We start from the raw sequence: 60,948 nt of genomic DNA on the forward strand, positions 1-60,948 counted from the left end.
ATGACCCTCTAGTTGACAGAGCTCCACTAACCGAACACCATTAGTCAGATCCCATGACAGGGTCCTTCCGACATTTCTGGAAGAAACGGGATTACAGGATAGCTGGCGCATGAGGAATCCGGATTCCCGTGAATTTACACATTATTTCATTGTCCACCGGGCGTGGTCACGTATAGACTATATTCTCCTTAGCCCTTCCCTAGCCCGTAGAGTATCCAGAGTGGAAATTATGGATCATGCCCCGGTTCTCCTCGAGATCCAGCCATCGTGTCCTACAGGCACTGATTATATCTGGCGCTTTCCCTCCTTCCTGGTTAAGGATGAGGCCTTTCTTGAATTGCTTCGGGCATGGTGGCTGGAGTTCGACGCAGATAATCATGCCCATAGAACAAATCCGCAATTCTACTGGAATACTGCCGAGGCGGTCATGGGCAGTATTTTGGCTCACGTTTCGTCCCTGAAACGAACGGCCCAGACCAACTTTATGCGAGCTAGTGCTGATTTACACGCCACATATGCCACTTATTTGGACACTCCCACAGAAACACATAGATTAGATTGGTCGGCAGCTAGGACCACATTTGAATTGTGGCTAGACAGGAGAGAACATTTGCACCGCTCGCATTTTGTCACAGACCTTTTCCGGGACGGTAACAAAGCGGGAAGGCTGTTGGCCTGTTTGGCCAAGGGTCGCTCACTGCCCCCTACAATCTCAGCACTACGGGATGGTTCTGGAGTGGTGCAAACGGACCCTCATAGCATAAATGGTAAATTAGCTGAATTTTATGAATCATTATATGCTCACTCCCCCTACGGATATATCTGCAGGTACAGACTTCTTGAACCGCCTGTCTCTTCCGTCACTTACTGACACTCAACTATCTGAGCTGAACGCTGATGTCACTGAGGAGGAAGTTCGCTCCACTATCAAAGATTTCCACAATGGTAAGGCCTCAGGTTCGGATGGGTATCCTGGCGATTTCTACAAGTCCCTAGTAGACCAAGTGGTCCCTTGTTTAATGGAAGTCTTTAATGGCTTTCTACACACGAGTAGACTCCCAGATACGGCATCTATGGCCTACATCAAAGTGTTACCAAAACCGGGCAAGGAACCTCTGAGTTCTAGCTCCTATAGACCAATATCACTTATTGATCAAGATGTGACACTGTTCTCCAAAATCTTAGACAATCGCTTAGCAAGATTTCTACCGGGACTTGTGGGATCACACCAGGATGGTTTCATCCGTAACCGCTCAGCCACCTCTAATTTCCTGGCTGTGCTTGATTCTGTGCAGCATCAACCCACGCCCATGACTCAACCAGCCCTCTTTTCATTGGATGCCGAAAAGGCTTTTGGCCACGTTCATTGGGCGTGGCTTGACTTGGTGCTGGACAGGTTTGGTATCACCGGGACCTTCAGGTTTATCCTCTTCACCTAGGGCGCAGATACACACACCGGGAATCTTGTCTTCTCCCTTCACTCTTTTCAAAGGGACCAGGCAAGGTTGTTCCCTCTCACCACTCCTATTCGATTTGGCGTTAGAGCCTTTGCCCCAACATCTTTTGTGTTCCCCAGCATATTGTGGCATACGTGTGGGAATGGATTCGGTCAAGTTGGCAATGTTTGCTGACTATGTGCTCATCTTCTCAGCAACCCATCAGCAGCGTTGCCCGCCCGCCCGCCCTTATAGACGTATTCTATTCCTACGGTACCTTCTCGGGTTATACCATTAATGTGGATAAAACCGAATTGCTACCTATAGGCAGGTCCCCCCCACGGTGGCTTCCTGACATTGCTCATTTAGGACTTAAGATTGCAAACACAGCGATCACTTATCTAGGCATAAAAATAGGCAAGACCTCAGACTCCTTATACACTTTAAATTACCCCCTTTATTTTCTAAAATATGTACTGAACTTTGTAGGTGGTATCATCTCCCGATAACGTTCATGGGGTGCTGTCATCTCGTAAAAATGGTGAGCTTTGCCCGCTTACTCTACCCCCTACAAACTCTTCCACTATTGTTAAAACATACTGATGTGCGCTCTCTGAATTCAACATTTACCTCTTTTATTTGGGAGGGTTAACGGCCTCGCATCGCATTGCACAAATTAACATTGGGAAAATTGGTGGGAGGTCTGAATTTCCCAAATGTTAGGGGGTACAATTTAGTCTGTTTATTTCGTTATGTCATAGATTGGATCCATGGTACCTCTTATTATGCCAATGTCCCCTTAGATAGGGCACTGGCGGCCCCGTGGAACCTGATGGCTTTATTACACACATCATACTCACTCTTACCACCCCAGGTCAAACACTCAGTCTTGCTCCGTGACACGATCGTCACATGGAAGGAAATTCGTAAGCTATTCCACTTACCCTTTCTCCTTTCCAAACATATGCCCCTAGCTGATCAACTGAAACTCCCTAGGGACACAGTATTTCCCGGGCACTTTTTGTGGCGTGACAAAGGCCTTCTGGTAGCGGGAGATCTTATGGATGTATCCACTAGAAGATGGCACTCGGTCAGGACGATCTTGGATCGCTTTGACCTACCCCCTCCCACACACTAGCGGTTAACCAGATTCTCTCCTTTTGCCACGTGCGCTTACAAAATATCAGCAAGGAAGCTCCCACGCACAGCCTCGATAACGTCATAGGCCCGACACCCCATAAAGCATCCATCTCCGATCTGTATCGGGTGTTGAGGGACCGCTTCTTGAAAGTGGATCCGGACTCTCTCTTCGATGCATGGCGGAAATGGATACCGGACGAGAACATCTCACAATGCATCCTCCAGGGCTTGCTCACCATACGAAAATGCATCATAAATGAACGTTGGTGTGAAACCTACTTTAAATTGGTCCACAAAACTTTATATGGTTTCAATATCTTACCCTTCCCACAATTCCAGATAGGATTACGGCCTGCCCGAAATGCTCCCAACCTTTAAATGATTTGTGGCATGGCGTCTGGATATGCCCGATGATGAATACTTATTGGGCATCTGTTCTGGACCATATAAGGACACATTGGGAAATAGACATTCCGCTGACACCCCAGGCTGTCCTATTCCACCAGCTGAGACCTCCGGAGGCTGATTCGGGAGGCCCGGTCCCACCCAGGGTTCCAACCATCATTCACATTGTTCTGCATGTAGCACTTAGATGCCTGTTTCATTCCTGGATATCCCCTGCTCCTCCTGACATTTCATTTGTAATTTCTCAGCTGAAAGTTTATTGTGGGGATAGACAGACTTGATACGGAACGCTATAAGACTACAGGCACTAAGAAATTCTTTGCAAAATGGAAGTCTTTTATAATCACACACTATTCTGAGCTTGAAATCAGGGATCTTGTCAGGCCGTTCCGCTTGACGGAATGGTACCACTTGGAGTCACTACATAACACCCTGGGTGCTCTGCGCCTCCCCGATTAGCCTACCGCTACTGTTTCCTTCTCTCGAGTGATTGTGGGATACTTAATTCATGCTATCAATATCAGATGAATTGTGGACTCTATGGGGGAGATTTATCAAAGGATTTAGACTGATTTTTCCTGTCTAAATTTGTCGCACAGAAAGTCGCAGTCTAAATATGTGCGACTTTTCTGCGACTTTTGCTGTAGAGGATTTTTAGAACATGATGCATGCAAGTCTATTTTAGACGGAAATGCATTGGAAAATGCATTGGTGCTGAATTTATCAAGTGCGACTTTTGTGCGACAAGTCGCATCTGCCCAAAATATGCTGAAATGTCAGACCATGTTGGAGCAGGTCTAAATGCAGTTTAAGCTGTAGACCCTGAAGTCTGAGCACAGAATTTATCAAGGGCTGTGAGACCTTTGATAAATTAGGAGCACAATAGACAGGAGACTACCACATACGCTGGTCTATAAGCATACCAAGAATAGACTAGATTAGTAAATGTCCCCCTATATCTTGCACTATACCGGCATGTTTTCTAGCATTGGACTCTATGGACTAGGGCGGGGCGGGATGAGGTGTTAGTCGGAGACGTGGGCTTCTCGGCCATTATGGCATGGAGGAGAATTTCTGATCTATAATGATGCTCTGCGCAGCGCCTAAAATGTTATGTTGACTATTTTCTATGGTTTGTTATTTTCAGAAAATGTTTAATAAAAATATATAAAAAAAAAACATAATGTTATTGATCCCGTACGATGAACATAAAAAAAGCGCAAAATTGATGCTTTTTTTGTCACATTTTATAAAACAAATTATTAAAAAATTAAGTTTTATATACACAAATGTAGTATCAATAAAAAGTACAGATCATGGCGCAAAAAAATGAGCCCTCATACAGCCGTTTATATGGAAAATTGAAAAAGTTATAGGTCGTCAAAAAAATTTAAAAGTTTGCGATTGCGCAACAATAATAGAAAAGTATGTAATCATGGGTATAATTTTAATCGTATTGACCACAGATTAAAGAATGCATGTAATTTTTACTGTAAATTGTACAGCGTGAAAAGGAAACCTTCCAAAATTAGCAAAATTGCAGTTTTCTTTTTAATTTCCCCACACAAATTGTATTTTTTTGGTTGCACCATACATTTTATGGTAAAATTAGTGATGTCATTATGTAGTACAACTGGTCGCGCAAAAAACAAGCCCTCATACTGGTCTGTGGATGAAAATATAAAAGAGTTACGATTTTTAGAAGACGGGGAGGAAAAAACAAAAATGCAAAAATAAAATTGGCCTGGTCCAAAATGGGCTTGGTCCTTAAGGAGTTAAACCCTCTTTGTTATTAGATCCCAGACACTTGTGATCAGCCTTCTAACAAACAGAAATAATTCAAAATGGACATTCCCTACTTTCACCATTGCATAGAAATAAGTCTAGGAGTTTGGGTATAGTAATACTACAAATGGTAAGGGCTATGAGGGTAATTTATCAAAACCTGTGCAGAGGTAAAGTTGTCCAGTTGCCCATAGCAACCAATCAATTGCTTCTTTCATTTTTCACAGGCCTTCCTAAAAATGAAACAAGCGAGCTGATTGGTTGATATGGGCAACTGGGCAAGTTTTACTTTGCACAGGTTTTGATAAATCTCCCCCTATGTGTCTTCTCTCCTTTCCGATGTCTATCTTTCAGTATACTCATCGACAGTGGCGCAAGCATGGGTTGTCAGCACCCGGGGGCAAGGCAAGTAATTTGCGCCCCCTAACCCGTGGATTTTAGCACCCCTTCATTGTATAACCATTTCTTTACTCTTAACATAATGTTTATTCACCTTTAGGGCTATTGCCTTACTCTTTCAGCAAAAAATTTTAATAAATTAAAGGTTGCTAGACCCACTGGCTTACATCAACTTATGTTGACCTGCAGCAGCTACATATGGAACGAAATCTGTCTTGTCACTGTTGAACCAACCAAACTTCAATCCATCTGGTCAGCTCAACATGCCAGTCTTGACCTGCAGACCGGGAACATCCCAAAGAAGCTTCAGTTTTGGAGATGCTCTGCTAGCACTACACAGCCAGCCCACTGAGCCCAGTACTACTCCAGTCAGTCCTGACTCCTACCTTTTTTTTCACCGGCTGTCCGGACCCGATCACAGCAGTCAGCAGGCTAGGTTTTCTCCTCCAGGTCCTCCTAGGTTTTCCTCCTGCAGCGCCTGTCACCACTGGCTCCCTCTCTCCTCTCCGGCCTGTGTCACCTGCCTGCCGCCGCTGCCAGCTTCTTCTTGCTGCTGCCTGGGCTGGTCTGGTGTGCTTCTCTCCCGCGCTCAGCGCTGCGCTGGGCGGCCGCTGCACTGTCCCTCCCCCAGACCCAGATAGTCCCTCGCTCTTTCTTCGCACCCACCGCACCACACGTCTGGCGTCACCCCCCCCCCTCCACAGTGGGCGGCGACCCGGCGGCTCGGATCGGATTCGCACAGTCAGCACTGCAGAGAGAGTGTGAGCCAGGCAGAGGCAGAGAGCTGCAAGTGCGAGCACGCCCCCCCAGATGTTGCGCCCGGTGCGGTCGGCACCCCCCACGCTACGCCTCTGCTCATCGATGAAACTTTAAGAATCATTTAAGGAAGAAGACTTAAAAGTTTCACAAAATGTATAATGTGGACCCCCTTTACACTTTATATTATACATATATTAGGGCCCTTTCATTCCTCCATACTAGGTATCTGGGTGCCCATGTACATATTGTAAACTGTTCAATATTTTTAGGAGAAAATATGGTGCAGGTTTGACTGACTTTTTTTTTCTAATATGAATGGAGACTTTAATGGGGAACTGTGCTACTTAAAGCATATCCGTCAGATCCAACAAAACTTTTTTTATTTATTTTTTTATATATATCACTCAGTACCTAATTCTCACCATGTACATCTAATTTTTATGTATCTAGCACCTTTATTTTTTTTTCTTATTACACTTTTAATTTAGCTCACTAGTCTGAATTCCTCTCAAAGGGAGGGGGCGTGGCCTTACTGTGCAGGTCTCCGCCCCCTCCATCAGTATGCTGTCTGCTCACATCTCCCCTAGCATTAGCAAAACTACAACTCCCAGCTTGTCCTCAGTGACAGTAGCGGGACACAAGCTGTCAGTGGGAGGATTTTTCCTCCAGGTGTGAGCCCTGCGCTCACAGCTGTCAATCAAGGAAGTGTGTCCATGACATAGGTGATGATGCATGGACACAGCAGGACTAGTATGTGTCCAAGCAGGCAGGGGTGGACAGTTGTTTGACTGGCTTTTTCAGAATTAAATACTGAAAATTTTCTAACGAAAGCAATTGCAAAACCTATTGGTTATACATGCTTTACAACATATCAAAAGTTTTTGTATCTGACAGTGCCCATTGAACTACTTGATAGCCGGGGGTTGACCGCTGAGACTAATATGTAAAGCTGATTTCCGAGCTTCCCTGCCTCCATCCTCTCTGTTGCCAAAATCTGTCCCACCTCTAAAATATGCATATCATCTTCCACTTGTGGAATTCAGCCACAAATGAACGCCCGTAGACTTCTATGGGATTCCGTACTCTCATTCACACTTCTGAATTTCCGCTAGTGGAATTCTGCAAGCGAAAATTCTGAAATGTGAATGGAAGTTCGGAATCCCATCGAGAAATTCTGCCGTGTGAATAGACCCTTTAGTCTTTATGACATGAGAGTCTATTCCAACTTTGCTAGATAGTGCAGGTGAACCAGCTGTCAGATTCCCTTTAAACAAAAAGTAATTTTTTAATGATACATTACCTTAAACATGAACCTGTCATTTAACCCCTTAAGGACCAGGCCAATTTAGTTTTTTCCTCCTCGCCTTCTAAAATTCATAACTCTTTTATATTTCCATCTACAGACCCATATAAGGGCTTGTTTTTTGTGTGACCAATTGAACTTTGTAAAGACACCTCTCCATTTACCATAAGATTTACGGCGAACCCAAAAAATTGTTTTTTTAGGGAGGAAATTTTTATGAAAACCACGTCGTGTCATAATGATGTGCGACGCTGCGCTGCGTTTCCCGTGTGAAGTTTTGCAACATTTGGATCTCCACAGTTAGGAGACCTGTTACGCCGAGCGCTCCGGGTTCCCGCTCCTCCCCGGAGCGCTCGCTACACTCTCGCTCCCGCAGCGCCCCGGTCAGATCCACTGACCGGGTGCGCTGCGATACCGCCTCCAGCCGGGATGCGATTCGCGATGCGGGTGGCGCCCGCTCGCGATGCGCACCCCGGCTCCCGTACCTGACTCGCTCTCCGTCGGTCCTGTCCCGGCGCGCGCGGCCCCGCTCCCTAGGGCGCGCGCGCGCCGGGTCTCTGCGATTTAAAGGGCCACTGCGCCGCTGATTGGCGCAGTGGTTCTAATCAGTGTGTTCACCTGTGCACTCCCTATGTATACCTCACTTCCCCTGCACTCCCTCGCCGGATCTTGTTGCCATTGTGCCAGTGAAAGCGTTCCCTTGTTTGTTCCTAGCCTGTGTTCCAGACCTCCTGCCGTTGCCCCTGACTACGATCCTTGCTGCCTGCCCCGACCTTCTGCTACGTCCGACCTTGCTTCTGTCTACTCCCTTGTACCGCGCCTATCTTCAGCAGTCAGAGAGGTTGAGCCGTTGCTAGTGGATACGACCTGGTCACTACCGCCGCAGCAAGACCATCCCGCTTTGCGGCGGGCTCTGGTGAATACCAGTAGTGACTTAGAACCGGTCCACTAGCACGGTCCACGCCAATCCCTCTCTGGCACAGAGGATCCACCTCCTGCCAGCCGGCATCGTGACAGTAGATCCGGCCATGGATCCCGCTGAAGTTCCTCTGCCAGTTGTCGCCGACCTCACCACGGTGGTCGCCCAGCAGTCACAACAGATAGCGCAACAAGGCCACCAGCTGTCTCAACTGACCGTGATGCTACAGCAGCTACTACCACAGCTTCAACAATCATCTCCTCAGCCAGCTCCTGCACCTTCTCCGCAGCGAGTGGCCGCCTCAGGCCTACGACTATCCTTGCCGGATAAATTTGATGGGGACTCTAAGTTTTGCCGTGGCTTTATTTCACAATGTTCCCTGCACTTGGAGATGATGTCGGACCAGTTTCCTACTGAAAGGTCTAAGGTGGCTTTCGTAGTCAGCCTTCTGTCTGGAAAAGCTCTGTCATGGGCCACACCGCTCTGGGACCGCAATGACCCCGTCACTGCCTCTGTACACTCCTTCTTCTCGGAAATTCGAAGTGTCTTTGAGGAACCTGCCCGAGCCTCTTCTGCTGAGACTGCCCTGCTGAACCTGGTCCAGGGTAATTCTTCCGTTGGCGAGTACGCCGTGCAATTCCGTACTCTTGCTTCAGAACTTTCCTGGAATAATGAGGCCCACTGCGCAACCTTTAAAAAAGGCCTATCCAGCAACATTAAAGATGTTCTGGCCGCACGAGAAATTCCTGCTAACCTACATGAACTCATTCATCTAGCCACTCGCATTGACATGCGTTTTTCCGGAAGGCGTCAGGAGCTCCGCCAGGATATGGACTTTGTTCGCACGAGGCGTTTTTTCTCCCCGGCTCCTCTCTCCTCTGTTCCTCTGCAATCCGTTCCTGTGCCTTCCGCCGTGGAGGCTATGCAAGTTGACCGGTCTCGCCTGACACCTCAAGAGAGGACACGACGCCGCATGGAGAATCTCTGCCTGTACTGTGCCGGTACCGAACACTTCCTGAAGGATTGTCCTATCCGTCCTCCCCGCCTGGAAAGACGTACGCTGACTCCGCACAAAGGTGAAACAGTTCTTGATGTCAACTCTGCTTCTCCACGTCTTACTGTGCCTGTGCGGATATCTGCCTCTACCTTCTCCTTCTCCACTAAGGCCTTCTTGGACTCCGGATCTGCAGGAAACTTTATTTTGGCCTCTCTCATCAACAGGTTCAACATCCCAGTGACCAGTCTCGCCAGACCTCTCTACATCAATTGCGTTAACAATGAAAGATTGGACTGTGCCGTGCGTTACCGCACGGAACCCCTCCTAATGTGCATCGGACCTCACCACGAAAAAATTGAGTTTTTGGTCCTCTCCAATTGCACTTCCGAAATTCTCCTTGGACTACCCTGGCTTCAACACCATTCCCCAACCCTGGATTGGTCCACAGGGGAGATCAAGAGTTGGGGTCCCTCTTGTTTCAAGGACTGCCTTAAACCGGTTACCAGTACTCCTTGCCGTGACCCTGTGGTTCCCCCTGTAACCGGTCTCCCTAAGGCCTATATGGACTTTGCGGATGTTTTTTGCAAAAAACAAGCTGAGACTCTACCTCCTCACAGGCCTTATGACTGTCCTATTGACCTCCTCCCGGGCACTACTCCACCCCGGGGCAGAATTTATCCTCTCTCTGCCCCAGAGACTCTTGCTATGTCTGAGTACATCCAGGAAAATTTAAAAAAGGGCTTTATCCGCAAATCCTCCTCTCCTGCCGGAGCCGGATTTTTCTTTGTGTCCAAAAAAGATGGCTCCCTACGTCCTTGCATTGACTACCGCGGTCTTAATAAAATCACGGTAAAGAACCGCTACCCTCTACCTCTCATCTCTGAACTCTTTGATCGCCTCCAAGGTGCCCACATCTTTACCAAACTGGACTTAAGAGGTGCTTATAATCTCATCCGCATCAGAGAGGGGGATGAATGGAAAACGGCATTTAACACTAGAGATGGACACTTTGAGTATCTGGTCATGCCCTTTGGCCTGTGCAACGCCCCTGCCGTCTTCCAAGACTTTGTTAATGAAATTTTTCGTGATCTCTTATATTCCTGTGTTGTTGTGTATCTGGACGATATCCTGATTTTTTCTGCCAACCTAGAAGAACACCGCCAGCATGTCCGCATGGTTCTTCAGAGACTTCGTGACAATCAACTTTATGCCAAAATGGAGAAATGTCTGTTTGAATGTCAATCTCTTCCTTTCCTAGGATACTTGGTCTCTGGCCAGGGACTACAAATGGATCCAGACAAACTCTCTGCCGTCTTAGATTGGCCACGCCCCTCCGGACTCCGTGCTATCCAACGTTTTTTGGGGTTCGCCAATTATTACAGACAATTTATTCCACATTTTTCCACCATTGTGGCTCCTATCGTGGCTTTAACCAAAAAGAATGCCAATCCTAAGTCATGGCCTCCTCAAGCGGAAGACGCCTTTAAACAGCTCAAGTCTGCCTTTTCTTCAGCTCCCGTGCTCTCCAGACCTGACCCATCTAAACCCTTCCTATTGGAGGTTGATGCCTCCTCAGTAGGAGCTGGAGCGGTCCTTCTACAAAAAAATTCTTCCGGGCATGCTGTTACTTGTGGGTTTTTTTCTAAGACCTTCTCTCCGGCGGAGAGGAACTACTCCATCGGGGATCGAGAGCTACTAGCCATTAAATTAGCACTTGAGGAATGGAGGCATCTGCTGGAGGGATCAAGATTTCCAGTTATTATTTACACCGATCACAAGAACCTCTCCTATCTCCAGTCTGCCCAACGGCTGAATCCTCGCCAGGCCAGGTGGTCTCTGTTCTTTGCCCGATTTAATTTTGAAATTCACTTTCGGCCTGCCGATAAGAACATTAGGGCCGATGCTCTCTCTCGTTCCTCGGATGCCTCGGAAGTAGAGCTCTCTCCGCAACACATCATTCCTCCTGACTGCCTGATCTCCACTTCTCCAGCCTCCATCAGGCAAACTCCTCCAGGGAAGACCTTCGTCTCCCCACACCAACGCCTCGGAATCCTCAAATGGGGTCACTCCTCCCATCTCGCAGGTCATGCGGGCATCAAGAAATCCGTGCAACTCATCTCTCGTTTCTATTGGTGGCCGACTCTGGCGACGGATGATGTGGGTGGTCGTTGATCGATTCTCCAAGATGGCACATTTCATCCCTCTTCCTGGTCTTCCTTCTGCGCCTCAGTTGGCAAAACAATTTTTTGTACACATTTTTCGTCTTCACGGGTTGCCCACGCAGATCGTCTCGGATAGAGGCGTCCAATTCGTGTCTAAATTCTGGAGGGCTCTCTGTAAACAACTCAAGATTAAATTAAACTTTTCTTCTGCTTATCATCCTCAATCCAATGGGCAAGTAGAAAGAATTAACCAGGTCCTGGGTGATTATTTACGGCATTTTGTTTCCTCCCGCCAGGATGACTGGGCAGATCTTCTACCATGGGCCGAATTCTCGTATAACTTCAGAGTTTCTGAATCTTCTTCCAAATCCCGATTTTTCGTGGTGTACGGCCGTCACCCTCTTCCCCCCCTCCCTACTCCCTTGCCCTCTGGTGTACCCGCTGTGGATGAAATATCTCGTGATCTTTCCACCATATGGAAAGAGACCCAAAATTCTCTCTTACAGGCTTCATCACGCATGAAGAAGTTTGCTGATAAGAAAAGAAGAGCTCCCCCCATTTTTTCTCCCGGAGACAAGGTATGGCTCTCCGCTAAATATGTCCGCTTCCGTGTTCCCAGCTACAAATTGGGACCACGCTATCTTGGTCCTTTCAAAATTTTGTGCCAGATTAATCCTGTCTCTAATAAACTTCTTCTCCCTCCTTCTCTTCGTATTCCTAATGCCTTTCACGTTTCTCTTCTTAAACCACTCATCATCAACCGTTTCTCTCCTAAACTTATCTCTCCCACTCCTGTCTCCGGTTCTTCAGACATCTTTCCTGTAAAGGAGATACTGGCCTCCAAAAAGGTCAGAGGAAAAACCTTCTTTTTGGTTGACTGGGAGGGCTGTGGTCCTGAAGAGAGATCCTGGGAACCTGAGGACAATATCCTAGATAAAAATCTGGTCCTCAGGTTCTCAGGCTCCAAGAAGAGGGGGAGACCCAAGGGGGGGGGTACTGTTACGCCGAGCGCTCCGGGTTCCCGCTCCTCCCCGGAGCGCTCGCTACACTCTCGCTCCCGCAGCGCCCCGGTCAGATCCACTGACCGGGTGCGCTGCGATACCGCCTCCAGCCGGGATGCGATTCGCGATGCGGGTGGCGCCCGCTCGCGATGCGCACCCCGGCTCCCGTACCTGACTCGCTCTCCGTCGGTCCTGTCCCGGCGCGCGCGGCCCCGCTCCCTAGGGCGCGCGCGCGCCGGGTCTCTGCGATTTAAAGGGCCACTGCGCCGCTGATTGGCGCAGTGGTTCTAATCAGTGTGTTCACCTGTGCACTCCCTATGTATACCTCACTTCCCCTGCACTCCCTCGCCGGATTTTGTTGCCATTGTGCCAGTGAAAGCGTTCCCTTGTTTGTTCCTAGCCTGTGTTCCAGACCTCCTGCCGTTGCCCCTGACTACGATCCTTGCTGCCTGCCCCGACCTTCTGCTACGTCCGACCTTGCTTCTGTCTACTCCCTTGTACCGCGCCTATCTTCAGCAGTCAGAGAGGTTGAGCCGTTGCTAGTGGATACGACCTGGTCACTACCGCCGCAGCAAAACCATCCCGCTTTGCGGCGGGCTCTGGTGAACACCAGTAGTGACTTAGAACCGGTCCACTAGCACGGTCCACGCCAATCCCTCTCTGGCACAGAGGATCCACCTCCTGCCAGCCGGCATCGTGACAAGACCACTGATGTAGGGGGTACAATGGTAAGCAACATATTAGTCAGGAGGCACAGTTTGGCAGTATTATATTCAGGGGATACAGTGTATGGCAGTAATATATTTAGGGGAAATAGTGTATGGCAGGGCTATATTCAGAGGACACAGTGTGTGACAACGTTATATTCAGGGGGTACAGAGTGTGGTAGTATAATATTCAGGGGGTACAATGTGTGGCTACATATTTAGTGGACACAGTGTGTGGGAGTATTATATCAGCTATAAACGTGAGGATCCAATGATGTCCGGCCATCAAACCCTGCAGAGGGAAGATGTAGCTGGAAGAAGTCACAGCGTTTGGCCAGATGGAGAAGAAATGACAGACTGCAGAGAAGACGTCACCTGTGAGTCACTGATATCATTGTGTTTTCATTGTGATATCTCTGTCCTGTTAGTACTGTAGTCACTTGTTAGATCTTCAATGATAATGGGCAAAACAACAACTCCCAGCATAACCTTAGTACTATTTTGATCATACTGGGATCTGTAGTTTCACATGGTAAAAACCTCTTTAGTATGTTACCTGGCTATTAGATTTTCTTATTGGATTAGAAATTATTTTCTATAACACGCTACACTGCTGGCGGATGTCACGTCAAGTAGGGAACCTATTCATGTCAGTCCCACTCCTGGATGAGATACCTAGTAATAAACCTCGGCTGGGAGGGTGTGGGTCATTCAGCTTTAATGAACAATGGAAGCAACATGGTAAATGTAAGTGGTGCAAATGTACAGGCAACCTGCTGAACGCACATCTAAAGCGGCTTCATGGGGGGCTGTGAAGACTGTTCTTTCACCTGTATCCTAGATAGGATGTTCATGTGGTAGATTCTGTGGTTAGGACATGAGCATATTGGTTTAGCATGACTGCATCTACTACCACGTACAGCACTCCCATACACCCTAATGATATACCTAAACATCTCTGGAAATTTCTTAAACATGATATTTTTTCTGTGTTAACTATCCATCTAGCTACCTATCTTCTTATAAAAGTATTAGTATATGTGTTACAGTATACAGTGCTTCATAGGTCCTCTAGGTTTTTGCCCTACACCACAATGTACTACAAAAGATATAGCTAACATACAGTTACTAGCAGGGATAAGCAGTGATGAGATACCCCAATGTACAGAGGATATAATACCTATCCCATTTAAAGGTGTTAACCCCTCAAGTTTTAATCCCCCCATTAGCTCAGAAAGTAGTTTGGACATTTTTAGAAAAGCTGTGGTGGATGATGTTAAAAGTATTTTATATCCCAAGACACAGAGCAATCTCAGCCCGGCTGAACACACAGCACTGGATAATCTGACCTCTATAGATGGCATCACGATCACCCGAGCAGACAAAGAGGGCTCGGTGGTCGTGATTCACACCACAGATTGTCAGAAAGAAGCCAAAAGGCAATTAAGCGATCCATCTACATATGAGCTTCTTAAAACAGACCCCACACCAAGAATCATGAATTCTCTAAGAACTCTGTTAAGAAAACAAGTAGAAAAGGGAATATTAACCACCAAAATGGGCGAGAAACTTTTACCACTTAATCCTTTTCCCTCTAAATGGTGCACGATACCCAAGGTACACAAAACCCTGACCCATCCCCCCAGCCAATCAATAGTTGCGGGGACAGGGACAGTGACTGAATATTTGTCACAATACCTTGACTGGGTATTATGCCTTCTGTTGACTAGTACAAGAACGTATCTCAAGGATACCACTGAATTAATAAAATCTATTCAATGTTTTTCTCCAATTGCAGTTTAAAATCTATTGACGTGGAGAGCCTGTACACCCACATCCCCATGGATCCGGGTGTACAGGCTATCCGTCAATTCTTCCAAAAATCTGGTAAATCCCTCCACTTTATTGATTTCATATGTGAATCACTCTGTTTTGTTCTAGCTAATAACACCTTTATGCATGGGACCCAGTGGTACTGGCAATTGACCGGTACTGTTATGGGTACTCCGGTCTCATGCACATTTGCTAATTTGTTCTTAGCTGCATTTGAAGAAACTTATATTTTTCCAGAGTCCAATCCCTATTTTGCACACATCTGTTATTTAATGATAGGTGGTTGACATTTTAGTCATATGGGGGGGTACACAGGATCAGCTCCATGCATTTGTTAATCTAATACCACTAACACTAGCAATATGTTATTCACAGCAGAATCAGATAGAATTTTTGGACACATTAATTTCTATACAAGACCAACAAATAGTGATCACTGGGTATAGAAAATCAATAGCTAGGAACACGCTCCTGCGCTATAAAAGTTCCCACCCATTCCACACACAAAAAGGGTTACCGTACAGCCAATATATAAGATTTAAAGGGATTAATACACTAGAATCCAACTACCAGAAACAGAGGACATAAAAATCATCTGCACTATCCATGTTATCGTGATGTAACAAGCTTGAGAGTACAGAATTCTGCTTTTATCGGACATCTGGTGAGTGACCCGTCCATTCATTTCTATTTGCACCACTGCATGAATACTGTATCAACTGTGACCGTAGAGAACCCCAGACCGTACAGCAGACATCAGTCCAGATATATCGAGTCTTCTGCCATAGTGAGATTGCAGCAAGCTGTGGCTGGATATGGACTGCATTTATGTTCAATCTATTTATCTATTTCATATCTATTTATGTGTATCATCTTTTTCTTATCTAGCATCTATCTCATATCTATGCAGCTATCTATTTATTTATCTTTCTCATATCTGTTTATCGCTTATCTATCTATTTCATATTTATCTATCTATCTTTCTTAAATCTATCTATCAGTCTTATATCATATCTATCTCATATTTTTCTCATATCTATCTCTTATCTATCTATCTCATATCTATCTATCTATCTCATATCTATCTATCTCATATCTATCTATCTCATATCTATCTATCTCATATCTATCTATCTATCTCATATCTATCTATCTCGTATCTATCTATCTCATATCTATCTATCTCATATCTATCTATCTCATATCTATCTATCTCATATCTATCTATCTACCTATCTATCTATCTCATATCTATCTATCTCATATCTATCTATCTCATATCTATCTATCTCTTATCTATCTATCTTGTATCTATCTCATATCTATCTATCTCATATCTATCTATCTCATATCTATCTATCTCATATCTATCTATCTCATATCTATCTATCTCATATCTATCTATCTATCTATCTCTTATCTATCTATCTTGTATCTATCTCATATCTATCTATCTCATATCTATCTATCTCATATCTATCTATCTCATATCTATCTCATATCTTTCTATCATTATTGAATTTAACTCCAGTATCCCATAACCACTGAACCACTCTGTTTTATATAATTGTCTTTTTGTTTTTCTTTCTTTTTTCAGTTTCCCTTTTTCCACTCTTTTCCTTTCTATTTCTCTATCATTTTCCACTCTCTGTCTATTTATCTATCTATCTAATATCTATCTATCTCATATTTATCATCTATCTCATATCTATTTATCTCATATCTATCTATTATCATTTTATGTATATATGCGTATATATATATTAGGCAATTTTCTTTCTTTCTCCCTTTCTATTTCTTTCTTTTCTCTCTCGTATTTCTGTTTCTTTCTGTTTCTCATATCTATCTTTTTATCTAACCTTCCATCTATCTATCTATCTATCTACCTTATATCTATCTGATACAATCTTGTATCTAATTCTGGGAGACCTAATCATTTATTGATTATTCAGTGAATCTAGTTGTTTTTATTGTATTCCTTAATGTTGTCTTACAGATCACTAGTACAGAAGATATAAAACGAGTATTTCCTTTACATTGACAATAGGCTTGATGTATCTGAAGGGGGTTAGTACATTTGTGGCCCAGAGAATATTACTAACTAGTTGCTAGTATAAATAATAGTATATAATACTTTCAATTACTAACTTACTGAGTATATGATCACTTATGAGCTATGCTTATGTGAATAAAACAGTATTTTTATTTTATTACCGTAATTTTTTCTTCTATTGGGAATCCTACAACTTTACACCTAGCAAGAAATCTAAAAGATAAAATACACTAGAATAAGTCAGAAGTATTGGGAGGTTTCCTGGTTAGTAAAAGCGTGAAAACATATAGAGCGGGGGAGGAACTTGTAATATGGAGCTCTACAATGGGAGTCCTCATAGATGATTATAGCAAATTATATCGTTATATAGAAATAAATACATATTATATATATATATATATATAAAATGTTATTTAAATTGGGATTTTACATGAAAATGTTACACAGAAACAACAGTAATCTATAAAATTGCCTCAATAATGTAAATTTATATAAGAATACTTTGCCGTTTTGTGTAACGTTGTGTAAAAATACAGATTAAGATCATACTGGTATCAACAAAGTTTATGTCAATATGTATCAAAGTCAGTTCAGGACAGAATCCAAAAACTATGAATCTAAAATAATTAAAAAAAAATGTGAAAAAAACTTTTTTTTTTTTTTAAATCTTTGTATTTATTTATCTGTCTTTCTAATACCTAGATGATGTAAAGTTCCTCTGGGCCACCGACAAAGCCTACGTTGTGAAAATATTTTACAGCTGATCACTGGGGTTCACAGCAGCAGGACAGTTTTGGGGGAACAATCTGACAGATAACCCCCCCCCCCCTTTATACAAAATATTTCTTTGATGAATCCCATGGATTTTAATAGAAGACAAAGTATAGATAGATTGGCTCTAGGTCAGTGGTTAGACAGCAGACCAGTGTCTCCCAACCTTTGTGCCTCCAGCTGTTGCAAAACTGCAACTCCCAGCCTTTGGCTGTCTGGGCATGCTGGAAGTTGAAGTTTTGCAACAGCTGGATGCACCCTGGCTGGGAAACACTGCAATAGATGCTTTCATAGATAGATGCTACGGGGATCATTAGTTGTGGGTCAGAGAATGGCCCACTAGGGTCTTTTCTTATATATATATATTTACATATATATTTATATATATATATATATATATATATATATATATTTATATATATATATATATGTGTGTGTGTGTGTGTGTGTGTGTGAGCGTATACATACTTCACACAAAGATATATATATATATATATATATATATATATATATATATATACACTCATCTTTGTGTGAAGTATATATACACACACACACATATATATATATATATATATATATATATATATATATATAATTTTTTTGTTACTCTTTCTTTTTATTAACAAAAGCTTCATGTTATTAGATGATAGATAATTATAGACAGAGAATCTGGACATAGGGGGAGATTTATCAAAACCTGTATAGAGGAAGAGTGACACAGTTGCCCATAGCAACCAATCATATCGCTTCTTTCAGTTTTCAGAGGCCTTTTTAAAAATGAAAGAAGCGATCTGATTGGTTGCTATGGGCAACTGTTTCACTCTTCCTCTGCACTGGTTTTGATAAATCTCCCCCCATAGTGTTTATCTTACAGTTACAGAAGTCCATATATAAGTTACATCACAAATGTTTTGGTGTAAGTTACAAAAGTTCTTATATGGCCGAAATTACATACCACTTTTGTATGGCTTCTTTTTGGCCTGAAAAAAATCACAAAAAAAACTTCCCCCTCATTTTTCACTCCTAAAATGCTGTTTTTCCCCCAAAAAAACAATGTCTAGTAGCATCTAGTAGTGTAAAATTCGATGCATATTTGAATTTATTCACCAATTTGCCGTAATCTGTAAAAATGCAGCCCGCAAAATAAAATGTGCCCGCAGAATAAAATGTGCCCGCAAAATAAAATGTGCCCGCATTTTCGTGGAATACCCACCCACTCATAAAATACGGTAAGCACCAAAAATTTTACGCAGCCTAAGAATAATTTTTTCATCTTTTCATGTGTCTTTTATCATGTGACTCAAGGATTTCTATTAAACAGTTGGAGGAGGAAAACACCAGAAAAGTCGCCAATATTAAAAGGGTACTCCGGTGGGAAACTTTTTTTTTTTTTTAAATCAACTGGTGCCATCAACTGGTGCCAGAAAGTTAAACAGATTTATAAATTACTTCTATTAAAAAATCTTAGTCCTTCCAGTACATTTTAGGGGCTGTATACTAAAGAGGAAATGCTTTTCTTTTTGGATTTCTCTTCTGTCACGAGCACAGTGCTCTCTGCTGACCTCTGCTGTCCATTTTAGTAACTGTCCAGAGCAGCATATGTTTGCTATGGAGATTTTTTCCTGCTCTGGACAGTTCCTAAAATGGACAGCAGAGGTCAGCAGAGAGCACTGTGGTCGTGACAGAAGAGAAATCCAAAAAGAAAGGATTAAGATTTTTTAATAGAAGTAATTTACAAATCTGTTTAACTTTCTGGCACCAGTTGATTTAAAAAAAAATAAAAAAAAATAAAAAAAAGTTTTCCACCGGAGTACCCCTTTAAATACAGATTGCACTTTTTCTGGCATTCCCTAGCTATGGGAGGAAAAACACCATACCCAGAGAACGCTGTGATTTTGAAAAGCTGCAACTAAACCTAAAAATGTAATTTAAGGGTGAAAAAAAGACACACAAAAAAAACGCTATTCAGGTATGGTGTTTTTATTAACCAATAGCTGACTGGCCGCAGAGTTATTGACTTATTGGGGGCTTTACAAAAAAAAAAGCCCTAAGTGTTTCCAGCATATAAATTACAAAAATCCTTGTATAAGTTACAGAAGTCCTTACATAAATGCCGAAAAATTCTTATCTTTACCCTTAAAGGGGTACTCTGGTGGAAAACTTTTTTTTTTTAATCAACTGGTGCCAGAAAGTTAAACAGATTTGCAAATTACTTCTTAATCCTTCCAGTACTTATTAGCTGCTGAATACTATAGGGGAAATTCTTTTCTTTTTGGAACACAGAGCTCTCTGCTGACATCACGAGCACAGTGCTCTCTGCTGACATTTCTGTCCATTTTAAGAACTGTCCAGAGTAGGAGAAAATCCCCATAGCAAACATATGCTGCTCTGGACAGTTCCTAAAATGGACAGAGCTGTCAGCAGAGAGCACTGTGGTCATGATGTCAGCAGAGAGCTCTGTGTTCCAAAAAGAAAATAATTTCCTTTGTAGTATTCAGCAGCTAATAAGTACTGTACTGGAAGAATTAAGATTTTTTAATAGAAGTCATTTACAAACCTGTTTAACTTTCTGGCACCAGTTTTCTACCGGAGTACCCCTTTAAGTTACATTAGTGTTTTCCAACCAGGGTTCCTCCAGCTGTTGCAAAACGACAACTCCCAGCATGCCCAGACAGCCTTCGGCTGTCCGGGCATGCTGGGAGTTGTCGTTTTGCAACAGCTGAAGGCACCCTTGTTGGGAAACACTGAGTTACCTAAATGCCTATTTAAGATAAGAAATGTACGCTCAGACACCAGGGAACCGATGCCACTTCTACCTCTGCACCCCTTATAGTTATAACCCCTAAACCCATTGTGTAAATTCCAAAAATCCTTGCGCAAGTAACTACCGTACATTTTTTTGTTGCAATTACATTTTGTGTGTGTTAAATGAGAGAATGTTGATGGAGAGGTTTTCGAGTGCCTACAGCTGTGCGATAGGTTGTGTCCCAGATGTTGTATGTCTTAAGACAGAACTACTGTATGTGTGTCACGTATTTATGGGCAATGAGCGCAAAACCAGCAATAGCATCTTATATTATTGTTATTTGCAATATTTATTTTTATTATTTTGTTTTTATATATATATATATATATATATATATATACATTTTTTTTATTATTATTATTTTGTTTATATATATATTTATTTATTATTATTTTGTTTATATATATTTTTTTTATTATTATTTTGCTTATATATATTTTTATTTTTATTTTGTTCATATATATATTTTTTATTATTATTTTGTTTATATATATATTTAACATTTTTTTATATATATATGTGTATATTTTTTTTATTATTATTATTTTGTTTATATATATATATATATATCTTTTTTTAATTATTATTATTTTGTTTATATATATCTTTTTTTATTATTATTATTATTTTCTATATATATATATATATATATATATATATTATTATTATTATTATTTTGTTTATATATATATATATATTTTTTATTATTATTTATATATATATATATATATATATATATTTTTTTTTAATAAAGCTGAAAGAATTATGCTATAAGCCCTCTTTGCTGCTTTCTTCTTTTAGAAACTCAGCCACAATACAAAACATTAGTAATCTAGAATATTTTCTCCATAACAGAGTCAGTGGAGACACAAGACATGATATTGTAACTTTTTATTGGGGGGAGATTTATTAATCTTTTTTTACTTGTTATTGGTCTAATTAGCATTTTTTTGCAATTTTTGGGGGGGAAATTTACATCATTTTTATTTACTTTTTATTTATTTTTTTACTTACAATATAAGTGATTTCTAAAGACTTGTCTATATAGGCCACTTTTCATGAAGTGGTCATTAATTTATTATTTGCGATAAAAAAAATACACAGAATGACATTTTTGTAAGTTTTGGTGGGCTTTATGGCCCTGATTTACTAAGAGTGTTGTGTCGGTTTCTTTGTGGGTTTTAATTCCCTACAATATATTTTCACGGTATTTACTAAGGTTTCCCTACATTTTCCTTTTTTTATACATGTTCTGATCTGTCTGGTTTTTCTCAGCTCAAATCCACCACATTTTCTGTGGAAACCTTAGTAAATATGTTGAATTTTTGTTAAAATGTCGGGATCATGACCCTTTTCTATGACCACGCCCCCTTTCCCTGATGGCCACGCCCCTTGTTCCGGTTTTCTCCGTAATATGGAGAGTTAGTCGATTTTTTTCTCTATTCTGGCACAAATTCTGGCGCAGACAGAATTTCTGGCGCACAACCCGACAAAACATGTCGGGTTTGCAATAGTAAACGAGGGCCATCACATCACACATATGATAAATTATGCGCGTGTCCGCCAAATAAAAATCACAACAAAAGTGACATTAAAAAGGACATACAAAATAAATACGTGATAAATCTCCTCCATTGTTTTATAACACATATATGCCAAGATGGACACTCTACAAACATATAGCGAGTGATTGAATTAGGGGGAAAATTGTGAAAATGATCAAGATGTTGCACACTATGTAATACATACTACATAATAATACAAAAATGATGCTAGTCCATAAAAATTGAGAACAAAAAACAAAGATACAAGGGCGACTCTCACATAGACAGACCATTGTGGGCAGCTGGAAGCCACCAGGTTTCTGCAAAAACACTTAGTCAAAAAGATCAAACATAAACAAAAATGATCCACACACCAACAATAGTACACAAAATACACTGTATATATAGTATATGTGATATACTGTATACTATACACTGCTATGGCAAATCCTGCTGTATATCCTAGAATCCTAGAATATAAACAACACTTAAATCATTCATGTCATTTGTAAAAACTTTTTACAGGTCAAAAGTTTATGTCGCACCAGGTCTCAGTCCTGAGAACCGGTGTGTTAGCAAGTTACAAATGGGTGAAGTGTGCAGCAGCGCGCGTCTTACTCCCCGGCGGTCACTCTTTCACATAGACACTAATGGAGTGAATTATTTGAACAGGGTGGCTGACCAGGCAGTTAAGCATGCTACCACATATGATGCACAGGGTTATTATAACCAGACTGAGCGCCCCCCCCACTAACCTGAATTCGATCTAACGTTCTGGGGGGTTTGCGGTTCGCTGAATTTTGAAACGTTCCCAGTTGCAGCTAGGCAGCCGCGAATACAGCTAAGGAAGTTCAACTCAGGAAGAAGTTAACTAGCGCTGCTCAGCTACGCTAATTAACTGCTTCCTTGTTTGGTCGGCGGATAATGTGAGATCTAATGGTAGATAGATAGTTGAGAGGATAGATAATTAAATAGGTAGATATGTTAGATAGATATGAGATAGAGAGATAGATAGATAGATAGATAGATAGATATGAGATATATAGATATGAGAGGTAGATAGATAAATAAATAGATATGAGATAGATAGATAGATAGATAGATAGATAGATAAAAGATACGTAGATAGATATGAGATGGATATGAGATAAATAGGATATGGCTAGATATGAGATGATAGATAGATACATATGAGATAGATAGATACATATGAGATAGATGAATATAGATATGAGATGATAGATACATATGAGATAGATAGATAGAAAGATACATATGAGATAGATGAATATAGATATGAGATACATAGATAATATATATGAGATAGACAGATAGATATGAGATACATAGATAATATATATATATATGATAGACAGATATAAGATAGATAGATATGAGATAGATATGATGTATTATCTGTAGTAGAAAGTCTACTGTAATATTCAACATGTCTCTTTGCTCATGCAGCATAAACTTTCTCAGGGCAATAGCAGCTGATAAGTAGTGTGTGTGTGTGTGTGGGGGGGGGGGGGGGGGGGGTTTGTAGCCACACAACACCATAGAGCTGGTAATATGCAGGTTGACACGTAAAACATTAGAGATAAAGGGGGAGATTTATCAAAACCTGTGCAGAGGAAAAATGGTGCAGTTGCCCATAGCAACCAATCAGATTGCTGGATTTATTTTTCCAAATGTATTTTAAACTGCAGCGGTTTCTATGTCCACAGGTTTTAATACATCTTCATCATGTTCTAGAATGTCATCACATATATTGGAGCATTACAAGTGTCCATACATCCACTACACCCATACAGGAGGTCTGGCAGGTTTCTGGTAAGAAGATGTGAAGCATGTGATTGGCTGGCGGCTGTCCACGCGGCTCTGTAGGAGGATGCTCTACATGACTTACATGGAATCAGCTGCAAGTATCTTACTGCAAAGATGAAGCAGCCTGGACTGGGGGGGCCCGGCGTCACACAGTGCCTCATACTTATGGCTTTCTGTGTCACAGGTAAGAAGGTGACGGGGAGATGAGAGGATAAGAGATCTAGGACATAAGCCAAGTGTCATGTTTTATATTCTACTGACTCCTGTAAAGCTTCATTTAAAGTAATTCTAAATATGTTAATGCAAAATACCCAACAATATACCAGTTCTATTGTAATAACAGCAAGAGACGGCCCATGAAAAGGAGTCAAAGCTGTCTTCTGAGACAGTCCATAATGATCATTTACTCCGTATGTCCGTAATCTTGTCTTATCATTCTTTATGGGATTAAATGTTATTGCCATATAGTCTCCATATGATAAGAATAATGCTTTGTTATCTTTAATGGGGTCACGGTGAGTGTAGCTTGGGCCCGGGCCAAGGCATATATTATGGGGTGCGGACGAGACCTGCGGAACTATGGTGGCCTAAAGACGGAAAACTGTCTCAATGGACATGTCATTTTAAATGATGTATCTCATAGCTATCTATCTAATATCTATTTATTTATCTATCTATCTATCTATCTATCTATATATATATATATATCTCATATCTATCTCATATCTATCTATCTATCTCATATCTATCTCATATCTATCTATCTCATATCTATCTATCTCATATCTATCTATCTATCTCATATCTATCTATCTCATATCTATTTATTTATCTATCTCTCTCATATCTATCTATCTATCTCACATCTATCTATCTATCTCCTATCTATCTATCTCATATCTATCTATCTATCTCATATCTATCTATCTCATATCTATCTATCTCATATCTATCTCATATCTATCTCATATCTATCTCATATCTATCTATCTATATATCTCATATCTATCTATCTATCTATCCCAGTGGTCATCAAACTGTGGCCCTCCAGTTGTTGCAAAACTACAACTTCCAGCATGCCCGGACAGCCAACGGCTGTCCGGGCATGCTGGGAGTTGTAGTTTTGCAACATCTGGAGAGCCACAGTTTGGAGACCACTGATCTATCTCATCTATCTATCTATCTATCTATCTCATATCTATCTATCTATCTCATATCTATCTATCTCATATCTATCTATCTCATATCTATCTATCTATCTATCTCATATCTATCTATCTATCTCATATCTATCTATCTATCTATCTGGGAGTTGTAGTTTTGCAACATCTGGAGGGCCACAGTTTGGAGACCACTGATCTATCTCATATCTATCTATCTATCTCATATCTATCTATCTATCTATCTCATATCTATCTCATATCTATCTATCTATCTATCTCATATCTATCTCATATCTATCTATCTATCTATCTCATATCTATCTATCTATCTCATATCTATCTATCTATCTCATATCTATCTATATATCTATCTCATATCTATCTATCTATCTCATATCTATCTATCTATCTATCTATCTCATATCTATCTATCTATCTATCGATTTCATATCTATCTCATATCTAACTCATATCTATCTATCTATCTTATATCTATCTCCTATCTATCTATATCTATCTATCTCATATCTATCTATCTATCTCATATCTATCTATCTATCTATCTCATATCTATCTATCGATTTCATATCTATCTCATATCTATCTCTCTCATATCTATCTATCTATCTATCTATCTATCTTATATCTATCTCCTATCTATCTATATCTATCTATCTCATATCTATCTATCTATCTCATATCTATCTATCTCATATCTATCTATCTATCGATTTCATATCTATCTCATATCTAACTCATATCTATCTATCTATCTTATATCTATCTCCTATCTATCTATATCTATCTGTATCATATCTATCTATCTCATATCTATCTATATCTTATCTATCTATCTCTCATATCTATCTATCTCATCTCTATCTATCTATCTATCTCATATCTATCTCTCATATCTATCTCTCATATCTATCTATCTATCTCATATCTATCTCTCATATCTATCTATCTACAGTGAAACCTCTACAACATTTCCATTTCTCCATATTGTGTTTATATAGGTCAGGACTCAGTATCTCTACAGGATTTCACTTTCTATCATCTATCTATATAGTTGTCCAGAAAAAAAAACATAGAATTAAGTTATATAAATAGCGTAAATATCCGACTCCGTCCTTTGTGTAAATATCCGACTCCGTCCTTTGTATACACTTTTAATCTAGAAGGTTACATGCTGTTTTTCTGAAATGAAAACTACACTGTCAGTTTCTGCCATAACCTTAGGCCATGGTCTTGTGATCAGACTCGGAGATGATCATTTTGGTGATACATTTCTTATGTTTTGTCGTCACCAGACGTATAATATTGAATGATGTCGCTGTCACTTGCTTTGTTTTACCCCCAGAAGAATTAATTATGTAACTTGGAACATATCGAAATCATATCATATCAGATACATGTGGATCACACCAATAAATATACATACATCAGAGAAGATCGTAAACCTGTTAACACCATTTACCCACATGAATCTCAGGGGGGCATTCGTTGTTCCCTAAACATTGTGACACAAATATTTTTTCATTTAAAACGTATTTTATTACTGAAAGGAGTAAGATACCGAATTTTGTTTCAAATTTTAATTTAATTTTAGAAAACATATGTAACTGCACAGAAGATTTCAGAACTGGGTCAAGTAATGAGGAAGGAAATTTAAAACTTTTTTTAAAATTTTTTTATTTGTTCATGTTTTAAACATCCATTGCCAAAGTGAAACAGAAATGAAATGTTACGGATGTTCTGTCTTGAATTAATCAGGAAAAAAAAAATCTGTATTTTATATTTCAGTAGAAAGAAATCTTTCTTTAATAATTTTCAAGCAAAAAAAAAAAAAATTTTCAAAAACATTTGACACCATATATTTTTTATCATTATTATTATTAAAGCCTCTGGCCGCCAACACTAGGCCTTCATAACAAAATTGAGCAACTCTCATCTAGAGAGTGAAAACAAAACACCGTCGTCTCATATAAACAGCAGCGATGTCTAAAGATCTGCAAGAAAAATTTTTATTTAACTTTAGGTTTCAATTAAACTTTAACTCAAATATCAGCTCTTTTAGGTATTTTATGTGTTCTTGAGTGAAATATTTAACCTATTACTATATTGTCCTCGCTTGTTTAACGCTATTCATTAATAGTAGACTAAAAATTTATGAAATTTTAAAAAAGGTAAAAATTTATAATAAAACATATAAAAAAAAAAAAAAAAAAGGAATAATAAAGCGCTCTACATATTCAAGCCTTCAAATCCCTACATTGCTATTTGTGTATTTGGGAAAAGCCGGGGCAAATATGTAGTAGAACGAAAAAAAATTTTTGTTTTGACCTAATAATATTGTAACTTTTTTAGGGTGGACAGTTTTTTATTTAATTTTTTTGTTTGGATTTTTGTCTTTTTAATTTATTTTTTTGCCTGCTACAAAGTCATAGTAGGAGCTTGACAGTTTACCGGGGCTGGGATGATTATACTGTGCACATTTTTTTTTAGGCCTCTTCAATGGTAATGACCAAAAACAAGCGCTTGAAGCGATCATTATTTATATTATGATGGTAAAGCTATATGACACCAAGCTTTGTAGCACGGTACAGTCTATAGAGGATGTGCATAAGTTACAAGATGACTTGGATAGACTAAGTGTCTGGGCATCCACTTGACAAATGAGGTTCAATGTGGATAAATGTAAAGTTATGCATCTGGGTACTAATAACCTGCATGCGTCGTATGTCTTAGGGGGGATTAAACTGTCAGAGTCACTGGTAGAGAAGGATCTGGGTGTACTTGTAGATCACAGACTACAGAATAGCATGCAATGTCAGGCTGCTGCTTCCAAAGCCGGCAGGATATTGTCATGTATAAAAAGAGGCATGGACTCAAGGGACAGGGACATAATACTCCCCCTTTATAAAGCATTGGTACGGCCTCACCTGGAATATGCTGTTCAGTTTTGGTCACCTGTCCATAAAAGGGACACTGCGGAGTTGGAAAGGGTGCAGAGACGCGCGACTAAACTAATATGGGGCATGGAACATCTTAGCTATGAGGAGCGATTAAAGGAGTTACAATTGTTTAGTCTTGAGAAGAGACGTTTAAGGGGGGATATGATAAACGTATATAAGTATATTAATGGCCCATACAAAAAATATGGAGAAAAACTGTTCCAGGTTAAACCCCCCCAAAGGACGAGGGGGCACTCCCTCCGTCTGGAGAAAAAAAAGTTTAGTCTCAAGGGGCGACACGCCTTCTTTACCGTGAGGACTGTGAATTTATGGAACGGTCTACCTCAGGAACTGGTCACAGCAGGAACAATTAACAGCTTTAAAACAGGATTAGATACATTCCTGGAACAAAATAAGATTAATGCTTATGAAGAAATATAAAATCTCATCCCTTCCCCAATATCGCGCCACACCCCTACCCCTTAATTCCCTGGTTGAACTTGATGGACATATGTCTTTTTTCGACCGTACTAACTATGTAACTATAATTTACATCCGGTATGTTTGCCAACTTGGGTGTAAATCCATCATTGCCGATTTCTTTTTACAATGAAAAAAATTCCATCTTATGCCAAATGGCTTGTACTAATATTCATGCACTTATAATGAAGAATAGATTGTCGAATATTTGGCCACCACTTTGTTAAAGGGCTCATGCACACAGCCATGTAACCCATCCGGTAGGGCTCTGATTTTATACATATGTAATTTGCTTGATGCAAACCTTAATTTGGGGGCTTTCTCCCTGGTGGTGTACATTGGCACTGTATGACAATAGATGGGGGTGCTTATGGCTCCATAGTACAAATCTGTAGGACGCCGTGTGGTGCCGTACAGGTTGTGTGTAGATGACGTTGCAATGTGCAAAGGCCTCAAAAATAGTGACAAGGAAAGCAAAGACACATTGGAAATTTTATTGCTCAAGGCTTGGAAAATATTTTTTTATAGTTTTGGGCCACACTTATATTCAGTAAATCTTTAGCTGTATTTTTTTTTGTGGCAGGGATAAGCCTGTATATCATTTCAACCATTCTAACTGTGTAACAGTATTGCCAAAATGGGAGTAAAACCCAACTGGGGACAGAAGGAAAGGTTTTTAGGTTGGACTCCATTTATACTGATTTAACATGGCCCGAATGTGTGATTTTAGGCTGTACTGACCCATGCTGTTTGGCCACAGTTTGCTTAAAAGTTGGCTAAGTTACAACAAGAATTGCACGTGGGAGTACAGCTTCCAGGGTTATCCATACCGCAAAGCCATTTACAAGGACTTTGTGCAGTCATACCCAAAATCCCTATGGGACTATGATAAGCATTATTGGGGGGAATTAATCATTCCCTGTGTTATCCAGATTAGAGAAAAATTATGGCAAATGTTTCTGTAAATTTAGTTTATGTGCATTTTTTGTACAAAGTTGTAAGTTTGCACAACATTTTTGCGCAAGGACCAGGTAAAAATCATAATTTTGTCACTCTACAGAGAGAATTGTAACCCCCCCCCCCATATGTACCGGCACCAACATTTGGTAACAAATTTCATATTGGCCCATAGCGGACTATGGGTGCTACACTACAGATCCATAGAGCATGGATACAAAATATGGTTGTGTGCATGAGAAGGTAATAAGATATGAGTTCAATAATAACGTTTTCTTAAGTCAATGGGAAAGCAGAGCAGATGCTCTCTATGTTGTCAGGTGACTATCAATGTGGGTCAGCAGTTACCTTCTAGCAAAAGATTAAAGTAAAAAAATCGAAAGGAAACTACAGTAAACACAAACACAAAGGCGCAAAGCAACAGCTGTAAAGAAAAGTAGGATACCGGGACAGAGAGCATTAACATCAATAACATTTAGGTTATCAATATAGAACATCATCTTTCTGGGGGCATCAATACAACTGCCATGCACCCCCGTTCTCTGTTGGTCATTTTATACCCTGGGGGTTGGTATTGGGACAGTTTTAGATTTTAGTTTTTACTATTTAAAAGTTATTTCCACCCAGGAATAATGTTTACTTGGATGTAAAATATAATTCATATGTAAATATGATAAATAAGACAAAACACCCTTTAATGCCTTTTTTAAGGTACTGGAAATTTGGGACCACAGTTCTATTTATTCACCAACCCCTGCCCTACCAACCACTTTTGGTGCCAATTTAAAGGATTTAAAGGGCAGTTCTACCCTGAAAAAACTGAATATGGTTTTAAGAACAATGAGTAAGGGTCCTAAAATTTTCACGTCATAAATTTGAGGGTGGATGGAGGCTTTTTGAAGGGTAAATTCTCGATTTTCTCGATGAGTGATGAGTGTTGAGGAGTTGATTAGGATGTATCGCTCCTCGCTGGTTGGCTCTGTCCAAATTAGAGATAAATAGCTGAGTGCCAGCAAGAGGAATTGACACCAGACACAGGGTTGGTGTAAACTCCTCACCCAACCGAGGTCGGAGCGCACAATGGCAAGAATGCCTTTATTTAGGGAAGACAACAGTTTTATATGGTAATAATGTTTTTCTGCAGCAATTGATTAGCAATAGTATATATTATGGATTAATATATTGATCAACAATCAGAATAATCACAATCATCCTTAACTCCACTGACTTGCTTGCAAGTAACTTATATGCCTACAAGTGTAGATCAATAGTCAAAAATAGAAAGTTGGGCTATAAAAGTTCTCCATGTAGCCTCAGCGAAGAATGACGAAAAATTGAGGTAAATTGTTGTTAAACTGGCCACTACCTATTGGGAAAGAAAACACAAGTCACCTTGCAAATGTTATAAAACCCTGTTGCCACATATTCCCAGCCTTGTGTTTTTTGGCAAGAAACATAAACAACAGAAGCACTTGTCAATTCTTTGCCCACTGCCAATCTGATCACAACCCACAACAAAATATTCTAATAATACAATCTGAATCAGTAAAACAAGGTCATTCTTTTATTATCTTTTATCTATTTGTTATAATTTGTATGTGTTATTATACATTTTTATTTTATATCTATTTTTAATATTTCTTTCCTTTATGTTTAGTTTTTTTTATTTTTATGTATTTATTTATTTTATGTTCAATTTAAGACTTAATAAATTACAGTTCAAGAAAGGCTATGTTGTGTTACACCCATTCGGCTCTTTTTTTTTCTGCACCAAACGGGTTGCAGCACAACGGACACCGCTGGGTCCCAATGGACCCCATTGAAGTCAATGGGATCACACGGAATTTGTACTACAGACAAAGTTCACATGGACATTGTGCTACACTCAATTGGGTGTTGTTGTTATTTTTTTTTTTTTGCACCGAACAAATCTTGAACGGGTTGGAGCACGACTGATACCGCCGGGTACCATCAGATCGTATTGACTTCATTGGGGTGCATCGAGAAATTGAGAGGAGAAAAAGCATAGGACATCCATCGGGACCCGTCAGGTAATGGGCCCGTTTTCATCTGAAAAAAAAAATAGAGCCTGACGGGTCCCAACGTCAGTGGGAAAGGAGTCTTACAAGTACAGTATCACAGGTCAAAGAGACCTGTGGGACCAAACAACCATAAGGTTCAGTCAGGATATAGAAAAACAGAATTACAATAATCTATTGACTGAATATTGATGACATTTAGAAATATTAGAATTCAAATGACAAAGGGAATAGGCAGAGATTGGGAAGGAGTAAAGAATTTTGAAAAGATGACCAATAGCCATACATGGTACATCATCCAGTTCTCTACCCTTTTCCAGACTTCATAACTCCAAGCCCAGTAAAGGGTTAAGGCTCTTATAACATCTTGTTATGGGGCTATGTTTGGTGTGAACACTGGGGAAATCTTCTTGTGTATGCGGCCAACGTAGAGCCCAATGTATGCCATTATCCCATAGAGCGGCACCCATCACCTATAGACACCATGGAGGTGTCTGACTGTATAGAAAATGTCAGCAAATGTTTATTTGCTAAATGGATGCTAAAAAGGACACTATTCGGTAAACTATTCGCTCTGTAGATTATTGCATTGTTTCGAAATTGTCAACTTGTATTAGTTGGTCATTCATGAAGTCAACACATATCACTTAAAGTATTTTTTCCCAACCAGGGTGCTTCCAGCTGTTGCAAAACGACATTTCCCAGGGCATGCTGGTAGTTGTCGTTTTGTAAAAGCTGGGGGCACCCTGGTTGGGAAGACTTAAAGCAAAGGTTCACTGAAATATCTTAGAAGATGTTATTGGGGTGGGGTGCTGTGGGTTTGGAACCAATATCTCCTCTTCACTTGTCCGATGTTTAATGGTTTGCCATAGAGATAGGATAGAATAGGAATAGACACTTCCAGACAGCTCTGGCAGTGACATATTACAAAAGTATCAGTCATCCAACATGCATGACCTTTGTCCTCACTCTCCGGAGGCCCCCATATACATTAGACAGTTGGCCAGTTCCACCAAAGTATCTCCAATCCCGAAACCCAGTCTCCCACTTTTGCACCCTTCTTAGCTCCCTTACAATCCCTTACAATAGCTCCATTTACAATGTGGGGCTTAAATCTAATTTCCACATTTGGGCTGTTTTAGGGAGCATTCACATTACATTTGTGCCTCCATGGCACGGATCCGTCAGGAGAAGCTCAAAATCGACTGGTGAGGTATCTGTGCTCGGATCGGCATGGGCCCCTATATAAATGGGTACTCCACTGGAAAATATCTTTTTTTTTAAATCAACTGGTACCAGAACGTTAAACAGATTTGTAAATTACTTCCATTAAAAAAATCTTAATCCTTCCAGTACTTATCTGCTGCTGTTATGATCCACAGGAAGTTATTTTCTTTTTGAATTTCCTTTCTGCCTGACCACAGTGATCTCTGCTGACACCTCTGTCCATTTTAGGAACTGTCCAGAGTAAGAGCAAATCTCCATAGAAAACCTGTCCTGCTCTGGACAGTTCCTACAATGGACAGAGGTGTCAGCAGAGAGCACTGAGGTCAGGCAGAAAGGAAATTCAAAAAGAAAAGAACTTCCTGTGGATCATAACAGCAGCTTAGTACTGGAAGGATTAAGATTTTTTAATAGAAGATAATTTACAAATCTGTTTAACTTTCTGGCACCAGTTGACCCCTTTAATACAATGACTCGAATGGAGTAGGATCATTTTTCTGACCATATCAGACTTTTCTCTCAGACTGAAAAAAACACAGTCTGCCGCATTTTTCAGACCGAACCTAAAGCCGGAAACAGTCAGAAAATGCCCTGAACACAGTGACTAGGTGACTACGTTCGGGTCATTGGATTGATTGGGGTTCGTGTTAATTCGAATATGTCACCAGCCGATTTTGAGCTTCTCACGATGGATCCGTGCCACAGAGCCACAAATGTGATGTAAATGTTCCCTTATTAGGGAACTATAATATTTCTACCTCTCTTATTTTTTTAAACATCCTAAGGATGTATTCACACATACAGCATGCTGCGCATATTTGGTGTGCAGGATTTGAAGCTGCAGATTTGATGCTGTTTGAAAGCTGAAGCGTAAAATCTGCAACTTAAAATTTTGTTCATTAAATATGCGTAGGATCCTGTACATGTGGATACTTTTGCAGCTGCTGCTTGACATTGAGTTCTGCTACATGTGGTCAGAATATCCCGATCTTTTATATTTGCAGTAATACTATTCCGGTGGCCCAGGTGTACAACTTTAGGTTATGTTCACACATTTTCTAGGAATACTTGTAAAAAAAAAAAATAATAATAATGTTTAAAACACATAAAAAAAAATTTCAATGGGAATATGTGTTTTATTGATGCGTTTTTAGTGTGAAAAAAAATCTGCTAAATTGCATCAAATAATGACCCAAAATCCTCTTCAAATGGGTAGGTCTTGGATTTCTGGCATGTATTTTTCAGCAACATTTATCGACATTGCATTTTGTCTGCCATGGGACATGTATCAATGTCGCTTAGTAAAATTTTACACATGGCAAATTTGCTGCGGTCAAAAATAAAAAATCTGCAGCAAAGTTGCACCAAATGTGTAAATGTACCTTCAGGCTATGTTCACACGGCGGAATTTCCGAGCAGAATTCTGCGCGAATATTCAGTTTGGACATTCCGCTGCAGTCCCATTGATTTTAAAGGGATTCTGCTGCACTGTGCATGCGTCGGAATATTCGCGGCAAGTGTTTCTGCCGCAAAAATCCAGATTCTGTCGTTCCCAGAAAGAATAGAAATGTCAATTCTTTCTGCGAATTTTGCTTGGAAATGCATTGCCATCTATGAGACAACACATTTCTGTGCGGTCCTAGCACCTGCCGGAACATTTAAAATGTGCAGAATGTCCATCTGTGTTTTCCAGGCGGAGATTCCGCACAATTTCGTCTACGTGAACATGGCCTTAAAGGGATACTTTCCTGAAAACCTTTTTTTTTTTTTTAAATCAACTGGAGCCAGAAAGTTAAACAGATTATTCAATTACTTCTATTAAAATGTTTTAATCCTTCCAGTACTTATCAGCTCATGTATGCTACACAGGAAGTTATTTTATTTTTTAATTTATTTTCTGCCTGACCACAGTGCTCTCTGCTGAAACCTCTCTCCATTTTAGGAACTGTCCAGAGCAGTATAGGTTTTCTATGGGGATTTGCTCTTATGCTGGACAGTTCCTAAAATGGACAGAGGTGTCAGCAGAGAGCACGTCAGACAGAAAGGAAATTCAAAAAGAAAAGAACTTCCTCATACAGCAGCTGAGAAGTACTGGAAGGGTTAAGATTTTGAAATAGAAGTAAGTTATAAATCTGTTTAACTTTCTGGAACCAGTTTATTTAAAAAAAAAATGTTTTGCAGTGGAGTGCCCCTTTAAAGAGGTACTCCGGTGGAAAACTATTTTTTTTAAATCAACTGGTGCCAGAAAGTTAAACAGATTTGTAAATTACTTCTATTTCAAAATCTTAATCCTTCCAGTATTTATTAGCTGCTGAATACTACAGAGGAAGTTATTTTCTTTTTGGAACACAGAGCTCTCTGCTGACATCACGAGCACAGTGCTCTCTGCTGACAGCTCTGTCCATCTTAGGAACTGTCCAGAGCAGCATATGTTTGCTATGGGGATTTTCTCCTACTCTGGACAGTTCTTAAAATGGACAAAGATGTCAGCAGAGAGCACTGTGCTCGTGATGTCAGCAGAGAGCTCTGTGTTCCAAAAAGAAAATAATTTCCTTTGTAGTATTCAGCTGCTAATAAGTACAGGAAGGATTAAGATTTTTTAATAGAAGTAATTTACAAATCTGTTTAACTTTCTGGCACCAGTTGATTTAAAAAAAAATAATAATTCCACCGGAGTACCCCTTTAAGCTGCATTTTCTGAAAACTCACTTAAATCTTGACCCTATACTTTAGCACCATACCATACAGAGATAGTACCACTAGATTTAAAGATATTTCTTCAATTCCATGTAACAGTCTCTACCGCTCATGTTAATACTATAGGGGAGTACTTTGGAGCATGCTGGGAGCTGTAGTTTTGCAGCAGCTGGAGGCACCCTGGTTGGGAAACACTGATCTATGCGATAGATATCTGTAAAAGATTATAATAATAATAATTATTATTATTTATTATGAAGTATTATTTTATTATACTATTAATAACAGCTACAATCCACAGATGGAATGTAGATATTTTTCTTGCTATAAGCCAGTGTGTTCTTAACCGGGGTGCTTCCAGGTGTTGTAAAATCACATGTTCGGGCATGGTGGGAGTCACAGTTTTGCAACAGCTGGAGGGCCCGATTGGAAAACACTGCTATATGACGTCATGCAGTTCCATTCCATAGACATTGCGTGTGCTGCTATAAGGTGCACCATATAATGGAGGTATTCTCCTCCGGAAGAAAAGCTTTCAAGACACAATACTTCTATACCACAGCATCTGATGGAACAAAGTAGAGATGAGCGAATTTTTTAAAAATTCGATTCGGCCAATTCGCTGATTTTTTCTAAAAAATTTGAAACGGATAAAGTTGCGGTGAATTTTTTATTAATAATGTATTTCAATAATGTGTTTACTAAAGTGTGTGTGCTTCACATTTTTTTTTCTCTATTTTTTAATTTTTTTAGGTAGTACTACTACTCCTAGCATGGAACATGCTATGCAAATAGACAGATCGACCCGGGTGTCACTCCTGACACCCGCTGCGATTGTCCCGCACATCCACCATTTGTAATTTGATCTACTTGCTTCTCAGCATAATTTCAAAAACTAACAGGTTGTTATTATACATTTTGATCAAAAAGTACAAGCCCACTCGCCACGTCAAGGCCACCTCGTTAGAGTGGGTCCCTAACCTGACACTGGTGTACCGCCCGGCGGCGACCACTGCCTCCGAGACCCCATGCCCAATGGGGGGGAATGACCCAGTGGCCAGGCAGCCCCACTACTGCCCGACCAAGCCCCTGGCTCTGGGCCACACCACCCCACAGACAAAGCATCACAGAAACAATGGCCGCCACAGAGAACCACACCAGCATGAAACCTACCATGTGATCACTGCCAGAGGGCTGGGAGAATGGTAGGAGGAAACCCTTGTGCAGTTCCCTGCTGATTAAAAACGCCTGGGCCAAATGGGTGGAGCGGAGTGCTGGCTATGGAAGGAGGGAGAGACTACAATGTGCAACACAAAAAGAGGAACACAGCCGCACATCTATTCAATGTAATGTGCATATATTGTTATATACCTTTAAGTAATGTTGTTATGTGTTGTAACCAAGAAAGGTACCAGTGACCATGTGACCTACAGGGTAACCTATGGGACCCCTCCAGATTCTCCCCCATACAAACCCTGGGTGGAGTTAGTTCACTCTCTTGTCTTACTCTCTGCTCTACTGAGTACAGTGAGGTCAAGTCCTGAGAGAGAGTGTCTGGTGTCCTGAGGAGGCCCAAAGCCTACCACACAGCCACGTGTCCACCAGTCTAATGCCCCACAGGTGAACATTAAAACCTGGTAAGCTACAAACGGGGTGAAGACTGTCTAGTCAGTCCCAGTCAAGTCAGTCAAAATTTATCTGTGTCAAGTCAGCTCGGTCCTGCATCACATTGCCCAATCCACTACAAGTCCCAGTGAGCTCTAAAGTCTCTGAAGTCAAAGGTCACCTCCTTGGGCCTGGCTAAGCTGTTAAGACTGTTACACCTGTCTATCTCAGTAAAGCTACAGTTGTACCGTAACTTGGCGTTGGAGTCATTATTGCCCCCGTGCCTAGCCCAGAATAAAGCGGTATACGTTCAGGTGGGGAGGAGGTTAAACCACACCCTAGTGTCACGAACACAAGGGGTTAATGCCATCTGCCCCTAGGGTAATAACATCTGCCCTCCATCACACCCTCACCACATATTAATGATATATGCTGTTTATTTTACTTTTAATTGAAAATTTTCTACGACCCACAAACTTCACAAAAATGTGCAATTTGTTAGAGACGTCCAGCACTCACATTGACTCTTGCTTTTTGACAGGGTCTATATTATGTGCAGAATTTAATGCGACTTTTCAAGTTTTACCACAAAAAGTTGCATTCTGTCGTCAAACAGGGGTTGATTTATTTCAAACTTAAAGGGTCGGTGTATTATATGTCTGATCGTGGGGGGCCCGCTGCTGAGACTCCCCTGCAGCAGCGGGCCCCCCGCGATCAGACATCTTATCCCCTATCCTTTGGATAGGGGATAAAATGCTTTTGCCCGGAATACCCCTTTCATTTTTAAAAAACATAAAATTATTATTATTATTGTTTTATGCACAGACAGTGAAACCTCTTTGAAAAGACCACCCAAATTGCATTGAAAAGATGGTCTTCTACGGAGGGGGTCTTCTCAAAGAAAATGACCACGATGGTGGACTAAAAATCTGTCATACAAAAAGGGGGTGGTTTTATGAATGGGGTAGTGCGGTTTCACTGTATAAATAAAATACATATATACTGTATATACTTTTTTTTGCGCTATGCTGATGGATGATGACAGGTATCCCCTCGCTGGGTGTTATAGGGAACCCTCCTCACCATAAATCATATTACGTATGTGCTGTAGAACGGGGGGCTTCCATCCATGTGGGAGTCGGAGGGAAAACAGATCTCCCTGCGGGGGATGACTAACACCGAGCACCCAGCTCTCACTTTCTGTCATAGACTCATAGTAACCGAGGTTCATGTCAATGACATTACATTAACCCTTTAACAACATTACAAATGCAATGTTAATAATGGAGGCTCAATGAGGCTCAATCGTGTTCCTTTACTTTCAGTTTTATTTTTTTGTTTTTTTTATGACACCTCAGAGAAGTGGCTGCAGTAGCTTCATATACACAGCAAAATCAGAAGATATATATATATATATATATATATATATATATATAATTCCAGACATAAGTTGTAGCCTGCCGACGGTCTAATGGCCTGATCTGATTTATCAAGCTTTGCGATAAGGATCAGTGGAGCAGTTGCCCATAGCAACCGATCAGATTCCAACTTTCATTTTTTAAAAGGCCTCTGTATAATGAAAGCTGCAATCCGGTTGGTTGCTATGGGCAACTGCTCCACTTTTCTTTTGCCCAAGGTTTGATAAGTTTCCCTCAATGTATTTTTGCCCCTTTTTAAGACTGTAAAACCGAGTATAATTTGCTCTATTAAATAAAAACTTGGCTGTTCATTTTCGTAATTGGCTAAAAACCGAGCATAAATAACAAATGTCTTTTTTTTTAACTGGGTGTGAACAAGACCCATCTTTATACAGCTGAAAATAAATAAACATTGTGTGAACATGGCCTTAAAAGAATTTAGTAACTATTACTTTTTTTATCCTGTATCTGTTGGTGCTTTAATAAAGAAGTGGATTGCACGAGTTCTGTGCTGGATTCATCCTTCCTATATATATATATATATATATATATATATATATATATATATATATATCAAAGACTGATTTGTGAGTCGCTCACCCCGTGCACGCCCACCTCGCCACCTGTGCCGTAGACCGGCCGGTACCGCCTCCGGCTACTCACTTGTAGAAAAAAAGACAAGGTCTGGCACTAGGTTGCAGGTAAAAACTTCTTGCTCCTTTATTTGAAGATTCTGCAGTACAGGGTAGAAAGTCTGACGCGTTTCGCTAAAAAGCTTAATCGATACGATTAAGCTTTTTAGCGAAACGCGTCAGACTTTCTACCCTGTACTGCAGAACCTTCAAATAAAGGAACAAGAAGTTTTTACCTGCAACCTAGTGCCAGACCTTGTCTTTTTTTTCTATATATATATATATATATATATATATATATATATATATATATATATATATATATATTGTATATGAAAAGGACAGAGTTTGACATTGGAACCATTTATCTAACCCTTATCTTTTTATTTTTTTTGGACTACTGTAAAGATAGATGATAGAAAGTAAAATCCTGTAGAGATCACCATCCAAAATTGCGGTACAACAAAGTTAAACTAAGGTAAACAAGGTAAAACACATTTAAACGTTCGCACTTTTGAACTATATTTTACAGATTAGGCCGGGTTCACAAGGCTGTTTAGAGGAACTGAATACGTTCAAATGCCGACCCAGTCACTGGTCATGGTTTCAGCCGGACCATGTGGTATTAATTTATCGTGGTACTCCAGTGAAAATTATTATTATTATTATTTTTTTTTTTTTTTTTAAATCAACTGGTGCAAGAAAGTTAAACAGATTTGTGAATGACTTCTATTAAAAAAATCTTTACCCTTCCAGTACTTTTTAGCAGCTGTATGCTACAGAGGAAATTCTTTTCTTTTTGAATTTCTTTTTTGTCTTGTCCACAGTGCTCTCTGCTGACACCTGATGCCCGTATCAGGAACTGCCCAGAGGAGGAGAAAATCCCCTTAGCAAACCTATGCTGCTCTGGACAGTTCCTGACATAGATAGAAATGTCAGCACTGTGGAGAAGACAAAAAAGAAATTCAAAAAGAAAATAATTTCCTTTGTAGCATACAGCTGCTAAAAAGTACTGGAAGGGTTAAGATTTTTTAGTAGAAGTCATTTACAAATCTGTTTAAATTTCTGGCACCAGTTGATTTAAAAAAAAAAAAATGTTTTCCACCAGAGTTCCCCTTTAAGCCCCTTGGTAATGGATTCATATGTCTTCTCGAAGGTCCTCCTTGGGCCTCAGTTTTGGGTCTATGAGCTTATTGCTCATATGCCCCCAGCTAGAACTACAAGGTCATGCCAGTGCCTCGTAAGCTTAAAGAATGGGTGAATAGCTTCAACATCTAGAGGTGTCAGATATCTGCCAGTCTTAAAGGGGTACTCCGGTGGCAAACTTTTTTTTTTTTTTAAATCAACTAGTGCCAGAAAGTTAAACAGATTTGTAAATGACTTCTATAAAAAAAAAATAACTTAATCCTTCCAGTACTTATTAGCTGATGAATACTAGAGAAGGAATTCTTTTCTTTTTGGAAAACAGAGCTCTCTGCTGACATCACGAGCACAGCGCTCTCTGCTGACATCTCTTTCCATTTTCAGAACTGTCCAGAGTAGGAGAAAATCCCCATAGCAAACATATGCTGCTCTGGACAGTTCCTAAAATGGACAGAGGTGTCAGCAGAGAGCACTGTGCTCGTGATGTCAACAGAGAGCTCTGTGTTCCAAAAAGAAAATAATTTCCTCTGTAGTATTGAGCAGCTAATAAGTACTGGAAAGATTGAGATTTCTTTTAATAGAAGTCATTTACAATTCTGTTTAACTTTCTGGCACCAGTTGATTTAAAAAAAAAAAATTTAAAAAAGTTTCCCACCGGAGTACCCCTTTAATGCCAATGCCATGAGCTGCATGTGCACCATTACTTTGGCCCTGTCCTTCATGTCCTTGTCTTCTTTCTTCATACAGGGCTCAATTCATTGTCGGCAACATTAGCCCAGAATCCCACATGTGTAGACCAGTTGGTTGGTCAATCGATAACAATCTCTTGTGTTGTGAAGGGTCAATCCATGGAAAGGCTCGAGCTGTTCTGGTATAGGAAGACTGAGAAGAATGGAAGCATGGAGTTTATCATAAGCGCCAAAGGTTCAATTGGTAAAAAATTTTACGGCACAAAGATTAATCCGGGAAAGTTCACAGTAAAAAACGACGACTTGCAAAGTAAGTCTACCCTGGGCATAAAAAACCTGGGTTATTCCGACACCGGGACCTACTACTGTATGGCAGGAACATCCATGAAGTACACATTTGGAGATGGGACAATACTAACTGTGGGTGAGTGAGTCTTCTGTGGTGTATGGAGTCTGTTTAAAGCAGTGTTTCCCAACCAGGGTGCCTCCAGCTGTTGCAAATTTACAACTCCCAGCATGCCCGGACAGCATTCTGGACATTATTATGTTTTTTCTCACTTCTATGGTGGAGCATAGGCTTTTATTAGATAATAACATAGAGGTTCTTGTGTATGCCTTGTGCTTACCTGTTTTAGCTGATGTGGCAAGCATGGGATAGGCTCCATGTTGTGTGCACACAGAATCTCTGAAATGACTTGATAATGCAACTTACATTTCCCATAAATCCTCTGGCTTTGGCTGGGGCGTTTGATCACTGCAGCTGGTGATTTCTAGTGCTTGGGATCACCCAGGTCAACTCATTAGACTCCTAAGAGGGTTGGTGTCACTCTACACCAGGTGCATTTTCTTATTCACAGTGTATTTGTTAGAGAAATATTCCCATGTGTAAGAATCACCGCATTCGACTGGAACTCAGGAGGTAGTAGATCAGCAATACCCCGGTAGGCTGGAGCAGGAAATGTAGTGGATCCGCTGGACCTGTGTGGCAGATGATGCGGGCCATGCCAGGGAGCGGAGTCTAAGGTGCCGCCGGTTTTCACCAGAGCCCGCCGCAAAGCGGGATGGACTTGCTGCGGCAGGCGGAACCCAGGTCGCTACCCCTGGCACGGCTCGACCACACAGGCGGCTGAGGTGAAGCGTGGCACCAAAGGAAATAGAACGTAGTCAAGCTAGCAAGAGGTCTGGGCAGGCGGCACAGGAGTGCAGTCAGTAGGGTAGCAGAAGGTCAATAGGCAGGCGGCGAGGAACACAGTCAGGTCACGGAATGCAAGGTCTGGTACACGGCAAGGAACACAAACCTACTGCTTTCTCTTAGACGCTAGTGCAAACACAGATCCAGCAAGGGCAATAGGGAGGAGCTAGAACTTATAATAGAGGTACAGGTGGGTAACTAATTACGGGTGCACTGGCCCTTTAATTTTCAACGCTCCGGCACGCGTGCGCCCTAGGAGGCGGGGGCACGCGCGCCGGAGCTGAGGAGCAGAGACCGGTGACAGAGGTGAGAGACGGGCTGGGACTCGCATGCGGGCGCGTCCCGCCATGCGAATCCCAGCCCCGCCGGCGGCAGTCACACACGGGGAGGTGCGCTCACTGACGATATATCCTGCCTGAGCGCAGTGCATAACACCATGAGGCAAAAATTATTTGACTTATTATCACAATTGAGATGTTTAAAGGGGTACTCCCCTGGAAAACATTTTGTTTTTTAAATCAACTGGTGCTGGAATGTTAAACAGATTTGTAAATAACTTCTATTAAAAAATCTTGATCCTTCCAGTACTTATTAGCTGCTGTATGCTCCACAGGAAGTTCTTTTCTTTTTAAATTTCCTTTCTGTCTCATCACAGTGCTCTCTGCTGAAACCTCTGTCCATTTTAGGAACTGCCCGGAGCAGGAGCAAATCCCCATAGAAAACCTCTCCTGCTCCGGACAGTTCCTAAAATGGACAGAGGTGTCAGCAGAGAGCACTGTGGTCAGACAGAATGGAAATTCAAAAAGAAAGGAACTTCCTGTGGAGCAAACAACAACTGATAAGTACTGGAAGGATTAAGATTTTTTTATAGAAGTAATTTACAAATCTGTTTAACTTTCTGGCACCAGTTGATTAAAGTAAAAATGTTTTCCAGGGGAGTACCCCTTTAATAAAGTTTTGACGTCTTTAGGCTGTGTTCACACATTGAGTTTTTACTACATTTTCCACACATTTTTTTACAGAATTGTGTCTGTTTTTACAGGGATTTTCTAAAATTGCAAATTTTTACCATATTTTGCACATTTGCGGTACAATGTCTCCATTCTTGAAATGGCAATAAAAGAAAAAAAGCATCAAGAAACGCAATGTGGAAACACAGCCTTAAGGGGAGGTGTATAACTTCTGTATATCCTCAACCTATAGAGATAGCAGCAGTATACAGATAAAGTTGGAGGGGAGGTGTATAACTTCTGTATATCCTCATCCTATAGAGATAGCAGCAGTATACAGATAAAGTTGGAGGGGAGGTGTATAACTACTATATATCCTGATCCCATAGACATAGCAGCAGTATACAGATCTGGGTGGGGAGGGGTATGAGAGCCAGTAGCGGGAATCTGGTCCGTGATGATGACATCCTGTAGTTCCCAGAAAGTCAGACTCAGGACTGACATCCTGTGAGACACTTTATGCACAATAACTTTGTGATAGTTAGACTGGTGATCACATGACCGAGTGACAGTAATAAAAACACATAGATGTAGCTGTGCTGGAATAAAACAGATGGCTCTGGGGGACTAGCGATGGTGAGTGTGTGCATGATATGGGGGGGGGGGGGACCCGGAGTGCTTCTTTAAATCAATACAAATAAATACATAACACAGCAATAAAACCGCCACAGTTACGGAATGTGTGCCTGTACCATTTTTTTTTTTTTGCCAATGGAGTGACTTGGGGATCCCTCTCTGTCTTAGGGGTCAGCATTATAGGGGTCATCAGATATTTAGATATAAAATTTACAATTCAGTGTAAAGAGTGGTCTTCAAGGACCCAAAAAAACAAAAACATTTTATGCATAGTGTATGGTGGACTGAAAAGCCGCCACACAAAATTTGGTCTAAATAAAGAGGGGGTCTTCTCAAGGAGGGGTGGGTCTATTGGAGAGGTTTCACTGTATATGTAAACTGTGTCTTGTTTTATTGTGCAGTTGATTTTCTACCGACAACCGCGAAGCCAGCGACAAAGAAGCCCCCGTGTAAATGCAAGAAACAGAAAACTGCTAAGACCTCTCCGCCTGGTAAATAATAGTAATGCCGGGTGTCTCCAGCTGTTGCAAAACTACAACTCCCAGCATGGCCGGACAGCCTTTGGCTGTCCGGCCATGCTGGGAGTTGTAGTTTTGCAACAGCTGGAGACACCCTGGTTGAGAAACCCAGTAGTAATGGAATACACCTATCCTTGTCTTTATTGCCTCCCCATTCTTGGTATCCTTTCAGCACCATCTTAGTGTTTCTGGTGTTATCCCTGCCGCTAGTGCTTTTATCCCAATGCACCATCATGCAACATTGCAATAAAGGGGGATGTGTTAGGAAAATAGATCCTTTGACTATAGGGTTGTGTCTGTATTGAAACGCAGCCCCATTGACTTAAAGGGTTGCTCCGGTGAAAACCTTTTTTCTTTTAAATCAACTGGTGGTAGAAAGTTAAACATATTTGTAAATTACTTCTATTAAAAAATCTTCACCCTTCCAGTACTGATTAGCTGCTGAATGCTACAGAGGAAATTCCTTTCTTTTTGGAACACTGATGACATCACGAGCACAGTGCTCTCTGCTGACATCTCTGTCTATTTTAGCAACCGTGCATAGCAGATGTATGCTAAGGGCAGCATGGTGGCTCAGTGGTTAGCACTGCTGCCTTGCAGTGCTGGGGGCTTGGGTTCAAATCCCACTAAGGACAACAATAAATAAAGCATTATTATTATTATAATAACGTCAGCAGAGAGAACTGTGCTCGTGATGTCATCAGAGAGCTTTCCAAAAAGAAAAGAATTTCCTCTGTAGTATTCAGCAGCTAATAAGTACAGGAAGGATTAAGATTTTTTAATAGAAGTAATTTACAAATATGTTTAACTTTCTGCCACCAGTTGATTTAAAAGAAAAAAGGTTTTGGCCGGAGTACCCCTTTAAATGGGGGTGAACTGCAATACCAGGCACAGCCTATAGATAAGTGGGCGCTGTTTCTAGAAAAGAAAAAAAAACAGACTATTTATCTAAATCTGAACACCTTTAAGGTTGAAGTCATGTGGACAAGACCAATCTGGCAAGTATGGTGCCAAGAGATTAAAAAAAAACAAAAAAACAACAGGGCTGCAGTGTAAAGCATAGCTAAAATGGAGTCATTCATCATAGCTTGAAGGGGTACTCCAGTGGAAAACATTTTTTTTTTTTTTTTTAAATCAACTGGTGCCAGAGAGTTAAACAGATTTCTAAATTAATTCTATTTAAAAATCTTAATCCTTGAGCACCTAACAGCAGTAAAACATGTCTGTATAAGGCAAGAGCGTATTGCGTGAAGGAGCTCATTTGCATATTAGCAACGGGGGGGGGGGGGGGGGCTCTGTCTCATAAATGGGACCACCGATTTGACTGAGTAAAACATTGTGTATGGGATTTAGTGCGGGTGAACAAGCCGTCCGAGTCCCTTTAAGAAATGAATCGTTGCAGAATGTTGAACTAATTTCGATAAAGAAATAAAAGGGCGTCCAGAGGCGAACAATGACTTCCAAATACTCTCTTCCTGCAATGTAATTCAGAAATGCTCTTACATTATGTTTAGGTGTGAGCTGCAGCGTTGTGATCTGGGCCCCTCTGGCAGGATTGGCTCTAATGCTCCTGATAGGCCAATACTTGCTGGCCTCTCATACGTACCGTAAGTATGCTCTCTCCATAGCTATAGAATATATATATATATATATATATATATATATATATATAACTGATCACTAGTGTTTAGCACGAATATTCATAATGGGAAATTTTATCGTGAATATCGACACTTCGCGACTGCGCGAATATTTAGAATATAGTCCTATATACAGTGACCCCCCCCCCCCCCCAACCTACGATGGCCGCAACATACGATCATTTCAACATATGATGGGCTCTCAGAGACCATCGCATGTCGAAGGCAGCATCAACATACGATGCTTTTGTATGTCGGGGCCATCGCATAAACGGCTATCCGGCAGCGCAGACTGCTTCAGCTGCCACCGGATAGCCGTTTACGGTGCCCCGTGTGGTCCGCTGACGATCACTTACCTGTCCTCGGGGCTCCGGCGCGTCCTCTTCGGGATCCCCTGTATCGTCGGCGCTCTCCATGGTCGTCATCACGTCGCTGCGCACGCCGTCCTGTCATCCAATAGGAGCGGCGTGCGTAGCAACGTGATGGCGGCAACGGAGAGCGCGGATGCCGGGGACGTAGAGGCCTTACCGGAGCATCGGGGACACCTCGGGGACGCAGCGACAGCGATGGAGGGCGACATCCAGGGCAGCGGTGACGAGCGGTGACGGTCCGGAGTGGCGGGGACACGTGAGTATAACCTCCAATACCAATGGTCTTCAACCTGCAGACCTCCAGATGTTGCAAAACTACAACTCCCAGCATGCCCGGACAGCCAACGGCTGTCCGGGCATGCTGAGTGTTGTAGTTTTGCAACATCTGGAGGTCCGCAGGTTTAGACCACTGTCCTATACTTTACATTGCACGGATCCCTCAACATACGATGGTTTCAACAAACGATGGAACGGATTACCATCATATGTTGAGGGATCACTGTATTCGTAAAGACGAATATTCTTTTTTTGTTGTTGTTTTCTTCACATGCAAATTTTTATGCAAATGTTATGCAAATTTCCCATGCAAATTTCCGTTGTTTTTTTTTGCATACGCATTTTTATAGGAATTTTTATGCGCATTTTCGCATGGAAAAAAAAGTTAATGAACATAGCGAATATGCAAATTTCACGAACATAGGACGATTAATCATCAATATATTCGCGAAATATCACAAATTCAAATATGGCCCCTGCTGCTCATCACTACTGATCACATACATCTGTAAACAGTATGGAAGACCCCCATTAGGAACCTCTGGGTGCCCCTGGAGAAAGGCCTAGTTATAAGTATTACTTGTCTATGGCCCATCGGCCATGAAAACCTCCAATGTATATTACTGAAAACGGATTCTCTAAACTGCACGTAGCGCACGTAAGAAAAAAACGAGTAAAATGCCACGATCAATACATCCAGAATGACATATAGATTTTGTATACAGTGGTCCCTCAAAATACGACGGTAAACCGTTCCAAATGAACCATCGTTTGTTGAAACCATCGTATGTTGAGGGATCCGTGATATGTTAAATATAGGACGTTGTACTCACCTGTCACCGCTGCCCTGGATGTCGCCGTCCATCGCTGCCGCCGCATCCTAGGGATGTCCCCGCCGCTCCGGAACGTCTCTGTTGCCCGGGATCATCGTTCCTCATCGCCGCTATCACGTCACTACGCACGCCGCTCCTATTGGATGACGGGACGGCGTGCGCGGCGACGTGATGACGACGATGGAGAGCGGCGGCCATGCAGGGGATCCCGAAGATGACGTCCTGGAGCGGCGCGGACAGGTGAGTGACCATCACTGGAGCTTACGGGGCACCGTAAACGGTTATCCGGTGGTAGCTGAAGCAGTCTGCGCTGCGGGATAGCCGTTTATGTGATGGCCCCGACATACAAAAGCATCGTATGTTGATGCGGCCTTCAACATGCAATGGCCTCTGAGAGGCCATCATATGTTGAAATGATCGTATGTCGGGGCCATCGTAGGTCGGGGGGGGTCACTGTACATACATGGGGGAGATTTATCAAAACATGTGCAAAGGAAAAGTTGTCCAGTTGCCCATAGCAACCAATCAGATTGCTTCTTTCATTTTTCACAAGGCCTCTGCAAAATGAAAGAAGCGATCTGATTGGTTGCTATGGGCAACTGGACAACTTTTCCTCTGCACAGGTTTTGATAAATCCCCTCCGCACGATGACCACATTGTGCAATGTCTGGGGTCTTCGTACAATCTGTTAGGATCGGGGGAGTCGTCAGTATAATAATGAGTTCTTTGCAGGACTTAGGCCTCACAGCTAGGATTTTGATATTTTGATTTTTTGATATTCTGGTGTACAGCTTGGCGGTAATAATATATGTGCACCATTCTGCTTGTCTATTTATTAACACCTGTGTTGTTGTGTGTTGCAGGCGTGTACAGGAGAACACACGTGTACTTCAGAAAGTAGTAAGTGTGTCCGTGTTTGTTTGTGGTAACACCGTGTTGTGAGCTCGATCTGATAACCGCGCAGAAACCACATAAGAGCGCACGACAAACACTTTGTATACAACCTACTGCGAGACACGAACCTGATATCATCTGCTCTCTGGTATATATCAGATACATGATCCAATCCTCTTATTTCTCTGCGGTCGGGGAGAACACCCAGGAATTAAAGGGGTATTCCATTCTGTACATCGTTTCAGTTTTTTTTAGTTTGAAGGAGAATTTCAGAAGGAAAGTAGAGATGAGTGAACTTACAGTAAATTCGATTCGTCACGAACTTCTCGGCTCGGCAGTTGATGACTTTTCCTGCATAAATAAGTTCAGCTTTCAGGTGCTCCCGTGGGCTGGAAAAGGTGGATACAGTCCTAGAAGACTCTTTCCTAGGACTGTATCCACCTTTTCCAGCCCACCGGAGCACCTGAAAGCTGAACTAATTTATGCAGGATAAGTCATCAACTGCCGAGCCGAGAAGTTTGTGACGAATCGAATTTACTGTAAATTCGCTCATCTCTAAAGGAAAGGAGGAGGAAAAAAGAGCAGAGAAGCATGATCTTTAAAGGGGTACTCCGCTGCTCAGTGATTGGAACAAACTGTTCCGAACAATGGAGCAGGTGTCGGGAGCTCGCAACGTCATAGCCCCGCCTCCTCCTGACATCACGCCCGGCCCCCCTCAATGCAAGTCTATGGGAGGGGGCGTGATGGCTGTCACGCCCCCTCCCATAGACTTGCATTGAGGGGCGGGGCATGACATCATGAGTGGGCAGGGCTGCAACATCATGAGCTCCCGGAGGGGCGGGGCTATGATGTCAGGAGCTTCCTTTAACCCCTTTCAGCCTCACGAATTTCAATTCTTTGCCTTATGTCATTCTTTACATTGACACCTTTCATTTTATTATATTTTATGTTGTGAGATACCAGAAAAAGGTTCACTGTATAGTAAAAATGACAAGTTAATTTTATTCAGTGCCAAATTCATTTTTTTCTCTATTTTTTTTTATTTTACTACTTAACAAAAAAAAAAATATATATATATATATATATATAAAAATTGCTGTGCATCGTCATATCCTGACCCCCTACAACTTTTTTTTACATTTTCCTATGTGTATGTTTTATTTTATTTTATTTTTTGCACAGTGAGCTCTAGTTCATTCTGGCATATTTTGAGGTAGACTTTTTGAGATGATAAAAAACACAATTCTGGCATTGCCTATTTTTTTCTCATTTACGTAAGAGTTCACAATTCTGGGTAAATAATGTTATATTGTAATAGTTTGCACACAGCGATACCAAATATGTAAAATAAAATGTGCTTCATATACATTTATTTATGTATTTATTTAGTTAGTTACAAAATAGCAGCCCCCCCCCTTGCCATTTTGTAACTTACGAAATAAATACATAAATAAATGTATATGAAGCACATTTTATTTTACATATTTGGTATTGCTACCAATTTTAAAAACTTTTTGAACTCTTTTCACTTTTTTAGTTCTCCCAGGGGAACAAGGGAAAGCAAAGAATATTCTGATCACTTAAAGGGGTACTCCACCCCTGGACATCTTATCCCCTATCCAAAGGATAGGGGATAAGATGTCAGATCGCCACGGTCCCGCTGCTGGGGAGCCCCGGGATCCCCAATGCGGCACCGCGCTCTCATTACAGCACAGAGCGAGTTCACTCTGTGCGTAATGACGGGCGATACAGGGGACGGAGCAGCGTGACGTCATGGCTCCGCCCCTCGTGACATCACGGCCCGTCCCCTTAATGTAAGTCTATAGAAGGGGGCGTGACGACCGCCGCGCCCCCTCCCATAGACTTGTATTGAAAGGGGCGGGCCGTGACGTCATGAGGGGCGGAGCTGTGATGTAACAATGCTCCGGCCCCTGTACTGCCCATCATTACGTGCAGAGCGAACTCGCTCTGTACTGTAATGAGAGCGCGGTGCCACATTGGGGGATCCCAGGGCTCCCCAGCAGTGGGACCGCGGCGATCTGACATCTTATCCCTTATCCTTTGTCTAGGTGCGGAGTACCCCTTTAAACAGTAAACTGCAATACTGGTATTGCAGTGAATTATCTTTTCATCTCCCATTACTATATTCCTATTACATAGCACCATTGTGTAACATCTATAGCCTTGGAGACGCCCTAATTCTCAGTTGCCATACAGCTAAGTTTCCACTTGGTTTTTTTTCTGGCAGTTTTTGAGCCAAAGTCAGAAGTGAATCCATGAGGGAGGAGAAGTGTAATTCCTTCCTTTATATGTCCTATTCCTATTGAATACATTTCTGGCTTTGGCTCAAAAACTGCAGTGGCAGATTTCCAAAAACTGGCAGAAAAAAAAGTGGAAACTTAGCCTACGGGTGCATTCACACCACGATTTTGCAATACAGTTCCCGTATACGTTTTCAATATGAAAACCGCACAGAACCATATTTAAAACCATATGCATTGACTCTCCATTGAAAACCGTATGCCAAAAGATGCATCAGTTTGTGTCCGTTTTGCATCCTGTACGGTTTTGTCAGGTTTCTTTTCCCGTACCCAAAACCGTAGTCTGCTACGGTTTTTGGTCCGGGTGAAAAACTGTATTAAACAGTATACGTGGTTTTTTTTAACACGGGAGTCAATGGGAACCGTACAGAACTGTATGTGTGTACGGTTCCATCCGGTTTTCACCATACGGTTTTTGAATTTTTTTTTTTTCTTGGAATTTCAATCAAACAAGTGAAACTTTATTCAAAATGGAGTGAAACGTTAAAAACGTATACATTTTTTTCTTAAAAAACGGATTTATCCGGATATAATTTTTCAGACCGTATACGGTTTTTAACCGTATACGGGTTTAAATTTGTACACACGTTTTGATACAGTTTAGTCCGGTTTTGGGGAATCAGTTGTTCATCAAAAACCTGATACGGGAACTGTACTGCAAAAGCGTGGTGTGAATGCAGCCTACCTCTGTTTTTTTTTTTATATATGAAATTTTTTATATATGTGTTCTGTGCATTTACAAAATAAAGATTGTTACTTTTTTGCATTACTTTAGTGTCTGCTCACAGCCTTTTTTGGTATAGGTGTTGTATCTCCTATTACTACCTGAAATAGTCGATCTGACGCGGCAGTTCAGTGCACAACACGGATGCAAATTGTGCAAAAAATATCTTTACTGTGTTTTTGAAAAATAGCAGTGGCTAACTAAATGCCAAGTGTAAACACAGCCTAAAAATAGCCAAAAAGGTTTTTTAGATGCTTTGATGGTCCTTGACTTTATTATTAGGTTAATAACTACTAAATTATTAGGGCAGTCAGGAATTGTAAACACTGCCCATTCTGGACTTCATGACACAATGAATTATTATTTTGTTTTTTTCATCCCTGCCCCCTGAGAGCCGTTACTTTTATATTTTGTATCAATGCAGTTGTATTGGGGCTTGTTTAAAGGGTAATAAGTTGTATTTTTTAATGGCACCCATTTTAGATTCATATATGGGAAAAAAACAGCAATTGCCAGTTTTGTGCGTTTCTCAGTTGTTTTTTTGTTGTTTTTTTTTTTGCAGTGTTGACCATGCAGTATAAATGGCATGTGAAGTATATTCTGACAGTCAAGCAATAACACACACATACATATATATATATATATATATCCTCAAAGAAGTGGAAGCGGCACTCCAAGATCACATCAAAGTAGTGGTGTATTCACTCATCTGTGTAAGCGACGTTTCGGCTTATCAATAAAGCCTTTTTCAAGCATGATTATTGATAAGCCGAAACGTCGCTTACACAGATGAGTGAATAAACCACTACTTTGATGTGATCTTGGAGTGCCGCTTCCACTTCTTTGAGGATATTACGTTGGGGGTCGGTCTGCCCCTGAAGCTGAGCACCCAGACGGATCTAGAATCCTGTATCACGGTGCTTCTTCTTTGTTTTTCCTTTATATATATATATATATATATATATATATATATATATATATATATATATAGTTTATTGATGTTTTGCTACTTCTTCACCATTAAAGAAAATATTTATGTTACCATATTCTAATTTTTACCTTTTTTATTTTTCTGTTTGATGCTGATTGATTTAAATTTCGCTTTTTTGGGAATCTTTTTATTTATTTATTTTTTTTTAAGCACAATTTATGAAAATGTTTTCTGATGTTGCCGCATTCCAAGAGCCATGAGGTTTTTTTTTCTCTTCTATTGATGTATCCATAGGTGGGCTTGTTTTTTGTGGGACAAATCCTATTTTTTACTAGAAGAAATTCTGAAGTAGATATTAATTGTTATTTAAACGATATTAATAATAATAGATATTAGTTATTAACGTAATGAAATAGAGCAAGCAGACGTTGCTTTTTGCCTTTTTTTTTTTTACACCATTCACTGTGGGAAAAAATAAACCCAATATGTTAATATTATGACCTGGATCATTGCACCACAGCTGCGTAATAGCATAGATAATATTTGCCACCATGAGCGGGATATCCAAGTCACATGATCATGATCATAAACTGACCATAGCCATTACACATGGGCGGCCAAATATCTGCAACACTAGTGTCACCAGGGTTATGGTCAGGGCTCAAGTCCTGCTGGAACTCGTGGGAACTAAGTTCCTGCACTTTTCCACAGCAGGAACACCATTCCTATTAGTAGGAATCCTGCAGGACCAGCCCTTTAGTGGAAATCTTGGGTGAGTTCCCACACTTTCTTTCCCAGGACTTGACCCCTGGTTATGGTCATGTGACATCCATCATCATCGTGGTACTTGGCCTATCAGTGCCCATGAGCATTTAGTTAAAAACACACAGAATGCCTTTTGAAAAAAAAAAAAAAAGTGTTCTGCCCCTTCCAGGACAAGTGCCAAGGCATCAACCTGGCACCAGGACACCCCATTCCCAAATATTTTGCTTCCAGATAAAATCCACATATCCAGAACCCTGTATGAACTATGAACTCAGCCATAAAGGAAATTAACATTGTTTATTGCATCCTGTACTGCTTTGGATTCTTTCCTAGAAGCTTTTTCTGAGACATCATATAGAATAAAGTAACCACATAAGATTGCTGGCACTCGCTGTGCCATTGATACCTACCATGAGAGGGACCTGCCCTGAACCCAGAATGCAGACTTCCATGCCACACACAAAAAAAATAATAATAATTTCTTCTTTTAAAGAATAGTTGCAGATGCTGGTACAACGATCAAGGAAAAAAATCCAGGACCAAAGGCACAATCCATGTATGGACGACAAAGGATTCGATAATTAGAATCTATTTCATTTATTCGCCAGCTCAGACGCATTTCGAGACCTTGTCTCTTTCTCAATGAACAATGGCTTATGTAAACCATTGTTCATAGAGAAAGAGATGAGGTCTTGAAACGTGTCTGAGCTGGCGTATAAATGAAATAGATTTTAATTATCGAATCCTTTGTCGTCCATACACGGATTGCGCCTTTGGTCCTGGATTTTTTCCTTGGTCGTTGTACCAGCATCTGCAGTTTCCAGACCGACGTGGCTATCCATGCTCTGGATTTCCGTGTCATTTGCATCCCATGCGCTTATGGTAGTTGTGTATCTAACACAAATCAAAAAGGTGAGCAAACACTCACTCGTTGCACATCACCATTTCAACGCTGAATAAGCTTACTATCCTATGGAAAGCTCTGCTCTGCTTTTTTCCTGCACCTAGATTTAAGGAATAGTTAAAGGGGTATTCCAGGAAAAAACTTTTTTTTATATATCAACTGGCTCCAGAAAGTTAAACAGATTTGTAAATTACTTCTATTAAAAAATCTTAATCCTTTCAGTACTTATGAGCTTCTGAAGTTAAGGTTGTTCTTTTCTGTCTAAATCCTCTCTGGTGACACCTGTCTCGGGAAACACCCAGTTTAGAAGCAAATCCCCATAGCAAACCTCTTCTAAACTGGGCGTTTCCCGAGACAGGTGTCATCAGAGAAGATTTAGATAGAAAAGACCAACCTTAACTTCTGAAGCTCATAAGTACTGAAAGGATTAAGATTTTTTAATAGAAGTAATTTACAAAGCTGTTTAACTTTCTGGAGCCAGTTGATATATATAAAAAACGTTTTTTCCTGGAATACCCCTTTAAGAGGCAAAATAAGAGTCAAAATATAGTTTTGCAGGCTGTAATTTTATTTATTTATTTACAAAATGTTTCATCTGTATTTTTTATGTTTCATCCCCGTTCCATGGGGCCTTGTTCTGGCCAATGTATAAGCCCCATTAAAAACAAAAATGACATCACAAGTTGTCGGTTGATTGATTCCTTATTTCTTTCCAGCTCTCCAAAGTGAAGAACCATCAATGCTCCATGACCCTAAAGATGTATAGAAGACAATTCACACAGCACGGATGCCAGAGATGTTTATTATTTGTGTATATATATATATATGTAAATATATGGAACTTTTTGTAATTCGGAGAAGATCCACCCAACGCTTTTCTAATCTTCTCATCTTGCCAGCTATGTCTTCAGATGGACTCATGGACTTTGCAGGGCTGATACATTTTAGTATGGTAATCCTCTCACAGACACATATGCAGAACTACAACCCTTGACATTGGCAATGACAACAATGAAGACCAGGACTCAAAAACCTCCAAAAACCTTCAGATGATTGATCAGCTTCATAATTCAAGTTTGATACAGATTCCCTTAAAATATGCTTGATCTGTGCCACTGAAACCATCTACAATATTTTTCTCCAAGTGTGATGTTGTATTTGGCATCAATGCCGTTTCTTTTATTTATTTATACTTTTTTTTATAATTTGTTCTCCTAAAAAGTAAGTGTCTCCGAATTTTACTTTCATCACCAATAGGCTTCAGGAACCAGCACATGACTGTGGTTGTCCATGGCTGGCCACACCAGTAATGTCAGTATGGACAACACTAAGGGGCGTAGCTATTGGTGGTGCAAGGGTAACAGTCGCCCCTGGACCCTGGTGTCTAAAGGGGGCCCACAAGCACATCTGCCCCATAAGAGACCAGTATTATAATTGGAAAACCTGTGAAAAAAACTGAAAAAAGGAGGATAGCGCCTTGTGTATTACCCAAGACACCAGTATCCCAGCAGGGACTAAAAAAGAGATGGCTCTTCAAGATGGCCGCTCACCTGGTAGAAAATGAAACATGCATATCACCCCACAGGGGTACTAAACATCAGGAAGGAACGAACTGCCAAGCCCAAAGGTCCAATGGGAGAGGACAGAATCTTCTCCTATGTAGTAGAGAAGAAAGTGACAGAAAAAAAAGAGGAACCTTATCTGTAGGCGCTGTTCATAGTTCCAGGAATTTCAAACCAGAGTTTGTAGCAAAGTGCCTATTAGCACTATATTTATCGATATGAATTCCAATGATGCGTTTCGGAGGCTCAATCCTCCTTCATCAGATTGGCAACCTGATGAAGGAGGATTGAGCCTCCGAAACGCATCATTGGAATTCATATCAATAAATATAGTGAAAATAGGCACTTTCCTACAAACTCTGGTTTGAAATTCCTGGAACTATGAACAGCGCCTACAGATAAGGTTCCTCTGGTTTTTCCAGTATTATAATTGGCACATGAGTCTGCTGCAAACTTTGCATCGAGACCCAAAAGCTACAAGTTATACCTCTGCCAACACTAGTAGTAGAATTACAGTACTCCCATAAGATGAGGCTCAAGTAGGATACCAGCCCTTACTTGAAGAGTGCCAAATATTGTTCACGTTACAGTATGGACAACCCTTATTCACTGTGCAATGACAACTAGAAGTAGCGAGGAAAACCACTGACTAAGTGCAGGTATGGTGCACAACTTAAAAGGGTATTCCAGCCTTACAAATTAAATTTCATAGAAGGGAAAAGAGAGAATATAGTCAAAGAAATAATGGTAGCCAGCTCACCTCTCGTGTTGAATTGATTTTCGGGCACTCTTGTGATTTGGAAGCCAGGATGATGCCGAGCCGTCTCCTCGGTGCACATAGACAATGGAACCAAATGGACAATGGAAAAGAGAGAACCAAACACATCCCAAACCATCTGTTCAGTTATTCTCCATTACACCAAGTAGGACCTGAGTCAAGGTCAGGGGCGTAGCCATAGAGGGTGCAGAGGTAGCAGTTGCACAGGGGCCCTGGTGCCTAAGGGGGCTCCAAAGCCCATCTACCCCATAAGAGACCAGTATTATAATTGGCACATGGGGCTCTGATGCAAAATCGGCAACAGGACCCCATGTGAGAATTATACTACTACAAGTTGCGCCTCTGGTCAGGGTACTCCCATTCTGAAGATAAGTGTGGGTCCCAGAGGTAGGACCAACATCTGTCATTTATATCCTGCGAATATGACAGAATCGTCTAAGACGAGAGGTGTCTGTTTAAAGGGGTACTCCCGTGGAAAACTTTTTTTTTTTAATCAACTGGTGCCAGAAAGTTAAACAGATTTGTAAATCACTTCTATTAAAAAATCTTAATCCTTCCAGTACTTTTTAGGGGCTGTATACTAAAGAGAAATCCAAAAAAGAAATGCATTTCCTCTGATTTCATGATCACAGTGCTCTCTGCTGACCTCTGCTGTCCATTTTAGGAACTGTCAAGAGCAGCATATGTTTGCTATGGGGATTTTCTCCAGCTCTGGACAGTTCCTAAAATGGACAGCAGAGGTCAGCAGAGAGCACTGTGATCATGACATCAGAGGAAATGCATTTCTTTTTTGGAATTCTCTGTAGTATACAGCCCCTAAAAAGTACTGGAAGGATTAAGATTTTTTAATAGAAGTGATTTACAAATCTGTTTAACTTTCTGGCACCAGTTGATAAAAAAAAAAAGGTTTCCTCGGGAGTACCCCTTTAAGGAGAATCTGTCATCACTTTCATGCTGCCTGAACCATGAGTCATTGGACGGTTAGGGTACGTTCTCCCCACCCCTCCAGCCTTGATTGATAGAGTTCTCCCTGTAACCCAGTCTTTCCCAACCAGTGTGCCTCCTGCTGTTACAAAACTACAACTCCCCGGATGCCCGGACAGTCTTTGGCTGTCCGGGCATGCTGGGAATTGTAGTTTTGTAACAGCGGGAGTAACCCCGGTTGGGAAACACTGCTGCAACCAAACAGAGAGATATTTTAATGCAATGACTCATGGTTCGGGCAGCATGAAAATTATGACAGATTCTCTTTAAAACGTCCATTGCCTTGTACAATATTTCCTCTGGACAAGAGAAAACAGCATCACATAAATAGTAGGATACATTACAAGTAGGGGTTTTCCAAAACTGAACTACTTTAAAGGGGTACTCCGGTGGAAAACCTTTTTTTTTTTTTTTTTTAAATCAACTGGTGCCAGAAAGTTAAACAGATTTGTAAATTACTTCTATTAAAAAAATCTTAATCCTTCCAGTACTTATTTGCTGTTGAATACTACAGAGGAAATTCTTTTCTTTTTGGAACACAGAGCTCTCTGTTGACATCATGACCACAGTGCTCTCTGCTGACATCTCTGTCCATTTTAGGAACTGTCCAGAGCAGCATATGTTTGCTATGGGGATTTTCTCCTACTCTGGACAGTACTTAAAATGGACAGAGATGTCAGCAGAGAGCACTGTGGCCATGATGTCAGCAGAGAGTTCTGTGTTCCAAAAAGAAAAGAATTTCCTCTGTAGTATTCAGCAGCTAATAAGTACTGGAAGGATTAAGATTTTTTTTTTAAAGAAGTAATTTACAAATCTGTTTAACTTTCTGGCACCAGTTGATAAAAAAAAAAAAAAGTTTCCACCGGAGTACCCCTTTAATGAATAAGTATATCAGAATTGTTAAATGTAACATTGGGAGACACTTTCAACATTTTAAAAAAATCTCAAGTTAAAGTGGTACTCCGCCCCTAGACATTTTATCCCCTATCCAAAGGATAGGGGATAAAATGTTAGATCGCCACCGTCCCGCTGCTGGGGAGTCCCGGGATCCCCGCTGCGGCACTGCGCTATCATTACAGCACAGAGCGAGTTTGCTCTGTGCGTAATGACGGGCGATACAGGGGACGGAGCAGCGTGACGTCATGGCCCCGCCCCTCATGACATCACGGCCCGTCCCCTTAATGCAAGTCTATGGCAGGGGGCGTGACGACCGCCGCGCCCCCTCCCATAGACTTGTATTGAAAGGGGCGGTACGTGACATCACGAGGGGCGGAGCCGTGACGTAACGATGCTCTGGCCCCTGTATCGCCCGTCATTACGTGCAGAGCGAACTCGCCCTGTGCTGTAATGATGGCGCAGTGCCGCAGCGGGGATCCCCGGGGTCCCCAGCAGCAGGACCGTGGCGATCTAACATCTTATCCCCTATCCGTTGGATAGGGGATAAGATGTCTAGGGGCGGAGTACCCCTTTAAGTTTCTGCAAGAATAGTTCCTCATAAACACTCAGTTCTGTTAATCATTTACAGACCAACGATATAAAACGATATTGTATATTCGCTACTATGGCTTTTATTTAAAGTAAATACAAAATAAAATGATACATCCAAATGTTTTCTTTATCAATGTAGTGTTTATATCTTTTCGCGCACAACTCATGGAGAGGATGTCTCTGCATAGCAAGATTAAAGGGGTACTCCGCGCCTAGACATTTTATCCCCTATCCAAAGGACAGGGGATAAGATGTCTGATTGCGGGGGTCCCGCCGCTGGGACCGCCACTATCTCTGTGCAGCACCCAACGTTCATTTAGAAGGCTGGGTGCTGGCGGCGGGGGTCGTGATGTCATGGCCACGCCCCTTGTGACGTCACACCACACCCCCTCAATGCAAGTCTATGGGAGACCATAGACTTGCATTGAGGGAGCGTGGCTGTGACATCACGACCTCCACCGCCTGTACCCAGCGTTTGGAACAAAATGTTCCGAACACTGGGGCAGTGGAGTACCCCTTTAAAGCAAGTTCATCTTCTAGATCTTTCCCTGGGTATCAGAAGATATCTTTGAAGGTCCATAACCTATAATGTCCTATAATGCCATAGCTTAGATCAATTGATCTCGGGCGGCTATGGTCCTCATCTTGCCCCCTCCCATAGACATGAATGGAGGAGGCGTGACATCAGGACCACAGCCACCCAAGGCCGATACATAAATGTTCAGAACGCCAGGGTGCCGGCTCCGAGATCGCAGGGATCCCAGCGGCCGGACCACCGCGATCAGACATCTTATCCCCTATCTTTTGAATGGGGGATAAGATGTCTAGGGGGCGGATTACCTCTTTAAAGGGGTACTCCGGTGGAAAACTTTTTTTTTTTTTAAATCAACTGGTACCAGAAAGTTATTATTTTCTTTTTGGAACACAGAGCTCTCTGCTGACATCATGACCACAGTGCTCTCTGCTGACATCTCTGTCCATTTTAGGAACTGTACAGAGCGGCAGATGTTTTCTATGGGGGTTTTCTTCTACTCTGGACAGTTCTTAAAATGGACAGAGATGTCAGCAGAGAGCACTGTGCTCATGATGTCAGCAGAGAGCTCTGTGTTCCAAAAAGAAAAGAATTTCCTCTGTAGTATTCAGCAGCTAATAAGTACTGGAAGGATTAAGAATGTTTAATAGAAGTAATATACAAATCTGTTTAACTTTCTGGCACCAGTTCATTTAAAAAAAAAAAAAAAAAAAGTTTGCCACCGGAGTACCCCTTTAGGGATTTCCATAACCTAGAACCTCAGAGCTAAGTAATTTCACTTGAGCAGGACTTTTTGGGAGGTAATGCAAGAAAAAAAGAAAAAGAAACTATTCTGCCATGTAGTTTTTGTAGTTTTTGTTTTTTTTTAACACAGTTTATTCTGCAGTATATGGGGATATCAAATAGATAGATAGATAGACATATAGATAGATAGATAGATAGATAGATAGATAAATAGATAGATAGATAGATAGATAAATAGATAGATAGATATGAGATAGATAGATAGATAGATAGATAAATAGATAGATAGATAGATAGATAGATAGATAGATAGATAGATAAATAGATAGATAGATAGATAAATAGATAGGGTCCCGATCCTAGCAAACAGCAGCGGTGTCATCAGGAAGACTTTTTCATCAGCAAATGCTGTTATGCAATTGCAAACTGGATTTTTTGGGGGACAAAAACTGCCAATAAAATGTTTAAAAAAATAGACTTTTTTCAGCCATATATAGACTTTGTTCACACATATTTTTTGAGGCTCATTAGGACCTGTGGACTCCCGACATTATGATTTTTTAATACCCCCTAAAAGATTAGGCTGCCCTGTTCCCTGGGGTGTTTTTATCTTATTTCTAAAATATAAAAGTTTGTGTACCCCATCTGACTGTCAGTGAGGGGGGTGCAGGAGCCGGCTGTGTGATCTCAGGCAGAAGGATTGTATAAGCTCTCTATCATACCATCCTGCAAGGGTAGGGGATGATGGGGTAGTAGTACCTGCTTATTCTCTTCGATCCCTCATGTTTTTTCAGCTTCCCAGAGATGAGTGAGTACAGCACAGAATGTACCAAATATGAGCTCTGTACTGCCAGGACTAGAGATGAGCGAACTTACAGTAAATTCGATTTGTCACGAACTTCTCGGCTCGGCAGTTGATGACTTTTCCTGCATAAATTAGTTCAGCTTTCCGGTGGGCTGGGAAAGGTGGATACAGTCCTAGGAAAGAGTCTCCTAGGACTGTATCCACCTTTTCCAGCCCACCGGAGCATCTGAAAGCTGAACTAATTTA

At 41.1% G+C, this 60,948-nt stretch overlaps 1 protein-coding gene across 7 annotated transcripts; it reads left to right on the forward strand.

Annotated features, from left to right (window-relative positions):
- Positions 1 to 18,535: 18,535 nt before the first annotated feature.
- CD8B (CD8 subunit beta) lies at positions 18,536 to 55,495 on the forward strand. Of its 7 annotated transcripts, none has more exons than XM_056551556.1 (7): positions 36,869 to 36,987; positions 39,431 to 39,509; positions 40,913 to 41,278; positions 44,034 to 44,123; positions 45,665 to 45,757; positions 48,134 to 48,170; positions 54,526 to 55,495. In XM_056551556.1, the coding sequence occupies exons 3-7, from the start codon at positions 41,014 to 41,016 to the stop codon at positions 54,536 to 54,538; spliced, it is 498 nt and encodes a 165-aa protein (XP_056407531.1). In that variant the 5' UTR covers positions 36,869 to 36,987; positions 39,431 to 39,509; positions 40,913 to 41,013; the 3' UTR covers positions 54,539 to 55,495. The 7 variants fall into 7 exon arrangements, with proteins under 7 accessions (XP_056407534.1, XP_056407529.1, XP_056407531.1 ...); XM_056551557.1 differs by having other exon boundaries at positions 39,431 to 39,500; XM_056551555.1 differs by lacking the exon at positions 36,869 to 36,987 and adding an exon at positions 37,261 to 37,286 and having other exon boundaries at positions 39,435 to 39,509.
- Positions 55,496 to 60,948: the final 5,453 nt, after the last annotated feature.

The sequence above is a fragment of the Hyla sarda genome, chromosome 1 (genome assembly GCF_029499605.1).
Source record: "Hyla sarda isolate aHylSar1 chromosome 1, aHylSar1.hap1, whole genome shotgun sequence".
Lineage (NCBI taxonomy): Eukaryota > Metazoa > Chordata > Amphibia > Anura > Hylidae > Hyla > Hyla sarda.

Excerpts from the sequence above, each read along its gene's own strand:
- CD8B (XM_056551554.1), top strand. The coding sequence starts at position 23,965 with ATGAAGCAGCCTGGACTGGGGGGGCCCGGCGTCACACAGTGCCTCATA. Across the intron at positions 24,035-40,912 it reads TATGGCTTTCTGTGTCACAG|GGCTCAATTCATTGTCGGCA; the intron begins GTAAGAAGGTGA and ends TTCTTCATACAG. Across the intron at positions 45,758-48,133 it reads GCTGGCCTCTCATACGTACC|GCGTGTACAGGAGAACACAC; the intron begins GTAAGTATGCTC and ends TGTGTGTTGCAG.